The sequence below is a fragment of the Somniosus microcephalus genome, chromosome 1 (genome assembly GCF_052327205.1).
Source record: "Somniosus microcephalus isolate GS21.2 chromosome 1, FLI_Smic_1.0, whole genome shotgun sequence".
In the NCBI taxonomy this organism is placed as follows: Eukaryota; Metazoa; Chordata; class Chondrichthyes; order Squaliformes; family Somniosidae; genus Somniosus; species Somniosus microcephalus.
In genome coordinates this window covers 372190303-372262391 of record NC_140987.1, presented here as the reverse complement: position 1 = coordinate 372262391, position 72089 = coordinate 372190303, and positions in this window count along the sequence as shown.

The window sequence follows — 72089 nt, the reverse complement described above, 5'->3', positions numbered from 1 at the left end:
ACGAAGAGAAAGCCAAAATGTTGCTATTCTCTGTAGCTAGTAAGCTCTATCAGACCTTTTCAGATGAGGCTAAGAGAGGGCAGAAGGGTTTTGAGGACCTAAAGGAGGAAATACTGGAAGCCATGGGTGCGAACGACGGCAGTCCGTTCGATCGCATAGGGAAAACACTGCAGAAGGAAGGGGAGACCCCACAGGCATTTGCAGACAGGCTGTGGCCAGTCTACAACAGCGCATGCACAGGGGGACAAGATAGGGCACACCTGAACCAGTGGCAGCGGACCCAATGGTTTTGTTGCCTGGTGTCCAATTGCCTGCCCCAGATAAAAGCAAAGGCTGATACTTGGTTTGACCACCAAGACCCCCTAGCAACTGAAGAGACTGTAATCCAGCAGCTCACGGTAGCATATAGGAATGATAGGAATAGTGGGACCCCCCAACAAAAGGGTAAGGTCCACGAGGTTAAACCTGGGGCTCAATACAAGAAAGAGTGGTGCCAGGAGGGGAGCCGTCCCTCCCAGAACAAGGTCACTTGTTACAGGTGCGGGGAGGATGGCCACTGGCGCAGGGATTGTGAAAAGCCTGGGAGAGACGATAAAGCCAGGACCCCCACAGCCCCAACTCAGAAGGCAGAGAAAGAAACTCCTCCCGATACAGTCGAGTCCGTCATGGAGTCGATAAAAGCTTTCCTCAGGGCCAATCAGGGAAAGGTGGCAGCCATCAGTGGTGCTGCAGCCCCCTCACCCACCTCTGCCTCCCCACAATGACTGGAGCCTGCACAGCCTGTCCGTCTGTGTAATCTCTGGTGCAATGAATGGAAGAGACCGCTCGTACAGGTGGAGGTAGAGAAGGTTACAGGGACTTATCTATTGGATACGGGGGCATCATGCACTGTGATCCATATGGATAATCCCACCACCTCACCTCTGTCTAACGGGGTTCCATACATATTATCGGGATTCACCGGTCAGGAGCAGGCAGGGGTCAAACGAATTTATGGGCAGGCAGCAGACAGTATGGGGAAGCAGCATCGGAATAACCGGCTGCTGCTCGAGCCTAGCAAGAGCCAGCAGTGGGAGATAGGAGACCTAGTGATGGTAAGAAACTATGCCCAGGTGGGAAGTTTAGTGCCACTCTACATGGGGCCCTATAGTATAGTGGCTAGGGCCAGCCCCATGGTCTATGCAATAAAACTACCCCGGTGCACAAAGTGGTCCCACGCCAACCAATGTAAATTGTATAAACCTGACCATACAAGTTCAAGTTCACAGGCTGTAAAGACAGGCGCTGTGGCTTGTTTCAAGGGAAAAGTTTTCCGGCCCACCAATTGGGACATTTCCCCGCCCCAGTGGGACCTAAGTTTTGGCCAAAGTTTAAATTTGAACCAGTTATTTAGTTCAGAAACAGAGAAACCGCAGCCTGAGAGTAGAAATCTGCAGGCTGCTGCAAGTTCATTCACAGAAAATTGCTTGGGGGGCTCCAGGGAGGAGCTGCCCTGTGAAGAGACTGCCCACGCATGCGTAGTCGCTGTTCTGGAGACAGGAATTCCCCAGTCTTTTGAACGGTCTGTTCACGCAGGCGCAGTTCCCCAGCCCGTGACCACTGCGGCTCATCTTCAGTTTTCCCGTGCAGGTGCAGTCGCCTGTTTGAATACAGAGGCTTCACAGCCTCTGCCGTGGGACTCCGGGGAGGAGGTTCGCCCAGACGCAATTCCACAGCCCGTGACCACAGCGGCTCCTCTTCAGTGTTCCCGTGCAGGCGCAGTCGCCTGTTTGAATACAGAGGTTTCACAGCCTCTGCCGTGGGACTCTGGGGAGGAGGTTCACGCAGGCGCAGTTCCCCAGCCCGTGACCACAGCGGCTCCTCTTCAGTTTCCCTGTGCAGGCGCAGTCGCGCGCCTGAGGGGAGACGTTTCCCAACACTGGGTTTGCGCAGGCACAGTCGCCTGTTTGAATACAGAGGTTTCACAGCCTCTGCCGTGGGACTCCGGGGAGGAGGCCCGTGCAGGTGCAGTCGCCTGTTTGAATACAGTGGTTTCACAGCCTGTGCCGTGGGACTCCGGGGAGGAGGTTCACGCAGGCACAGTCGCCTGTTTAAAGGGACAAGCTTCCCAGCCCGCTTCTAGAGTGGTTCCCCCTATGGTACGGGACTCTGGGGAGGAAGGGATAGCAATTCCTCTTGCAGGGAACAGATTGAAGGAGCTGGTACCAGGTTTTGGACCTGGAGAGGAAGATTATCAGCCACCAGCAGTGGGTGGTGAGGGGATACCTGCCCCCAGTACAGGAGTGGGTAGGGAAAAGGAGACAAACCCAGATTACTGGCAGGCTGCCAGGTATATTAAACAGTGCGGGTTGTTTGCATCAGGAGGAGAAGGGTCCCAGCCAGATAGGGCTGTGACCCAGGCTCAGGGTCACTCAGCCAAAGTTTTCCCCCACAGAGACGCCCCTCAGAAGGTCTCAGCACATCTGTAAGGCCAAGTTAAGATGGTCACCAGAGTACCTGCCACAAAGAGCAATCTCCCGAGCCCGGGAGGAAACAGATCACAGAGGTCCCCAACTAGCAGCCATAAGCTGCCAGGGACTTGAAGCAGGAGGCAGTCCAGCCTCACTGCAGGCAGCAGTAATCTGCGACAGTGACACCAAAGATTAGCCTGACCGTCCGGAGATGGGTGGCATTTGTATTAAAGCTTTGTGTTAAGTTACCAATGTTTATAGCGTGCTTTTAAGGTGTTTAAATTTTAAGTTTAGAATGTAACTAGTAGGTTTGAGTTTAAGTTTAAAGTTTAAGGGGGAGAAATTGGGTGAGTAGCGCCACCTGTTAGCGCCTAAAGAGGCAGTCAGTGGCTGTAGCGCCACTGGCTGCGTCTCTGGCGATATTCAGTAGGGGCGCTAATGGTGGCGTTAGGCATTTGCGCTGCGCCGCCACCGATGACGTCATCGGTGTGCGCAGCACCCCATTCGTGCCCCGTTCACGATATTTGGTAGCGAACGCCGCAGTTGCGCCGCTCGCTACCCGCGCCCGGTTCACGGGGCCTTACTTAGCTGGCAGTGGCGCTAGTTAAGGTGGAGGTGCGGGGCGGCTGCTTTTTTGGCGGCAGCCTGCCAGCACCTCCGTCCCCGGCCTCCTAACCCTCCCCCCCCGCGGCATTGCCGGCTGTTTCCCAAGAGCCCGGCACTTCTCCTTGGTGCCGGGCTCATTTGCCGGCACTCGTGATCGGGGATCGCGCTGTTGCAGGCACCTCCCCCTTAACAGTGGGAGGAAGGCCTGCAGTACCGCAGCGTGCTGCGCCGCAGCATGTGGCGCTGTGGCATGTTGTGCTGCGATAATCAGTTTCAGCGCCCTAGGAGGGACGTGGAGCACCTCGAGCCTCGCCCCATCTCCCTCGAGGGGCACTGAAACTGAATTTCTGGCGATCGGTATCACTCCGATCGCTGCGCTAAATCCTGCGCTCAGGCGACTTTTGCGCCACTTTGGCGCCCCAACCCAATTTCTAGGCCTAAGTTTATAAGTGTGCCAAATGCTTGTATTTTGGTCCGAGGTCGAGGGACCCGAACATGTCTCCACCTAAGGCAGCAGGTCAGTGAGAGACCTGGCTGCATGTCCTTTTAAGTTCTTTTGCAGGAGAGTGGACAAAGGAGCAGTCCTGTTCGCCCAGCCCGAGCTGGGCATCGAATGAAGATATGGTTATACAGAATGTTGGGGATCACCTCGCCATTGGACAAATCCAGGAGGAGACCCTGCAGTGACCTTCGGGAGAAACCGGACAGGGTCCGCAGGAACCTGCCTACTCATCCTACGCAGAAGAGATGTCCCCAGCTGGGTGGGGCACGGCCCCAACCCAACACTATCCTGACCGAATTTCACTTGCGGGAGACCTCACTATTGAGGAGTCAATGGTGGGGAAGCACAGGCACCTTGTCAGATAGGGGCGCGTTCCCCGGGATTGGGTGGTGATGGCCCGGGAAAGATTGTAATGGGGAGGGGGAGACCCAAGACTTGTGTGGGTGCGTTCGGGGAAGGGAGGAACTCACCTGGGGCCCATGGGCAAAGTTAGAGTGTAAGTGTGGCTGGGAAGGATGAGTGGGTGGCCGGATCTGGGATCCAAGTTTGAGTGTGGGGCCAGTGAGAGCCGTCACACAGGCACCCATCATTTTCTGCAGCCAGTTGAGGGAAGACGGGAGGGGGAGGGACTGGGAGTCGCGTTCCCATACTCCCCAGTCTCGGTCTGTGAAACATGAGGGTTACCCCCCTCCACAAAGGGAAAACGGAACAGCTCGGGGCTGGCGGATCAGACTGTTCTGTAAAATCCATTCTGTATGTTTTAAAGGTTTAAGACCATTAAAGGGGGGGTGGAAGGAACATTTATTGCCTGGGTGGGAGGAGCAATACCCACTCGAATTTTGCGACCCATCATTGGCACGTGATGGTCGGGGTTTATTTCAGCATTTTGTTTCAAATGGTTCAGCACCTTGTTTCAAATGTTTAATGAAGATTTTTGTATTTTGTTTTACAGTTCCAAGCGGAGCAGAGGTGTAGGAACCTCTCTGTGCTTGGGATCATTTTGATTACATTGTAGAACCAAGATTGCAACATTTTGTAACATGTTATAATGTAACAAGTGGTGCAGGGGTATGAGACCCTTTTGTAACATTTTTTAATTGATGTATCTGTAGATGCCTACAATACCACGGTTTTTCTTGCATTTGAGGGGAATAGACGGGTTGGGGGATCAGTGGTAGGTTGCTATAGGTAAATACAGGGGATGATTGTTTGTGGGGGGGGTCAGAAAATTTTGCTCACTTCTTCAAGAGGATACTACAAGCAAGTTGGAAGTATCCAAGGGCAGAATGTAGGGGTTGCAAAATCCCCTCAGCCCCCGAATATCGGGAAATATTAATCCACATCGTGGACGAAGACCTGTGTGATTTAAATTGTCTCTGGGTTGGACAATGTTTTAAAACATACCCAGAACCGCAAATGGCTGCGTTAAAAAGCTCGTAAGCTGGACAGCACTTGGACACTGGAATCAAAGAACTTTGTGAAAATCGCACACTTTAAGATTGTACATTTTATTACAAGATGTACTATTGAGTTTTGGAGTGTTAAAAATGGCTGAACAGACCTCATGGAAACAGAATTTAAAAGGACAGACAGGCTGTTAGCATATGAAACAGACAGGCTGTTAGCATATGAAAAAGCTCAGCGCTGCCCTGTAGTGGGTTTGAATGGAGCCCGAGCTGTCAGTCACCCTGTGGTATTGGGCGGGTCCGGTAACCTACGAGCTGTTTGTTTACATTGGGGAGTAGCCCGTTTGAATCAGCCAATCATCGGACAGCAAGCACACTGGGTTGTTTACACACATCCATTCACTGAAATTGACTCTAAGATCAAGTGCTTGAAACTGCCAGCATGAACAAAGGGACTTTGTTTGCTAAGCACTCAAGACTGTCAATCAATTGTGGTTCCAGATGACCACAGGACAATGCTTTGTTTACAAAGCAATTGAATGCTATTAGCATTTGTTTGTATATCAAGTGGACACATCCAAACTGAGGAGGAACCGTTTAAATGAATGGGAGAACACATTCAAACCACTGCAGCTTTATTCGAAAGCCATCACAGACAATGGACACATTTAAACTGCAACTTCATCCAAACCCATTCCAGACAAGTGGACAGTTGGGATCTCTTTTGTTTTAGCCCAGAAACATCAGATCTGGGCGGGCCCCAAAAAAAGGGGTATAAAAGATAGCTTCCCAGAAGCATCTCTCTCTTCTCTTTTATTCTTTGGACTGCAGGTGAGCAAGGCTTCTGACCCACTAGCAAGACAATCTAGTGAGAAGTAAAGGGGTGGTAATTTAAGGGAACTGTTGCTAAGATTGTAAGATTAACATTGTAGCCATTTATCCCTCATTTTTGCCGTCTGCCTTCCCCTGTTAAGCAATTTTACTGTGATTACTTTGATCATGTGGTGTAGTTTCTTTAGTTTTAATAAAATTTGACTTTCTTGCATCCAGACCATTTGTCCGTTTTAATATATCATTAATTATAAGTTCCTCCAATCAGAACTGGAAGGAGGGATTAGCGATTCGAGACCGCTGATTGGAATTGGTCACAGTGCAGTGGCAAGGCTGCCTGACCAGGTAAATTACCGTAAACCAGGTAAAGGATGACCCCTACAAATTGGTGACCACGAAGGGACTGGAGGCAGTTTTTGATATGTTAAGTGGTCTGGATCTGGAGAAAGCATCAGCTCTTGCTTTTCTTGCTTTCAGTCTGTGCGTAGCCCTGCAGAAGTTAGCGGCAGTGTGTAAGCTGACCTATTATGGTATTGGTGGCTGGGTTAAGAAGGGTGAGATGAGGTTGCGGGAGGAGGTTACAGAGGCCAAGAATTGGGAGTCAGAGTTTGAAAAATGCCATGCGGAGGTAGAACGCCTCATAAGAGAGTTAAATGAGGCCAGAGATAGTGGGATGAGGGTGCGGGAAGAAAATGCACGCCTCACACTAGAGGTCACGAAATGCCAGGCAGAGATAGAGCGCCTTGTGCAGGAAGTCACAGAGGCTAGGGACAGTGAGATGAGGCTACAGGAGGAAAACGCACACCTCACCCAAGAAGCTAGCGAGGGCAAAAGCCATGCGAGGCACAAGATAGAGTTCCTAAAGTGCCAAATTACAGAAGCAAAGAGTAACGAGATGAGACTGCGGGAAGAGAATGCCCGCCTCACCTCAGAAGTAACAGAGCAGGAGGAAATGGTTAGGGAGGTAAAGGCAGCTTATAAGCTGGCCTGTGACCAAAGGTTTAGTGGAGCAGATCATACCCCATGTAACAGAAAGATAGAGTTTGGGTGTGGAGTTATTAAGGACTAAAGGGATGGTATGTCTCATAAGTCTGAAGGGAAGTCCGTCGGGCAGTACCAGCAGCCCAAATCAAACCACCCCACAGGCAGCACCCAGAACAGAGCTGGCTAGGGAATTAGAGATCCCAAGACTTCAGCCCACAGCTCCGAGTTTTGAGGAGCTCTGCAGCAAGAAGGGGTGCACAATGGGGTGGGAGGAGAATGCCAGCAGGTCACACTAGGCAGGTGGGGACCAGGACCAGTGTACCCCCTCCGACAACGGAGGTGCGGTCCACCCGTGAAATATAATGACCCAGTGGCTGTTCAGCATACCTATCTGGTACCCTATGATACCCAACAGCTCAGAGGCCTGGTGAAACATATTCCCCTGCTCTCTGAAAAGGGAGACCCCTGAACGCACTTCCAAGAGATAGAACAGGCAGCCTGTGTTAACGGCTGTGATGACGAAGAGAAAGCCAAAATGTTGCTATTCTCTGTAGCTAGTAAGCTCTATCAGACCTTTTCAGATGAGGCTAAGAGAGGGCAGAAGGGTTTTGAGGACCTAAAGGAGGAAATACTGGAAGCCATGGGTGCGAACGACGGCAGTCCGTTCGATCGCATAGGGAAAACACTGCAGAAGGAAGGGGAGACCCCACAGGCATTTGCAGACAGGCTGTGGCCAGTCTACAACAGCGCATGCACAGGGGGACAAGATAGGGCACACCTGAACCAGTGGCAGCGGACCCAATGGTTTTGTTGCCTGGTGTCCAATTGCCTGCCCCAGATAAAAGCAAAGGCTGATACTTGGTTTGACCACCAAGACCCCCTAGCAACTGAAGAGACTGTAATCCAGCAGCTCACGGTAGCATATAGGAACGATAGGAATAGTGGGACCCCCCAACAAAAGGGTAAGGTCCACGAGGTTAAACCTGGGGCTCAATACAAGAAAGAGTGGTGCCAGGAGGGGAGCCGTCCCTCCCAGAACAAGGTCACTTGTTACAGGTGCGGGGAGGATGGCCACTGGCGCAGGGATTGTGAAAAGCCTGGGAGAGACGATAAAGCCAGGACCCCCACAGCCCCAACTCAGAAGGCAGAGAAAGAAACTCCTCCCGATACAGTCGAGTCCGTCATGGAGTCGATAAAAGCTTTCCTCAGGGCCAATCAGGGAAAGGTGGCAGCCATCAGTGGTGCTGCAGCCCCCTCACCCACCTCTGCCTCCCCACAATGACTGGAGCCTGCACAGCCTGTCCGTCTGTGTAATCTCTGGTGCAATGAATGGAAGAGACCGCTCGTACAGGTGGAGGTAGAGAAGGTTACAGGGACTTATCTATTGGATACGGGGGCATCATGCACTGTGATCCATATGGATAATCCCACCACCTCACCTCTGTCTAACGGGGTTCCATACATATTATCGGGATTCACCGGTCAGGAGCAGGCAGGGGTCAAACGAATTTATGGGCAGGCAGCAGACAGTATGGGGAAGCAGCATCGGAATAACCGGCTGCTGCTCGAGCCTAGCAAGAGCCAGCAGTGGGAGATAGGAGACCTAGTGATGGTAAGAAACTATGCCCAGGTGGGAAGTTTAGTGCCACTCTACATGGGGCCCTATAGTATAGTGGCTAGGGCCAGCCCCATGGTCTATGCAATAAAACTACCCCGGTGCACAAAGTGGTCCCACGCCAACCAATGTAAATTGTATAAACCTGACCATACAAGTTCAAGTTCACAGGCTGTAAAGACAGGCGCTGTGGCTTGTTTCAAGGGAAAAGTTTTCCGGCCCACCAATTGGGACATTTCCCCGCCCCAGTGGGACCTAAGTTTTGGCCAAAGTTTAAATTTGAACCAGTTATTTAGTTCAGAAACAGAGAAACCGCAGCCTGAGAGTAGAAATCTGCAGGCTGCTGCAAGTTCATTCACAGAAAATTGCTTGGGGGGCTCCAGGGAGGAGCTGCCCTGTGAAGAGACTGCCCACGCATGCGTAGTCGCTGTTCTGGAGACAGGAATTCCCCAGTCTTTTGAACGGTCTGTTCACGCAGGCGCAGTTCCCCAGCCCGTGACCACTGCGGCTCATCTTCAGTTTTCCCGTGCAGGTGCAGTCGCCTGTTTGAATACAGAGGCTTCACAGCCTCTGCCGTGGGACTCCGGGGAGGAGGTTCGCCCAGACGCAATTCCACAGCCCGTGACCACAGCGGCTCCTCTTCAGTGTTCCCGTGCAGGCGCAGTCGCCTGTTTGAATACAGAGGTTTCACAGCCTCTGCCGTGGGACTCTGGGGAGGAGGTTCACGCAGGCGCAGTTCCCCAGCCCGTGACCACAGCGGCTCCTCTTCAGTTTCCCTGTGCAGGCGCAGTCGCGCGCCTGAGGGGAGACGTTTCCCAACACTGGGTTTGCGCAGGCACAGTCGCCTGTTTGAATACAGAGGTTTCACAGCCTCTGCCGTGGGACTCCGGGGAGGAGGCCCGTGCAGGTGCAGTCGCCTGTTTGAATACAGTGGTTTCACAGCCTCTGCCGTGGGACTCCGGGGAGGAGGTTCACGCAGGCACAGTCGCCTGTTTAAAGGGACAAGCTTCCCAGCCCGCTTCTAGAGTGGTTCCCCCTATGGTACGGGACTCTGGGGAGGAAGGGATAGCAATTCCTCTTGCAGGGAACAGATTGAAGGAGCTGGTACCAGGTTTTGGACCTGGAGAGGAAGATTATCAGCCACCAGCAGTGGGTGGTGAGGGGATACCTGCCCCCAGTACAGGAGTGGGTAGGGAAAAGGAGACAAACCCAGATTACTGGCAGGCTGCCAGGTATATTAAACAGTGCGGGTTGTTTGCATCAGGGGGAGAAGGGTCCCAGCCAGATAGGGCTGTGACCCAGGCTCAGGGTCACTCAGCCAAAGTTTTCCCCCACAGAGACGCCCCTCAGAAGGTCTCAGCACATCTGTAAGGCCAAGTTAAGATGGTCACCAGAGTACCTGCCACAAAGAGCAATCTCCCGAGCCCGGGAGGAAACAGATCACAGAGGTCCCCAACTAGCAGCCATAAGCTGCCAGGGACTTGAAGCAGGAGGCAGTCCAGCCTCACTGCAGGCAGCAGTAATCTGCGACAGTGACACCAAAGATTAGCCTGACCGTCCGGAGATGGGTGGCATTTGTATTAAAGCTTTGTGTTAAGTTACCAATGTTTATAGCGTGCTTTTAAGGTGTTTAAATTTTAAGTTTAGAATGTAACTAGTAGGTTTGAGTTTAAGTTTAAAGTTTAAGGGGGAGAAATTGGGTGAGTAGCGCCACCTGTTAGCGCCTAAAGAGGCAGTCAGTGGCTGTAGCGCCACTGGCTGCGTCTCTGGCGATATTCAGTAGGGGCGCTAATGGTGGCGTTAGGCATTTGCGCTGCGCCGCCACCGATGACGTCATCGGTGTGCGCAGCACCCCATTCGTGCCCCGTTCACGATATTTGGTAGCGAACGCCGCAGTTGCGCCGCTCGCTACCCGCGCCCGGTTCACGGGGCCTTACTTAGCTGGCAGTGGCGCTAGTTAAGGTGGAGGTGCGGGGCGGCTGCTTTTTTGGCGGCAGCCTGCCAGCACCTCCGTCCCCGGCCTCCTAACCCTCCCCCCCCGCGGCATTGCCGGCTGTTTCCCAAGAGCCCGGCACTTCTCCTTGGTGCCGGGCTCATTTGCCGGCACTCGTGATCGGGGATCGCGCTGTTGCAGGCACCTCCCCCTTAACAGTGGGAGGAAGGCCTGCAGTACCGCAGCGTGCTGCGCCGCAGCATGTGGCGCTGTGGCATGTTGTGCTGCGATAATCAGTTTCAGCGCCCTAGGAGGGACGTGGAGCACCTCGAGCCTCGCCCCATCTCCCTCGAGGGGCACTGAAACTGAATTTCTGGCGATCGGTATCACTCCGATCGCTGCGCTAAATCCTGCGCTCAGGCGACTTTTGCGCCACTTTGGCGCCCCAACCCAATTTCTAGGCCTAAGTTTATAAGTGTGCCAAATGCTTGTATTTTGGTCCGAGGTCGAGGGACCCGAACATGTCTCCACCTAAGGCAGCAGGTCAGTGAGAGACCTGGCTGCATGTCCTTTTAAGTTCTTTTGCAGGAGAGTGGACAAAGGAGCAGTCCTGTTCGCCCAGCCCGAGCTGGGCATCGAATGAAGATATGGTTATACAGAATGTTGGGGATCACCTCGCCATTGGACAAATCCAGGAGGAGACCCTGCAGTGACCTTCGGGAGAAACCGGACAGGGTCCGCAGGAACCTGCCTACTCATCCTACGCAGAAGAGATGTCCCCAGCTGGGTGGGGCACGGCCCCAACCCAACACTATCCTGACCGAATTTCACTTGCGGGAGACCTCACTATTGAGGAGTCAATGGTGGGGAAGCACAGGCACCTTGTCAGATAGGGGCGCGTTCCCCGGGATTGGGTGGTGATGGCCCGGGAAAGATTGTAATGGGGAGGGGGAGACCCAAGACTTGTGTGGGTGCGTTCGGGGAAGGGAGGAACTCACCTGGGGCCCATGGGCAAAGTTAGAGTGTAAGTGTGGCTGGGAAGGATGAGTGGGTGGCCGGATCTGGGATCCAAGTTTGAGTGTGGGGCCAGTGAGAGCCGTCACACAGGCACCCATCATTTTCTGCAGCCAGTTGAGGGAAGACGGGAGGGGGAGGGACTGGGAGTCGCGTTCCCATACTCCCCAGTCTCGGTCTGTGAAACATGAGGGTTACCCCCCTCCACAAAGGGAAAACGGAACAGCTCGGGGCTGGCGGATCAGACTGTTCTGTAAAATCCATTCTGTATGTTTTAAAGGTTTAAGACCATTAAAGGGGGGGTGGAAGGAACATTTATTGCCTGGGTGGGAGGAGCAATACCCACTCGAATTTTGCGACCCATCATTGGCACGTGATGGTCGGGGTTTATTTCAGCATTTTGTTTCAAATGGTTCAGCACCTTGTTTCAAATGTTTAATGAAGATTTTTGTATTTTGTTTTACAGTTCCAAGCGGAGCAGAGGTGTAGGAACCTCTCTGTGCTTGGGATCATTTTGATTACATTGTAGAACCAAGATTGCAACATTTTGTAACATGTTATAATGTAACAAGTGGTGCAGGGGTATGAGACCCTTTTGTAACATTTTTTAATTGATGTATCTGTAGATGCCTACAATACCACGGTTTTTCTTGCATTTGAGGGGAATAGACGGGTTGGGGGATCAGTGGTAGGTTGCTATAGGTAAATACAGGGGATGATTGTTTGTGGGGGGGGTCAGAAAATTTTGCTCACTTCTTCAAGAGGATACTACAAGCAAGTTGGAAGTATCCAAGGGCAGAATGTAGGGGTTGCAAAATCCCCTCAGCCCCCGAATATCGGGAAATATTAATCCACATCGTGGACGAAGACCTGTGTGATTTAAATTGTCTCTGGGTTGGACAATGTTTTAAAACATACCCAGAACCGCAAATGGCTGCGTTAAAAAGCTCGTAAGCTGGACAGCACTTGGACACTGGAATCAAAGAACTTTGTGAAAATCGCACACTTTAAGATTGTACATTTTATTACAAGATGTACTATTGAGTTTTGGAGTGTTAAAAATGGCTGAACAGACCTCATGGAAACAGAATTTAAAAGGACAGACAGGCTGTTAGCATATGAAACAGACAGGCTGTTAGCATATGAAAAAGCTCAGCGCTGCCCTGTAGTGGGTTTGAATGGAGCCCGAGCTGTCAGTCACCCTGTGGTATTGGGCGGGTCCGGTAACCTACGAGCTGTTTGTTTACATTGGGGAGTAGCCCGTTTGAATCAGCCAATCATCGGACAGCAAGCACACTGGGTTGTTTACACACATCCATTCACTGAAATTGACTCTAAGATCAAGTGCTTGAAACTGCCAGCATGAACAAAGGGACTTTGTTTGCTAAGCACTCAAGACTGTCAATCAATTGTGGTTCCAGATGACCACAGGACAATGCTTTGTTTACAAAGCAATTGAATGCTATTAGCATTTGTTTGTATATCAAGTGGACACATCCAAACTGAGGAGGAACCGTTTAAATGAATGGGAGAACACATTCAAACCACTGCAGCTTTATTCGAAAGCCATCACAGACAATGGACACATTTAAACTGCAACTTCATCCAAACCCATTCCAGACAAGTGGACAGTTGGGATCTCTTTTGTTTTAGCCCAGAAACATCAGATCTGGGCGGGCCCCAAAAAAAGGGGTATAAAAGATAGCTTCCCAGAAGCATCTCTCTCTTCTCTTTTATTCTTTGGACTGCAGGTGAGCAAGGCTTCTGACCCACTAGCAAGACAATCTAGTGAGAAGTAAAGGGGTGGTAATTTAAGGGAACTGTTGCTAAGATTGTAAGATTAACATTGTAGCCATTTATCCCTCATTTTTGCCGTCTGCCTTCCCCTGTTAAGCAATTTTACTGTGATTACTTTGATCATGTGGTGTAGTTTCTTTAGTTTTAATAAAATTTGACTTTCTTGCATCCAGACCATTTGTCCGTTTTAATATATCATTAATTATAAGTTCCTCCAATCAGAACTGGAAGGAGGGATTAGCGATTCGAGACCGCTGATTGGAATTGGTCACAGTGCAGTGGCAAGGCTGCCTGACCAGGTAAATTACCGTAAACCAGGTAAAGGATGCCCCCCACAGACAGGACACACCCAGGGATGGTGATGGTGGAGTCTGGGACGTTGGTTGAAAGGTATGATTCTCTGAGTATGACTATGTCAGACTGTTGCGTGAAGAGTCTGTGCGCTAGCTCTCCCAATTTTGGCACAAATCCCCAGATGTTAGTGAGGACTTTGCAGGGTCAACTGGGCTGTTTTTTTTTTCATTTACAGGATGTGGGCGTCGCTGGCAAAGCCAGCATTTATTGCCCATCCGTAACTGTCCTTGTGTGTGGCTTCGAGGGGAACTTGAAGATGGTGGTGTTCTCATGCACCTGTTACCCATGTCCTTCTAGGTGGTAGAGGTCACACGTTTGGGAAGTGCAGTCAAAGAAGCCTTGTCGACTTGTTGCAGTGTGTCTTGTAGATGGTACACACTGCAGCCGGAGATGGAGGGAGTGAATGTTTAAGCTGGTGGATGGGGTGCCATTCAAGCGGGCTGCTTTGTCCTGGGTGTTGTCGAGCTTCTTGAGTGTTTGTGGCGTCGCACTATAAGCTGCACAGGACCGGCAGAGAGCCACGCAGCTTAGAGGGAATGTTGTTCATTATTGCTTCCAGGATACCGGGCATTGACCTGCATGATTTGCTGCCTATGGTCGCATACCAGCTGGATGTTGAGGGAGTGGAATCCCTTTTGGTTCCAGTATATGGCAGAGTGGAAATGCGATGCCCGCAAAGTGGTTTGTGTGCAGTCAATGGCACCCTGCACCATGGGGATGCCTGCAGTCCGAGCAAAGCTGCTGCTCCCTGGCAAGAGAGAATGAAATGTAGTTAGCTCTCTGCATAGAGAGCCTCAGTGACCTCTCTTACACAAGAGTGGATGCCAAACTGGGAGATGTTGCAAATAGAGAATGAAATGCAGTTAGCTCTCTGCATAGAGAGCCTCAGTGACCTCTCTTACACAAGAGTGGATGCCAAACTGGGAGATGTTGCAAATATCTCCAGCCCCGGCCTGGAAGGAGCCCGGTAAGCAAAAGTTTATTGTCTCAGTTCAGCTTCTGAGCCACTGGCAATGCGATCCTCTCCCTGCACTGAGGTACATTTGTGGCTGCAGCAGGAAGCATATTTCAGTGAGGATATCCTTACTAAAGCACAGACGTCTCGCAAATTATTCCTCGCTGAGGTTCAGGTAGAAGAATTAATCCTTGAACACCTTGGGCGAATATGGCCTCCTGCTGAGAACCCTTCTCCCCGAGCTCCAAAATGGCACCACTGGCGTCAAACCAGCACCGCACACTGACCGACGACACGATCTGCCCACCCTGCACACCCCCAGCGGACACGCCCCACGCGCACTCCAACATCCTCACCAACATGGCGTCCAGCTTGATTCGCCTCACAAGTGTGCGCGTGGGCGCAGACACCATTCTGGACCCGAAATGACACCCGTAGCACTGAAAAAACGGGCACTACTGATCCCAATTTTGCAACCACTGTGTCCGTGTTTTGGAAATCCCCCATGCTAGAAAGAATGGGCTCTCAGCTCTGCGCAAAGCCCTGTGCCAAGTTACTGCCAATGTCATGCTCCTTGACATTGACCGCAGGCTTCCCAATGCACCAAGCATTTCATTGTGCATACCATTCCATTCACACACTTGTGGGCACAACTATGATGCAGCGTCAGATGGCTGATGTCTCAGCTTCCATTACAGCAGAAGCAGCAGCCATCCAACATCTGGTGGTATCTGGGAACGATTGTCCTGGAGTCTCCAGGAATTAAAGATGGACACCAGCATATAGGAATAAGGTGCATAAAAGAGTGAGTGTGTTGGTTAGTACTAGAGAAGAAAGTAGTACTAGAGGCGGAAGTAGTACCATATTAAATAAGAGCAGATTAAGAAAGACTATGAAAAATTCAAAAATGGGTTTAGAATGCATGTAAGTAAATGTATAAAGTGTTGGTGAGCTACAAGCACAATTAGCCGTGTGGCAATATGATGCTGTGGCAATAATGGAAACATGGCTTAAAAATGGTGAGGACTGGGCAATTAATATTTAAGGGTACAAGTGGTTCAGAAAAGATAGGGGCGGGAAAAAGGGAGGTGGGGTGGCAGTGCTGATTAAGGAAGACATTGTAGTGGAAAGGGAGGATGTTCTTGAGGGGACAAGGACAAAATCTATTTGGTTAGAGTTGAAGGGCAAAAAGGGTATGATCACGCTATTGGGGTATTCTATAGGCCTCCAAATAGTGAGAGGGAGGTAGAGGAGCAAATCTGCAGGGAAATCGCAGAGTTATGAAAGAGCTATAGAGTGGTGATATTGGGGGATGTTAATTACCCAAATATTGATTGGGAAGGAAAAGGGAAAGGAGGGGGAGGAATTTCTGAAATGTGTTCAGGAGAATTTCCTTGACCAGTATGTTCTTGGCCCAATGAGCAAGGAGGCATTGGTGGATCTGGTGCTGGGGAATAAGGTGGGCCAGGTCGACCAAGTGTCTGTGGGAGAACATTTGGGTACGAGTGATCATCATATCATAAGATTTAGATTAACAATGGAGCAGAGCAAGGAACAATCTAGAGTGGAACTTCTAAACTGGAATAGAATTAACTTCAATTGGATGCGAAGGGATCTAGCCAGGGTAAAATGGAACCAAAGACTGACAGGAAAAAACTGTAACAGAACAATGGGTGATCTTTAAGGAGAAGTTCCTAGTACAGGCTAGGTACATTCCAACAACAGGAAAGGCTAAGGGGACCAAAGCAAGGGCTCCTTGCATGATAAGGGAGATAGAGAAGATGATGGAAAAAAAAAGAGGATGAATGATGCATGTCAGGTGAATTCTTCAAGGGAGAACTGGACCAAATACAATAAGTTGAGAGGGGAAGTGAAGATGAAAATAAGATTGCTAAAGAGAGAATATGAGAGTAGAATGGCGGTTAACATAAAAGGGAACCCAAGAATCTTCTACCAGCTTGTAAACAGTAAGTGGGTAGTAAGAGGCGGGGTGGGACCTATTAAGGACAAAGAAGGTGTTATATGCTTAGAGGCGCAGGGCAAGGCTAGAATACTCAATGAGTAGTTTGTATCGGTGTTTACTAAGGAGGTGAATGCTAGCAAAATATCGGTAGCAGTGGAAAAGGTAGAAGCAATGGAAGGGGTGAAAATTGGTAGACAGGATGTATTAGAAAGGCTGGGTATGATTAGAGTGGATAAGTTACCTGCTCCAGATGGCTTGCATCCCAGATTGCTAAGGGAATTGGGGGAGGAGATAGCAGAAGGGCTTGCCATAATTTTCCAATCTTCCCTAGATGCGAGGAAGGTGACTGAGGATTGGAAAGTGGTAAATGCGACACCATTGTTCAAGAAAGCATGTAAGGACAATCCTAGTAACTACAGGCCGGTCAGTTTAACATCAGTGGTGGGTAAAGTTTTAGAAACAATAATCAAGGAAAACGTTAATGGGCACTTGGAGAGGTTTAAGCTAATTAAGGAGAGCCAACACGGATTTGTAAAAGGCAGATCATATTTGACTAATCTAATTGAATTTTTTGATGAAGTAACAGAGAGGTTCAAAGAAGGGAATATATAGAAACATAGAAACATAGAAGATAGGAGCAGGAGTAGGCCATTCGGCCCCTCGAGCCTGCTCCACCATTCAATGAGATCATGGCTGATCATCCAAACTCAGTACCCTGTCCCTGCCTTCTCCCCATATCCCTTGATCCCTTTAGCCTTAAGAAATATATCTAATTCCTTCTTGAATATATTTAATGAATTGCCTCAATTGCCTTCTGTGGTAGAGAATTCCACAGGTTCACCACTCTCTGGGTGAAGAAATTCCTACTCATCTCTGTCCTAAATTGCTTACCCCTTATCCTTAGACTGTGACCCCTGGTTCTGGATTCCCTGCCATCGGGAACATCCTTCCTGCATCTAGTCTGTCTAGTCCTGTTAGAATTTTATAAGTTTCAATGAGATGCCCTCTCATTCGTCTAAACTCCAGTGAGTATAAGCCCAATCGACCCAATCTCTCCTCATACGTCATTCCTGCCATCCCAGGTATCAGTCTGCTGAATCTTCGCTGCACTCCCTCCATGGCAAGAACATCCTTCCTCAGGTAAGGCGACCAAAACTGCACACAATACTCAAGATGTGGTCTCACCAAGGCCCTGTACAACTGCAGCAAGACATCCTTGTTCCTGTACTCGAACCCTCTCGCTACGAAGGGCAACATACCATTTGCCTTCTTAACCGCCTGCTGCACCTGCATGCTTACCTTCAGCGACTGGTGCACAAGGACACCCAGGTCTCGTTCCTCTTCCCCTTTTCCCAATCTATTGCAGTCCAGATAATAATCTGCCTTCCTGTTTTTGCCACCAAACTGGATAACCTTGCAGTTATCCACATTATACTGCATCTGCCATGTATCTGCCCAATCACCCAACCTGTCCAAATCATACTGGAGTTTCTCGGCATCCTCCTCACAGACACAAGCCCACCCAGCTTTGTGTCATCTGCAAACTTGGAGATATTACAGCTAGTTCCCTCATCTAGATCATTAATATATGTTGTGAATAGCTGGGGTCCTAGGACCGATCCCTGCGGTACCCCACTAGTCACTGCCTGCCGCTCGGAAAAAGACCCGTTTATTCCAAATCTTTGCATCCTGTCTGCCAACCGTTTCTCTATCCAAGTCAGTACCTTGCCCCCAATCCCATGTGCCTTAACTTTACACGCTAATCTCTTATGCGGGACCTTATCGAAAGCCTTCTGAAAGTCCAAATACACCACATCCACTGGTTCTCTCTTATCTATTTTACCAGTTACATCCTCAAAAAATTCCAGTAGGTTAGTCATGCATGATTTACCTTTTGTAAATCCATGTTGACTTTGTCTGATCCTGTCACTGTTTTCCATGTGCTCTGCTATTACATATTTTATAATGGACTCTAGCATATTTCCCACTACCAATGTCATGCTTACCAGTCGATAATTCCCTGTTTTCTCTCTACCACCTTTTTTGAATAGTGGGGTAACGTTAGCTACACTCCAATCCATGGGAACTGTTCCAGAATCTATAGAATTTTGGAAGATGACCAGCAATGCATCTACTATTTCTAGGGCCACTTACTTAAGTACCATAGGATGTAGATTATCAGGCCCTGGGGAATTATCGGCCTTCAATCCTGTAAATTTCCCTAACTCCATTTCCCTACAAATACTGATTTCATTCAGTTCCTCCCTCTCATTAGACCCTATGTTCCCTGACATCTCTGGGAGGTTATTTGTGCCCTCCTTTGTGATGACAGAACCAAAGCATATATTTAATTGGTCAGCCATTTCTTTGCTCCCCATTATGCATTCCCCTGATTCTGACTGCAAGGGACCTGCGCTTGAATTCACTAATCTTTGTCTCTTCACATATCTATAGAAGCTTTTACAGTCAGTTTTTATGTTCACTGCAAGCTTACACTCAATCTATTTTCGCCTTCTTAATTAATCCCTTTGTCCTCCTTTGCTGAATCCTAAACTGCTCCCAATCCTCAGGTTTACTGCTTTTTCTGGGCAATTTATATGTCCTCTCCTTGGATCTATGCTATCCCTAATTTCCCTTGTTAGCCATGGTTGAGTCACATTTTTTTGTTTAATTTTTATGCCAAAAAGGGATGAACAAATTCTGTAGTTCATCCATGCGATCTTTAAATGTTTGCCATTGCCTATCCACCGTCAACCCTTTGAGTAACATTCCCCAATCAATCCTACCCAACTCGTGCCTCATACCATCGTAGTTTCCTTTATTTAAATTCAGGACCCTAGTCTCTGAGTCATAGAAACATAGAAGATAGGAGCAGGAGTAGGCCATTCAGCCCATCGAGCCTGCTGCGCCATTCAATTTGATCATGGCTGATCATCCAAATTCAGTACCCTGTCCCTGCCTTCTCCCCATATCCCTTGATCCCTTTAGCCTTAAGTAATATATCCAACTCCTTCTTGAATATATTTAATGAACTGGCCTCCACCGCCTTCTGTGGTAGAGAGTTCCACAGGTTCACCACTCTCTGGGTGAAGAAATTCCTCCTCATTTCTGTCCTAAATGGCCTACCCTTTATCCTTAGTCTGTGTCCCATGGTTCTGGATTCCCCGACCATTGGGAACATCCTTCCTGCATTTAGTCTGTCCAGTCCTGTCAGAATTTTATAAGTTACAATGAGATCACCTCTCATTCTTCTAAATTCCAATGAGTACAAGTCCAATCGACCCAATCACTCCTCATACGTCATTCCTGCCATCCCAGGTATCAGCCTGGTGAATCTTCGCTGAACTCCTTCAATGGCAAGAACATTCTTCCTCAGATAAGGCGACCAAAACTGCACACAATACTCAAGATGTGGTCTCACCAAGGCCCTGTACAACTACAGCAAGACATCCTTGTTCCTGTACTCAAACCCTCTTGCTACGAAGGCCAACATACCATTTGCCTTCTTAACCGCCTGCTGCACCTGCATGCTTACCTTTAGCGACTGGTGCATAAGGACACCCAGGCCTCGTTGCACTTCCCCTTCTCCCAATCTATTGCCATTTAGATAATAATCTGTCTTCCTGTTTTTGCCACCAAAATGGACAACATCACATTCACCCACGTTATATCGCATCTGCCATGTTTCTGACCAATCACCCAACATGTCCAAATCATCCTGGAGTTTCTCGACATGCTCCTCACAGCACACACGACACCCAGCTTTGTGTCATCTGCAAATTTGGAGATATTACATCTAGTTCCCTTGCTAGATCAGTAATATATATTGTGAATAGCTGGGGTCCAAGGACCGAATGCTGCGGCACCCCACTAGTCACTGCCTGCCACTCGGAAAAAGACCCATTTATTCCAACTTTTTGCTTCCTGTCTGCCAACCAGCTCTCTATCCAAGTCAATACCTTGCCCCCAATCCCATGTGCCTTAACTTTACACGCTAATCTCTTATGCGGGACCTTATCAAAGGCCTTCTTAAAGTCCAGATACACCACATCCACTGATTTTCCCTTATCTATTTTACCAGTTACATCCTCAAAAAATTCCAGATTAGTCAAGCACGAATTACCTTGTGTGAATCCATGTTGACTTTGTCCGATCCTGTCACTGTTTTCCAAGTGCTCTGCTATTATATCTTTTATAATGGACTCTAGCATTTTCCCCACTACCGATGTCAGGCTTACCAGTCTGTAATTCCCCATTTTCTCTCTGCAACCTTTTTTGAATAATGGGGTAACATTAGCTACCCTCCAATCCATGGGTACTGTTCCAGATTCCATCGAATGTTGGAAGATGATCAGCAATGCATCTACTATTTCTTGGGCCACTTCCTTAATTACCCTAGTATGTAGATTATCAGGCCCTGAGGATTTATCGGCCTTCAATCCCATCAATTTCCCAAACACCATTTCACTACAAATACTGATTTCTTTCAGTTCCTCCCTTTCATCAGCCCCTATGTTCCCCGGCATCTCTGGGAGGTTATTTGTGTCCTCCTTTGTGAAGACAGAACCAAAATATGCATTTAGTGGGTCTGCCATTTCTTTGTTCCCCGTTATAAATTCCCCTGATGCTGACTGCAAGGGACCTACGCTTGACTTCACCAATGTTTTTCTCTTCACATATCTATAAAAGCTTTTACAGTCAGTTTTTATGTTCCCAGCAAGCTTACTCTCATATTCTATTTTCCCCTTCTTAATTAATCCCTTTGTCCTCCTTTGTTGAATCCTAAATTGCTCCCAATCCTCAGGATTATTGCTTTTCTGGCCAATTTATATGTCCTCTCCTTGGATCTTATGCTATCTCTAATTTCCCTTGTTAGCCACGGTTGAGTCACCTTTTTTGTTTTATTTTTATGCCAAACTGGGATGAAGAAATTCTGTCGTTCATCCATGCGGTCTTTGAATGTTTGCCATTGTCTATCCACCGTCAACCCTTTGAGTGACATTCCCAATCAATCCTACCCAACTCGCACCTCAGACCATCGTAGTTTCCTTTATTTAAATTTAGGACCCTAGTCTCCGAGTCAACGACTTCATTCTCCATCTTAATGGAGAATTCGATCATATTATGATCGCTCCGACCCAAGGGGCCTCATACAACAAGATTGCTAATTAATCCTTTCTCATTACATAATAATAATTCTAAGATGGCCTGATCTCTGGTTGGTTCCTCGACATATTGGTCCAGGAAACCATCCCGTAAACACTCCAGGAATTCCTCCTCCACAGTATTGTTACTAATTTGGTTAGCCCAATCTATATGTAGATTAAAGTCATCCATGATGACTGCTGTGCCCTTATTGCACGCTTCTTTAATTTCCCTTTTAATGCCATCCAAAACCTCTGCCTTACTGTTTGGAGGTCTATATACCACTCCCTCTAACATTTTCTGCCCCTTGGTATTTCTCAATTCTACGCTTACAGATTCCACATCATCAGAGCTAATATCCTTCCTTACAATTGTGTTAATCCCTTCTTTAACCAGTAATGCTACCCCACCTCCCTTTCCTTTTTGCCTATCTTTCCTGAATATCAAATACCCCTGGATGTTGAGTTCCCAGCCTTGGCAATCCTTGAGCCACGTTTCTGTAATCCCAACCGAATCATATTCGTTTACCTCTATTTGCGCAGCCAATTCATCCACCTTATTACGAATGCTCCTCGCATTAAGACACAAAGCCTTCAGACTTATTGTTTAACGCTCTTACACCTATTCAATTATTATTTACTGTGGCCATGTTTGATTTAAGCCGTTGATTACATCTGACTGCCACTTTTATTTTTCTCCTTCCTTTCTTTTGCTTTTATCCTTGTTTCCCTTTCCTCTGTTCCCTTGCTCAGGTTCCCAACCCCCTGCCATCTTAGTTTAAACCCTCCCCCAGAGCACTAGCAAACACTTCCCCTAGGACATCGGTTCCAGCCCTGCCCAGGTGCAAACCATCTGGTTTGAACTGATCCTACCTCCCCCAGAACCGGTTCCAATGTCCCAGGAACTTGAATCCCTCCCCCTGGCACCATTCCTCTAGCCATGTATTTATCTGAAATAGCCTTCTATTTCTACTCTGATTAGCACGTGGCACTGGTAGCAATCCTGAGATTACTACCTTTGGGGACCTATTTTTTAATTTACCTCCTAACTCCCTATATTCAGCTTTTAGGACCTCATCCCGGTTTTTACCTATATCGTTGGTACCTATATGCACCACGACAACTGGCTGTTCACCCTCCCCTTCCAATATGTTTTGCAGCCGCTCTGAGACATCCTTGACCTTTGCACGAGAGAGGCAACACACCATCCTGGAGTCTCGTTTGTGGCCGCAGAAATGCCTATCTATTCCCCTTACAATAGAATCCCCTATTACTATAGCTCTACCTCTCTTTTTCCTCCCGTCCTGTGCAGCAGAGCCACCCCTGGTGCCAGGAAGTTGGCTGCTGCTGCCTTCCTCTGATAAGCCATCCCCCCCAACAGTGCTCAAAGTGGTGTATCTGTTTGAGAGGGGGATGTCCACAGGGGACCCCTGCACTACCTGCCTGCTCCTAGTACTCTGCCTGTTGGTCACCCCTTCCCTTTCTGCCTGTCCAACCTCTGCCTGCGGTGTGTCCAACTCCCTAAACGTGCTATTGACGACGTCCTCAGCATTGTGAACGCTCCAGTATGCATCCAATCGCAGCTCCAGCGCCACAATGTGATCTGTCAGTAGCTGCAGCTGGATACACTTCCTGCACACATAGTTGTCAGGGACACAGGAAGTATCCCTGAGTTCCCACATAGCGCAGGGGGAGCATACCACGTGGCCGGGCTGTCCTGCCATGATTTACCCCTTAATTCATTCAAATTAAATTAAATCAATTCAGCCCACCAATTACACTACAGTTAAATGGCTTACCAACAGTCCCCACTACACCAGAGAGACCTTAGTAAGTTTAAACTACAGAGTTAAAGTTTGAAAAGAGAGAAATACTCACCAACCAATCACCTACCTGCTTTCTGGTGACATCACACTTCAATTACTTTTTACTTCTCTCCCTCCCTCTGAGCTCGGAGACAGCAGATTAGTAAGCCTACCTGGTCTCGGAGCCGCTTTTTAACCGTCGCCGCTCAGCCATCTCGTCCCTCGCAGGTCCGCCCGCCTGCCGCCGCTGCTCTGAGGCCTACCTGGTCTCGGAGCTGCTTTTTAACCGCCGCCGCTCAGCCGCCTCATCCCTCGTACGTCTGCCCGCCTGATGCCGCTGCTCTGAGGCCTATCTGGTCTCGGAGCCGCTTTTTAACCGCCGCCGCTCAGCCGCCTCATCCCTCGCAGGTCCGTCCACCTGCCACCGCTGCTCTGAGGCCTACCTGGTCTCGGAGCCGCTTTTAAACCACCGCCGCTCAGCCAGCTCATCCCTCGCACGTCCATCCGCCTATCGCCGCTGCTCAACTACTTCACTCTCCATCTTAATGAAGAATTCTATCATATTATGATCGCTCCACACCAAGGGGCCTCGCACAACAAGATTGCTAATTATTCCTTTCTCATTACATAATACCCAGTCTAAGATGGCCTGATCTCTAGTTGGTTCCTCGACATATTGGTCCAGGAAACCATCCCGTATACACTCCAGGAATTCCTCCTCCACAGTATTGCTACTAATTTGGTTAGCCCAATCTATATGCAGATTAAAGTCACCCATGATAACTGCTGTGCCCTTATTGCACGCGTCTCTATTTTCCCGTTTAATGCCATCCCCAACCTCTGCATTACTGTTTGGGGGTCTGTATACAACTCCCGCTAGCGTTTTCTGCCCCTTGGTATTTCTCAACTCTACCCATACATGTTCCAAATCATCAGAGCTAATATCCTTCCTTACAATTGTGTTAATCCCCTCTTTAACCAGCAATGCTACCCCACCGCCTTTTCCTTTTTGCCTGTCTTTCCTGAATATTGAATACCCCTGGATGTTGAGTTCCCAGCCTTGGACAACCTGGAGCCATGTTTCCGTAATCCCAATCATATCAGATCCGTTTACATCTATTTGCACAGCTAATTCATCCATCTTATTATGAATGCTCCTCGCATTAAGACACAAAGCCTTCAGGTTTGTTTTTTTAACAATTTTAGACCTTTTAGAATTATTATTTACTGTAGCCATGCTTGATTTAAACAATTGATTTCTCTGACTGCCACTTTTGCTTTTCTCCTTCCTGTCTTTTGCTTCTATCTTTGTTTCTCTTTCCTCTGTCTCCCTGCACAGGTTCCCAAACCCCCGCCATTTTAGTTTACACCCTCCCCCAGAGCACTAGCAAACACTCCCCCTAGGACATCATTCCTGGTCCTGCCCAGGTGCAAACCATCCAGTTTGTACTGGTCTTACCTCCCCCAGAACCGGTTCCAATGGATGCAGTGGATGTTGTCTGCATGGGTTTTTGGAAAGTGTTTGACAAAGTATCACATAGAAGGCTGGTTAACAAAATTGAGACTCATGTAATAGGTGGGTCAGTGGCAGCTTGGATAAGGAATTGGCTTAAGAACAAAAAACAGCGAGTTGTGGTAAATGGCTGTTTTTCAGACTGGAGGATGGTAGTCAGTGGTGTTCCCCAAGGGTCAGTGCTGGGGCCACTGCTTTTTTTGATATATATAAGTGACCTGGATATTGGAATACAAAGTAGAATTTCTAAATTTGACGATGACGCCAAACTTGGGGGTGTGGCAAACAGTGAGGATGATACAAATCGACTGCAACAGGACATAGAAAGGCTCGCAGAATGGGCAGACAAGTGGCAGATGGAATTTAATACAGAGAAGTGTGAGGTGATGCATTTTGGCAGAAGGAACAGGGAGAGGCAATATACACTTAATGGCACAGTTTCAAAGAGTGTGCAGGGACAGAGGGACCTGGGAGTTAATGAGCATAGGTCCCTGAAGGTGGCAGGATATATTGAGAGAGTGGTTAGCAAAGCTTATGGGATCTTGGGTTTCATAAATAGAGGTATTGACTGCAACAGTAGAGAAGTGATGCTGAATCTTTATAAAGCGCCAGTTAGGCCACAACTGGAGTATTGCATCCAGTTCTGGTGGCCACACTTTAGGAAGGATGTGAAGGCCCTTGAGAGGGTGCAGAGGAGATTTACCAGAATGGTTCCGGGGATGGGGGATCTTAGCTACAAGGACAGGCTGGAGAAGCTGGATTTGTTTTCATTAGAGCAAAGGAGGTTGCGGGGTGATTTGATAGAGGTGCACAAAATTATGATGGGTTTGGATAGGCTAGATGGGGAAAGGCTGTTCCCACTAGTTGATGGTACAAGGACTGGGGGACATGGCTTTAAGGTTTTGGGCAAGATATACAGTGGGGATGTGAGGAAAAACCTTTTTATGCAGTGAGTACTGAAGACCTGAAATTCACTACCGATGGAATTGGTGGAAGCGGAGACACTCAAAGCTCGATTTTGTCATTGGGGCGGGCTGGGGGCATGTCAGCCGCTTTTCATGTTATCCACCCGACTCCACTTTGATGTGGGGGAAAATGCGATTTTCACCAAATTGACCAATTGATTCCCAGCTTGTGGGAAGCCTTGGCCCAATGAGTCTTTCCATTCTGAAAGTCGCCTCTGATGATGTCATCAATGCTGCTGGATTTAAGGCCTGCAAGCAGTCTTGCTTCTTCTGTATACTTTAAACTTTATGGCCAGTGGTGTGATTTATTCATTCAGTCAATATGTCCAGCAGTAGGCCAAAGTCTGCACCAAGATTCGATGATGCAGAGCTGCAAGCTCTGGTGGAGGGAGCAAGAGGAAGTAAGGAGGTGCTCTTCCCTTCTTCAGGGAGAAAAAAGCCTCCCCAGCAGACGAAAGCTGTGTGGATGCAAGTGGCCCATTAGGTCAACTCGCTGTCTATGTGCCGCAGAACCTGGCTGCAGTGCAGAAAGAGGTTTCATGACCTTCAGCGCACTGGAAAAGCGAGTATGACTTTCCCATCACCCTCAATCTGATCCCCATTGCCTCTCCTCACCAGCACTCAGCTTTGACAACCTCTTCCTCCACATCCCACTTGACAATGACATCCCTGCACCCATACCCATTCCCTCTCTCTCTATGGTCACATTCACCGAACTATTCGACTATGCAGCCCTCACACTCCCTATCGCTGTGATGCTACGAAAACAACTTACAACACACAGGGAGGGACCTTGGTCCTGCCACCTCACTCCATCGTTGTCTCCTTCTAGCCATCAATGATATTGATTCTCTACACTCACTCCTTCATTCTCACTCAAATTCCAATTGTCTCCCTCATTGCAGGAAAAGAGAGCTCACAAAAAGAGGGAAAGAGCGAGGACAGGAGGAGGGCCACCCTCAGTAGTCCAGTTCACCCCCTGGGAGGAGGCAGCCCTGGAGATCGTGGGAGTGGAGGAGGATGCGCAAGTGGGGGACGGACAGACGGGTGCATCAGAGCAAGCTGGTGACAGAATAGTTTTCATCTCTCTCATTGACATTGCATGAGTCACTGATAATGATTCTGATGCTCTAACAGATTGACTTTTGAGCATCAGCAATATTCAATGTGCATGTAACCTTGTCCTCACATCTCTGACTCTTTCCTTTACTCCCCCACAGCACCATCGAAAGCCCCTGTCCCCACTGTCTAGAAGGAACAGCCAGAGCCTCCAGACTCCTCAGAGGAAGCTGCAACCTCTGAGGGCGCAGCATCAGCAGAATTCAGCGCACCCAGCACCAGCGCAGACACTCACACCTCGGTGGTACCTTCGCGAGATAGAGTAGTGTTCTGGTGTATCACAGCTCACAAGTGAACATCAGCAGATTGTGAAGACAGGGAGAGCATTGGAGAGTCCTAGTCGGAGGGCACAGGACTCTGCCAGCTCGGCTCAGCTGGATGTCAACCCTGTACATCCGGGTCCATCCAGAAGAGGAGCGGTGCTGGAACTCCAGGAAGAGGTGCAGGAGTCTCTGGCAGGTTTTGTCTCCAGGGTGGCTGCGAGTGTGGAGCAAATGGAGGAGTCCATCGCAAACATGAGCAGAGCCTTTGTGGAGGCATTGGCGCATGAACGCACCACCATGGAAAGGATGGCAAACTCCATGGAAAGGATGGCTACCTCCATGGTAAGGCTGGCTACCATAGAAGAGAGGATGGTTACGGTAGAGGAGAGGATGGCTATGTCCATGTAGGAGATTAGTCGCCAGGGTATGCAAAACATGGTCTTTGTTCAGAATAGACTGACATCTCTTGAGGAGCGATGGTCAGCTATTGAGCAAACAAACCAGACCTTCAGGCAAGTCCTCGGGAGTAGGACTTCCAGTGCAGAAACAGGTCCTCATTGCCCCCCTGAATTGCAGCAAGGTGCTGTCAAGCCACTTGCTAGCTCTGAAGTGGGGCTGACCCATGAGAGGGATTTTGGTGGCAGACTACAAGGAAGTGGGGGCTCCTCTCCAAGCGCTCACACGACCATGCCACGGCTAAGCCCTCGGTCAGAGCACCACCAGAGCCCCCACCCTACTGAGATCGGCGTCTCAACCCCTGCACAGCCGCAGGAGCAGCAGACTGTTGCCGAGCCCTCACAGATTCGCAACCCGAGAGGACGCCCGCCAAAGGTGTCGAGACAGGAGCAGCAAGAAAGTGAGCAAGGGGCCTCAACATCTGCTGAAGCCACAGAGGAAGCACTACGTAGGAGCATGCGTAAGAGGAAGATAATGCCCAAGTATCCACAAGGGTAGTCACTTGGGTGTTATGTTGTGTTTATTTTTGAAATGCCATCAGTTGCTTGTTCTGATAAAACATTCTGATGGCAATCTGTTGCAGTTGTGGCCTATGTCATTTCGCAAATGGGGCTTCCACAATGAGGGCTTAGGGCGACTTGCAATTGTCAGTATGATGGTCAGGGTGATAGGAATCTGCAGGTTCTTGGCCATTGTCAATGCTCTGGTAAGAAGGTGCGAGACAAAAGTTTTTGATTGGCCAGGCTAAGCAAATCTGGCCAAGCTGAGTGCGTCCCTTGCATCCCGGCCAGCAATACGCTCGCATGCTGCTGGCGCTAGTTGATGCGCCTCTGCAAGCTGGTCGTTGTCACTCTCCTCCTCCACCTCCTCATCTGAGGAGGCTATGTAATGAGCCGTTTGTTCCTCAGGCATCTGCAAGCCACGATACTGTGCCATGTTGTGAAGTGCACAGCAAACCACTACGAATCTGGAGACCCTAGCTGCTGAGTACTGCAGGGCTCCACCTGATCTATCCAGGCATCTGAAGCGCATCTTCAGCAAGCCGATGGCTTGCTCGATTAAGAATCTGGTGGAAATGTGGCTGGAGTTGTAGTGCTCCTCAGCTTCGTTGGATGGCCTCAATGGCATCATTAGCCACATCTTCAGGGGATAGCCCTTGTCTCCAAGTAGCCATCTGTTAAGTTGGTCTGGCGGACTGAAGAGCGGAAGCACACTAGACTGGCGCAGGATGAAGGAGTCATGGCAACTGCCAGGGTATTTGGCATAAACATGCAAAATTTCCTGTCTTGACACCTTTGGCGGGTGTGCTCTGAGGTTGCGAACCTGTGAGGGCTCGGCAACAGTCTGCTGCTCTTGCGGCTGTGCAGGGGTTGAGACGCTGATCTCAGTTGGGTGGAGACTCTGGTGGGGCTCTGACGGAGGTCTCTGCAGTGGCATGGTTGTGTGAGCGCTTGGAGAGGAGCCCCCACTTCCTTGTTGTCAAACACCAACATCCCTCTCATGGGTCAGCCCCAATTCAGAGCTAGCAAGTGGTTGGACAGCACCTTGCTGCACTGCAGGGGGGCCATGAGGACCCGTTTCTGCACTGGAAGTCCTACACCAGTGGACTTGCATGAAGGTCTGGTTTGTTTGCTCAATAGCTGACCATCGCTCCTCAAGAGATGTCAGTCTATTCTGAACAATTACCATGTTTTCCATACCCTGGTCACTAAGCTCCGTTATGGACGTAGCCATCCTCTCCTCTACTGTAGCCATCCTCTCCTCTACAGTAGCCAGCCTTACCATGGAGGTAGCCAGCCTTTCCAAGGAGGTTGCCATCCGTTCCGTGGTGATGCGTTCATGCCCCAATGCCTCCACAAAGGCTCTGCTCACGTTAGTGATGGACTCCTCCATTCGCTCCACACTTGCAGCGACCCTTGAGACAAAACCTGCCAGAGACTCCTGCATCTGTTCCTGGAGTTCCAGCACCACTCTCCTTCTGGATGGACCCAGAGGCACAGGTTCGACATGCAGCGGAGACGAGCTGGGAACATTCTCTCCACTGTAACGAGGACTCTCCACTGCTGTCCCTGCCTCCACCATCTGCTGATGCTCACTTGTGAGCTGTGATACACCAGGTGACAACTCTACTCTATGTCCCGAAGGTCCCACCGAAGTGTGAGTGTCTGCGCTGGTGCAGGGTGCGCTTAATTCTGCTGATGGAGCACCCTCAGAGGTTGCAGCTTCCTCTGAGGAGTCTGGAAGCTCAGGCTCTTCCTCCTAGACAGTGGGGACGGGGGCTCTCGATGGTCCTGTGGGTGAGTAAAGGAAAGAGTTAGAGATGTGAGGTAAAGGTTGCATGCCATTGAATTGTGCAGATGATCATAAGTCAATCTGTTAGAGCATCAGAATCATTATCAGTCACTCATGCAATGTGAATGAGAGAGATGCCAAACTATTCTGTTACCAGCTTGCTGTGATGCGCCCGCCTGTCCATCCCCCACTTGGGAATCATCCTCGATCCCGGCAATTTCCAGGGCCGCCTCCTCCGAGGTGGTGAACTGGACTACTGAGGGTGGCCCTCCTCCTGTCCTCGCTCTTTCCCTCTTTTTGTGAGTTCTCTTTTCCTGCAATGAGGGACACAAGTGGAGTTTGAGTGAGAATGAAGGAGTGAGTGTAGAGAATCCATAGCATAGATGCTTAGAAGGAGACAAAGGGCCCTCTATGTGTGTTGTAAGTTGATGTCCTTGCGTCACAGTGATAGGGAGTGTGAGGGCTGCATGGTCGAATAGTTAAATGAATGTGACGATAGAGAGAGAGGGAATGGGTAATGGTGCAGGGATGTCAGTGTCAAGTGGGATGTGGAGGAAGAGGTTGGCAAAGCAGAGTACTGGTGAGGAGAGGCGATGGGGAAGAGATTGAGGGTGATGAGAAAGTCATACTCACTTTTCCTGTACGGAGAAGATCATAAAACCTCTTCCTGCACTGCAGCCAGGTTCTGTGGCACATAGAGAGAGCATTGACCTCCTGGGCCACTTGCAGCCACACAGCTTTAGTCTATTGTGGTGGCTTTTTTCTCCCTGAGGAAGGGAAGAGCACCTCCTTATTAGAACTTGCTCCCTGCACCAGAGCTTGGCGGGAGGGCTCATCAAAGCGAGCTGCACACTTTTGCTTGCTGGTGGACATGGTCGGTAAATTAAGTCCCTCATACAATGTCCAAAGCATTTCCAGTCTCCAGAAGAAGTAAGGCTGCTTGCAGGCTTTAAATCCAGCAGCACTGATAGCATCATCGTAGGCGACTTTCAGGATGGAAAGACTAATTGGGCCGGGGTTCCCACACGCAGGAAATCAAGTGCCCAATTAGGGGAAAATCGCACGTTTTTCCCACTTCACATCGGAGTCGGGGTCCTGACACGAAAACCACCTGACATGCCCCAGCCCGACCCCAATGGCAAAATGGAGCCCTATGACTCTATGACCCATCAGCCTTCTTCTGTAGCCTGCCCCATCGAAGAGCTCATCTGAGTCCTTTGTTGCAGAACTCGTGTTCAACCTCGCCTTCCGGCAAACTGGCACCTGCGCTATCCTTGCCCCCTGCCGTGGCTGCAGGCCACTCGTGCCGGTGTTTCACCACATGCAGATTCTGCCTCTATGCTGTCCTCTAATTTATGCACAGTTTCTGAGCTGATGGTTGCGAGTGTGAAATTGAGAGAAGATGTGTCTTCATCATCACTGTCTTCTTGCTGTTCCTTCACTGCCTGGCCAGGCTTGCACTTCTTGGGTATCTGAAAGGAGAAAGGCACAAAGATAGGGTTGTGGTGAGGGGAGGGGGGAAAGTAAGAGGTGCATGCTTACACCATCTGCAGCTTGTAAGTCAGAAGAGATTAAAGGCTGAGGGGGATGTGGGCTGTGAGAAGGAATATTAGGTATGAGGATACCGTCATCTTCAATTGATTCAGTCCCACCGCTGGCCATGGCTCAGCAATTGTCATTCCAATAATGGCCAGCACCCTCTTCTCCATGGGGGCTAGAACATGCAGGCCCCTCTGGTTAGCACCTGCTGCTTCCTGTTGTGCACCGCCTTCTCCTGCAAGAGAGAAGGAAGTGTGTCAGCGAGTTTTGTGCAATGTGTTTGGGTGATGTGGTTATCATGGTTGAATAGGTGGCAGTGTCTGCAAGCTGTGAGGTGTGGGTGTGAGGCTTGCAGCAGTGCTAAGTGTGTGAGGGTGTGGTAGAGCATGTGAATGTTAGGTATGAGTCCTGATTGATAGGGATTGTTGGCAGGTGAGTAATGGGGATGTGATGAATTGAGGAGTGTCTGAGGTTAGTGGTGCAGTTGGTAGGATATGGCATTTGAAGATGCATTCACTGACCTTGACCACTTGTGTAAGGTTATTGAACTTCTTGTGGCACTGCATCCATGTCCTCGGGGCTACACTCACCACCACTTTCTCAAGGGCAATTTGGGATGTCCAATAAATGATGGCCTTGTCAGCAACGCCCACATCCCAGGAACAAATAAAAAGAAAGACTGCTGGCATTGACCTCCACAGTTATCTGCTCCAAATTTTGAGTGTGTGTGGATACAGGACATTTTACCTGCTTTCCACGTCCTCCACCAAGGCCACCAATGCAGCATCCAAACACCTTGGAGCCCGTTCTCTCACATGTTGTCCCAGCCTTCACTGTTTCCCAGGTCAGATTCACTTGCATGACAGCCAGCACCTGCTCCGGTCACAATGCACCTCCTCTTTAAGAGGTGCAGGCTAGCTTTAAGCAGAGCAGGCTAGCTTTAAATAGTGCTAGCAACTAGCGAATTTTCCCTCTGCTGATGCGTGCAGTCAATCAACAGCACAGTTAGCGCTGGTTTCATGCAGAAATCATTATACAGTAATGAGCAGGCAGCACAAAGTTGACGTGCAGCTTGCATTGCAATCAACGGGAGCGGGTTAACCGCGCATCGCAATCTCCGCGCCCGTTTTCAGTGGCTGAGCTAGAGCTAAATAAGATGAAGGTTACTTTTCAACTCATGTTGTTATGGTCAGTTGCCAATGGAAGGTCAAGCATTTCCCTACAGAAAGAAGAAAAGAAAACTTGCTTTCATTTGCTGTATGGAAGCTGGGGATAAAAATGATTCCTGATTGCATTCCCTTAGTTTCTTTCTTTTGAGAGAAAGCAAAGAAGCAGGAAGTTTACTGAATCGCATTTCAGTCAATATCCCTCAGCTAGCTAGCCGATGAATGGTGACCCAGAGACATGTGACGAGGGAGGATATATTAACTTCCGCCCAAAATGGGCATGAAATTGGAGGAGTGGCTGCATCATCTACCTGAAGCAGGTGTCCGAAGGCCCAAACCATTTTCAGCGTCTGTGCTCACCAGTATAATTCGGGCGAGCACTAGTGGGCAGTTTGCTACACTGCTGGGTGGGAAATCTGGTGGCTCAGTGATTGGGCTGAGCTGAAAGGCTTAATAAAAGAAAGAGGTAGCGCACCAGGGATGGGGGGATGCAACGGGCCACAGTATTTTTATGGGGCGTGGAGCAGCAGTGCTACTCTTCCTTGCCCTACAAAAATTCCCTTGCAAAAATTTCTGCTCCTTTTCTGGAGTGGCCTCCAGCAGTCCTTTTAAGGATACAAACAGGCGGGGTGTCCTGCGGTGCAAGCTCTACCATTTCTACCTGAAAACTGCAAACGTGGCCCTACAATTGGTGTGGGTCCCCAATTTACGTATGTAAGCAGCCTCCCGCCTGCTTCAGGTTGGTGTGTTGCGTGCTCATTTAAAGGCCTACCTGAAAATTTTACCAGGCGGCCTTGTGGGTCTCCAAGGGGTGGCCAAGGTGCCTCTCCCAGTTTTTCAGACCAGAAATCGAAGCAGCACTCTTGCTTCTCCGAGGCCCACTAAACAAAGATCATTTTGTTGTGCCAGTGGGACGGAGCATGCCCAGTGCACGCCGCAGCCAGTTGTCTGTCAAAATTGCATGTGAGGGCCTGTGTACACCCCACAGATCCCAATTTGCATATTAAACAGACGCACCGCCTGAAACAGGCGAGCGCCTCGGCTGCTTGCGAAGGTCCCTTTGAGGACCAGCGTAAATGGGACGGGAGTCATTTTCTGACTGCCTTCACGCCATATACGCTGGGAGGCCCAACTTCAAATCTACTCCGTAGGGATTTCTTTTCATTTCCATAACTTTGTTCTCGATCTGGATTGTAATTCACATTGCAAGAGGTTCCTTAATTTGCCAATTTAATTAACTGATTTAAATAATGAATCTTAAGCACTTTCATGTAATTCCGAGTTCATATAAATCTGTGGCCCCTTCCAATCCCAGCATCTCAAGATCTAAGCAATTTTATTTGCAAACTCTTCTAATCTCCCTCTTCAATAATCAATTTAATTTGTCCTGCAGATATATTTTCAGTTGCACTTAAAGGAACGTTTCATCATAATCATCACGCGGACCATTTTTCCAATTTGAAAATAAGTAATTGGTAAAATGTAACAGCACTCCTACTGAGCACCAGCTTTGATTTTAAAGAAAGACTAGCAATGTTTTAGAAAAAGAATCTCTTGATTCCAGAAGGACTGTGCATCATTTTAGTAACAACATCACACACAATGATACTTCAATGGTGCAGTGTTATTTTAGTATGCTAATGCCACTGTTGCTTTGTGTATTTTCTGAACAGGTGGATAAAGCTGGCCTGACAGGATTACACAGTGGGCAATGTCACTTTAATGGTATGTAAATGAAACAGGTATTTGAATATTTCTGTCAAGTTTTTGCTTTGAATGGAACAGAGGGAGGAATTTTCAGATGTCCTTATGCATCAGGGAATCTTTATAAATACCCTTCCTTCCACCCCCATCCCATTTAATTCTGATGGGAACACTTCAGTTTCGGATTGGCCTGTCACTTCTGTTAAATCGTGCCATGGGCACAAAGATTAAACATCAATGTCCCATCAAATATGTTACATGCTTGAAGCGGTATATTGTGACTGAATTCACAGAACAAAGATAAATGGTGTTTTTATTTTAGCGGGTAGTATTTTTTTTTAAAAACCAATTTAAAAAAAAAATTCTTTTGTAGTGCCATCACGCAACATACTGCTCCTCACCATCACTCAGCCTGGCTCATGAGCAGTGTGTCACATTGTGAGGTGTAAAGTATGGTAGATAAAAACAGATCCTAACTCAAAGCTATCAGTGACAATCGTGTGGTGCCATTCTACAATCTGCTCTTGTTCACCAAGTCGTTGTCTACTGTTGCCAATTAGGGAAGAAGGAAAAAAGGACTTGTGAATGAAGTGTGTCTTCACCTTGCTGTTGACTGTGTGTTGCCCCATATGTTTGATAGTTTGCTATATAACTGTCATTTCCAGAACTGTTGTAGACTGTGATCGTTTTTGTCCTCATTGATTAGAGCTAACCATGACCAGAAAATATCCCTCACTATCATTTTAAGATGAGTTGTACAATTCTTCACACTGTCATATATAAATTGATACTGATTGTAGATGTGCAGCTTACAATGAAAGAAAGACTAGCACCTTTCACCACCTCATGACGTCCCAAAGCACTTTACAGCCAATGAAGTACTTTTGAAGTGTAGTCACTGTTGCAATGCAGGAAATGCAGCAGACAAATTGAACACAGCAAGCTCCCACAAACAGCAATGAAATAAATCACCAGGTAATCTGTTTTGGTTATTGTTTCAGGGGTAAATGTTGGCCAGGACACCGGGAGAACTCCTCTGCTCTTCATCGAAATAGTGCCAAGGGGTCTTTTACGTTCACCTGACAGGGCAGATGGTTTGAAGTCTCCACAGAAAGATGGCACCTCCAACAGTGCAGCACTCCCTCAGTACTGCACTGGGTATCAGCCTAGATTTTTGTGCTCAAGTGGAATTTGAAACCACAACCTTCTGACTCAGAGGTAAGAGTGCAACTACTGAGCCAAAGCTAGCACTTAAAGCTGTTGGCGAACTCATACAGTGAAGTAGCATATCGTAAAATGGCTCAAATGGCCCAACTAACTGACCCTTTAACTGGAACATCACATTTTAGCTTTGATGCAAATACTATCACTTCACAGTAAAATTTGAGTGTGAGTCTTTCATTACCTGGTCCCAATCCACCAGAAGCAATGCATCACTGATTGATATAAGCTGGTGTCACCAGTCAGTAAGTGTTTAATCTTTATGTCCACATTGAACAAATCACCTAATTTTCATTTTAATATTATTCATTCCACTTCAGCTGTGAGAAACAATCAGCTTCAGGATTCCAATGTTATTTATTTATGTTTTTCACTCTTTTGTCTGTGTGCAGTCAGTTTTGAGGTTTGATTCATAACCAGAATAACAAAATAGAGCAAATTATTTCGATTAGAGAGTCCAAATTAACATAATTCAATTTGAGCTGAACTTGAACCTTTGTCTTCTTTCTCTCCATTTTATAAAGCTATTAGTTTTTAGCTCTCAAAAAAGCTTCCGATATCATGAAATGGATGAAATTTAGGCTTTATTTTATGGAGATATGGAAGAGGGAAGGAGCCGGACTATAAATGTTCAAAAGCGGAATTTGCGGGTGATCATGGGAAAGGAGAAAATAAGATAAAGCAGAAAAGAAATGCAGGCATAAAAAATAAACTTAAAATGGATAACAAATCTAAGGGAAAGTAAGGAACACAATTCAATGCATTTGCCTGTGTGCTAGAATCATTAGGAATAAAATGCCACGTTTCGATGAATATGCAGCAAAAGGAAAATTTGATGCCATAGGAATTGTTGAACCATATTTCACCTCAGAAAATTAGTGAATTTAATGGACAAGAGTTTCAAATTTTGGCGCAATCAGCAAAACGGGTGCAAAATTGCATTAAAAATTGCGCTAGTTTTCAGAAGTGATTTTTTTAATCTTAAATTTCTGCTCAAATTCATTTTTATATTACCGAACGTAAAACCTTCCATGAACCAGCACAATCGGGCAGGGTTTTAGAATGTAGTTTAAAAATATATCTTTTACCATTAAAAAATTTTCCTTGATACATTTAAGAGTGGTAACCTGGTGCAGTTTTATTAATAAAGCTGAAAATGGGTTTATCACAAAAAATAAGCATTTTTAATCAGTGTGACCTGTGGGTAACCCGATTTTAAATAACTGAAAATGAATTAAAAAAAACTATACAGAACCATTTGCTAGTTACATTAGCCTGTTTCTTAGTAAACTAAAAAAAAATTGAAAGCTTTAAAAGTTGCCTATTAGTATCCTAGCACCTACAAAAAACAGCTTACTTTTTGGAGCCTCCTCGAAGGTCCGTAAACGGGCGCAATTAGCGGAAACTCCCAATGGCGATTAATTTGATCACCAGGCATGGCCAGTTTTGTGGGTTGGGCCAGCTTCTAGTAGGATTTTTTTTAAACTAGCGCTGAAGACCACAGAAACTCGAATATGCACTGGACATAACTTGTGCTTGAAATTTCTCAATCTTTTGTGCTGGTTTGGTCGATTTTGGCCGAATTTTGGTGGGAAATACTAGCACAACCTAATGGAAAGTCTAGGCCAATGTTCTGCAAGAATAGAAATTGTAGGATGGGTGATGGGTTTCTGTATGTGTACAGGGTAATCTACATGATAAAGAAATTGAAACAATATCTTAGGGAAGGGAAAAAATAAAAAAGTGGCCGGGGTTTAGAAAATGGGCAGAGAACTGGATTAAAAAATTGGGTCTGCTATTGCCGCCTAAACTAAGTAGGTCCATTCGGGCTGGGAAGGGGGAAGTGGTCAGTCATGATGCTCCAGCCAGCATGGTATTGGGCAGGCTTGATGGACCAGCTGGTCTTTTCCTGCCCATCAAAATTGTATGTTCGTATTTACTGATGTTTGGGGAGAAGTCCTGCGCGGTGGCACTTCTGCCCATGAATCGTAGGCATACATTTGTTTAAGCCCCAATTTTTAAGTAAGAGGAGGTAACATTTTTTCTGCATTTTTTCAAATCCGTCTTATTCTATTAATGTTTAGTGAATTAATGCATTTTGGCTTTCTTTGCAGCTAATGTTGATTATTTTTTTTATTTTGAAAAAAATATTTAGTGTCTAAATATAATAATTATTTTGCAGCTGTTACCTATTTTAGGCAGATGAAGGCAGAGCCAATTAAGTTGCGTACACTAGCACCCTTGCCTGTCATTAATGATGCCAACCTAATGGTGTAGGTTTGGCTGCAAATGTCCTTGTAGCAAATGGCACACCTGTGCAAGTGGCTGTTTGCTGACCTGTGGAGGCAGCTTCCCATGGTTATTGTCATGTAGGTGTCCCAGAGCCTATAATGGTTACTGTTGTGTATGTGCCTTTAAGAGAAGAATTGATTTTATACTGCAGTACCAGCAGTGACCACACCTGTATATAAAGCCATAGCAGGCTTCTGTACTTCAGTCTTAAGTTACCCTCTGTACCTCATTCACAGCATTGCTGGCTGTGCAGCTGCACGCACAAGCAGAGGGAGCAGCCAGACTAGGAGAGTGGACTAAAGTGGTGGTCCCCTGACCAGGCAGAGGAGGAGAAAGCTGGACCACCACCACCTCCACCTCCACCATCATCACAGCAACTGAGGTGCCTGGAGGGAGAGGACAGAGGAGGAGAAGGAGAAGGGAGGCCAGCAACAACACCAACCAGGGGAGAGGCCTTTCCCATTACTGCCTCCCCAAATTGGCCTCCACTTCAGGAGAAGGAGAGAGGGGAGAGAAACCACTATCAACCAACACCAACTGTTCGGAAGGAGGGAGGAATATCATCTTTCAAGATATCTACAGGTGGGTGTTATTTGGGGCACTCTCCCAAAGACTTTGTATTTTAGGTGGGGGGAGAAAAGGAGAAACAAGGCCGGAACATCAAGGGGTGGCTGTGTGTGTGTGTGTGTGTGGTTCTTGTTAAGAACTAGGCCACACACACCACTAATAAGCATCCCTTCTATTGCCTGACCTGGGCCAGCTGGAGCTGCCTAGGTGAAGTGGTTAATTCCATTAATTACATCGTTAAGACCTGGTGCAGGACTGAGCCTGGGCATCTCCAGCTTTCCCAGGTGAAGACATCTTCTCCCCCACCCAGAAGACCACCACTATCAGAGACTTTAAATTTCCATCAGGAGAGTGCACCCCTGCCAACACCCACCCACCCGCCATCCTGAGAGGCGACCCTGCCTTTGCGGCATCCCTCATTCCCACCCCCTCTCTCTCTCTCTCTCTTTGTCTCTCTCTACCTCCTTCTCTAAGGCACCTCAATTTACTTTATTAATTAATTGCCTATTGAGCAGAGGGGAGAAGGCCCCTCTCCCAATCTCAGTCAATAAGGGGAGAGGTGTGCCTTCATTTTAAACAGCTCCCTCTGCTCAATAGAGGACCAATAAAAACCTGAGGCCATTTCCACCTTCAGGCTTGTGACTTGGGGTGAGTGTAGCCCTCTATAATACCACCCCAGAATGGCGACTGCATCTTCGCCGGTGATGGGGCCAGCCAAGACGTATGCGGGAGTGGCAGCCACAGCCACAGCTGCTCCCGCTGCTTCTGCTGCCCCGTCACCATTCAGGCTGATGACAAAAAAGCTTGGGGTGAAGAGCTACACTCACCCCACTATGACCATTGAGGCCTGCGTTAAAGCCATGGCTGGAGTTGTCGGCCCCTCAGCCATCGTCGCAGCCTCAAAAATGAATGGGAAGGCTGTGTTCTTCCTGGGGTCGGAGCGGGCGGTGTCCCTGGCCGTCGCCAAGGGGCTCACCGTGGGCGGGACCTTCCTGCTGGTGGATCCTCTCGAGGCCACCGCGCAGAGGATCGTCATTCCCAACTTCCTGCCCTATGTTCCTGGTGAGCTCCTCCTTCCCAATCTACGTCAACTTGGGGAGGTGAGGTCGGGGATCACACCCATCCCGCTCAGCTTGCGGGAGGCCAGCATTCGCCACGTCTTCTCCTTCCGGCGCCAGCTGTTTATCCAGCTGGCGCGGGAGGAGGACACTGACGGGGCATTCGTCGTCCACCATGAGGGGACCGCCTATCGCGTCTTCTGGACATCGGATGGTGTGCGGTGCCACGCCTGCAAGGAGGTGGGGCACATCCGGAAAAATTGCCCCGCCTCCAAGGCCGCCGGATCATCTCGTGCGGCCGAGGCTGGCGCCGCCGCCGCTCCTCCCCCCGGATCTGCCCGCGCGTCGGGAACATCTGATGCGCGGTCAACGTCGGGGGCCGATGCCACCAAGGCCTCCGGCGGCGGGGAGGGAGCGTGTCCGACCGGAAAAAAGGCGCAGCGAAAAAATAAACACCTAAGGGTGGGTCCCCCCGTGGATGGCCAGCCCTTGCCCCTTGAGCCCCTTACACCCGCGCTCCTCGCGGAGTTAATTGGGGCACACGCGAGCGGGAGGGGCCTCGTGCCCGAGCCTGTGGCCGCAACTGCCACAGCGGTAACGCCGATACCTGCGGCTGGGCTCGGGCCCGAGGAACCCGACAAACCTGCTCCGCCGGAGGGAGCTGAGGAGGAGGCCTCTGCAGACATGGAGGCCACACTCGCTCCCTCCGTGCTAAAAGGAAGGCGCGACCCCCTGGAAGAGGAGGAGGACTGGGAGGAGGAAGGTCCCTCCGAGCAGGGGGAGTCGTCGCCCGCCGCGGGTACTGCGCCGCCCCCCACCCGCTGTCGTCATCACCAGCGATCGGCAGGGGTCGCCTGTCCCTCGGGAGGCTGAGGCAGATGTGTCTGTCCGGCGCGTGCCTCCCGGGGATGGGGACGGGACCCTGCCCATGGGGGGGGTCGCGGAACAACCCGCGGCGGAAATTGACGTTCTTTCGGTGCCGTTACCCCTCGCCGGGTCGGGCGGCCTGGGGTCTGGGTCGGGCAAGCTCGAGGATAATGAGCTCGCCCAATGCGACCCGGACATCTCCCAGGGGCTGCTCGTCCTGGTAGAGCTTTTAATTCAAAACACCCCATCCGCTGGGTCGGAGGTTGGTGGCGGGGAGGAGGATGGCCCCCTGGGTGCGTCTCTGGTGCCGGACGTGCTGGAGGAGCTGGGAATTGTTCTCTCCCCGGTTTCTCCGGTCGTTCCGGCATCTGGGGCGGAGGGGAGCTCTGAACCGCCGCCGTCTTCTGGCCCAGCACCCCTAGAGGAGCCCAGGGAGGAATCCTCTGCCGCCGAACCTGGGGGTGGGATCCGGGCGGAGGCGGGGCTGGCTGGTGCGGCCGAGCCGTTCGCTGCGCACTGCGCGGCGGATGGTTCGGCCGCTGGTGACAACCCCCTGGAGGAGGATGGGGACTCGGTGATGGGCACGGAGGACGATTCTGGCTCCAGCGCCGACGAGGCGATGGATGACCTCGTGCCCCTTGCCGAGTCTCCCCTCATTCCCGTAAGGGAACTCCGGGATTTTATGGCCACGTGCCTGGGTCGGCGCAATAAGGTCCGGCTGGCCCTCGACAGGTGGTCGGAGCTGGCGCTGCTCATCGTATCCGTCCGCGCCGCCGTTAAGATCATGGGCGCGGACGAGGGTGTGGACCCGCTCGAGCTGCGTCGGCTCAGAACGTTTCTCACTGGGCTGCTGAGGAAGTGGCGGCTGACCAGCGGCTGCGCTTCCTCCCCCCGTTAGGTGTAGGTAGAGGTTGCACTATGCTTCTGACATGAAGATAACCATAGCCAGACTCAACATCAACGGCAGCAGGGAGGCGCGCCGCAGATTCAATACCTTCTTGGTCCTTCGGGACGGGAAGTATGCGGTGTGCTTCCTGCAAGAAACCCACAGCGTTCCGGGAGACGAAGCCACGTGGCTCCTGGAGTGGCAAGGAGGGGTCAGCATGAGTCACCTCTCCAACAATTCCAGCGGGGTGGCTATCTTGCTGGCCCCGCATTGTCAGCCGGAGATCTTGGGGGTCAAGGAGCACATGCTCCATGTCACTGTTCGCCTGGGGGGCGTGCCGCTCCATCTAGTGAACGTGTACGCCCCTCAGACCAGTGCGCAGCAAGTGCGCTTCTTCGAAGAAGTGTCCACTCTTTTGGGCTCAATCGACGTGGGCGAGTGGGTCATCCTCGGGGGGGGTTTTAACTGCACCCTCAAGGCGAGGGACCGTTCGGGTCCCCCGCGAAGCCCGGCAGCGATCGAGAAGTTGAGGGACCTGATCGGGTCCTTCGACTTGGTGGACGTCTGGCGAAATCTCCACCCCGACTCCAGCGCCTTCACTAGCATAAGGTCTGGGGGAGGAAAGTCCAGAATCGACTGCCTCTACATTTCCCAGGCGTACGTCTCCTGCGTTCCGGCGGCTTCCATGCGGCCGGTGCCGTCCACGGACCACCACCTGGTGTGAGCGGAGCTTGCTCCACTGCGCGCGCGGGGGGGGACCGCGTACTGGCATTTTAACAACCTGCTGCTGGAGGACGCGCGGTTCCGGGATTCGTTTTGTCGGTTCTGGGCCGACTGGAGAAGGAAGCGGGGGGGCTTCCCCTCCTTGAGGCTATGGTGGGATGTGGGCAAGTCTCACATCCGTCTCTTCTGTCAGGAGTATGCGAAGGGGTCCACCAAGAAGCGTGAGGCCTGGGTCGGGCGGTTGGAGAAGGAGGTGCTCGACCTGGAGTCCCGTCTCGGTCAGGTCGTCGAGGACCCGGCCCTGCGGAAGGTGTACGAAGAGAAGAAGGGCGCGCTGAAGGACCTGTAGCTCATCGGGTCCCGAGGCACGTATGTGAGGTCGCGGATCCAGCTCCTGCGGGACCTGGACCGTGGCTCCCCCTTCTTCTACTCGCTGGAAAAAAGACGGGGGTCTGTAAGCAGCTCTTGGGGCTGCTGGCCGACAACGGATCTCTGGTCTTGGATGCGGAGGGAATCAGTGCGGAGACCCACGCCTACTACGGGGCTCTTTTCTCTCCGGATCTGTCCAGTGAGGATGCGCGCAGAGTTTTGTGGGAGGACCTGCCGAAGGTCAGCCTGGAGGGTGCCGAAAAATTGGACGCTCCGCTAAGCCTGGCGGAGCTGACCGGCACCCTCCGCCAGCTCTCTAGGGGAAAGTCCCCGGGGCTGGACGGGCTGACCGTGGAGTTCCACAGGACGTTCTGGGACATCTTGGGGGGCGACTACGCGCGGGTCCTGGGGGAAAGTTTGGCGACCGGGGAGATGCCACTCTCTTGGCGCAGGGCGGTCATTGTCCTGCTGCCTAAGAAGGGCGATCTCCGCCTCCTTAAGAACTGGCACCCGGTCTCCCTCCTCAGCACAGACTATAAAATCTTTGCAAGGCCACGTCTGCTCGCCTTGGCACCGTGCTGGCCCACATGATCCACCCCGACCAATCCTACACGGTCCCGGGCCGGATCATCCACGATAACATCAATGTGGTCCGGGACCTGGTCCACCACTCCCAGAGGGCTGGTCTGTCGGTCGCCTTCCTTTCCTTGGATCAGGAGAAGGCGTTTGACAGGGTGGATCACGAGTATCTCTTCGGGACTCTGCGCGCATTCGGTTTGGGACGCATTTCGTTGCCCGGATCCGACTTCTGTATGCCGCCGTGGAGTGTCTGATTAAAGTTAACGGGTCCTTGATGGCGCCCCTTCGCTTTGGGAGGTGGGTGCGTCAGGGATGCCACATGTCCGGTCAGTTATACGCCGTTTGCGTGGAGCCATTCCTGCGCCTCTTGCGGAAGAGGTTGACGGGACTGGCTCTGCAAGGGCCGGGCGTGGAGGTGGTCCTCTCGGCTTACGCTGATGATGTGCTCCTCGCGGTCACGGATCCTGCTGACTTGCGGAGGATGCGGGAATGCCAGCAGATTTACTCGGACGCATCCTCCGCCAAGATCAACTGGGAAAAATGTTCCGGACTCCTGGTGGGTCAGTGGCGGGTGGACTCCCTGCCGGAGGAGTTCAGGCCTTTCGCCTGGAGCACCACGCACCTCCTCTATTTGGGAGTCTACCTTAGCCCTGCCGAGGATGCCTGGCCAGCGAACTGGCAAGAGCTGGAGGCCAAAGTCACCGCTCGTCTAGGACGCTGGACAGGACTGCTCCGAGTGTTGTCCTACAGGGGTCGAGCGCTGGTCATAAACCAGCTGGTGGCCGCCATGTTGTGGTACCGGTTGCTCACTTTGATCCCTCCCCCTGCGTTTGTCGCAAGGATGCAGAAGAAACTCATCGACTTCTTCTGGGACAAAAGGAAGCACTGGGTCTCTGCCACGGTTCTGTGTCTCCCGCTTAGGGAGGGTGGTCAGGCGCTGGTGTGCCTTCGCACCCAGCTGCGACTTTCCATCTTCAGACGCTGCAGAGATACCTGTACGTCGAGAATCCTCCGCGATGGTGTGCGCTGGCGACGTTTTTCTTCCGCCAGCTGCACGGCCTCAATTACGAAATGCAGCTCCTGTTCGCGAAAGTGGGTGGCAGGCGTGCCGGCCTGCGGTAGCTGCCTGTCTTCTACCAGGAACTGCTATGGGTTTGGAACTACGTCGCTTCCAGGCGGAGCTCTCCCCCGTCAGGAGCGGCGGCTCTCCTTCGGGAGCCGCTGCTCAGGAATCCGCACCTCCACGAACGCGGGTTCGGGCGGCTGGCGGGGGGCAGGGCTATGTTTGGCAAGGTGACCAAAGTCGGGGACCTGCTCGATGGTGGAGGAGCGGGCTGGATGGCGCCGGAGGAGCAGGCGCGGCGCCTGTCCTGGGCCAACGTCCGGCTCGCGGTCGAAGCCATCGAATCGGTGAAAGCGGCACTGGGCCCCGACTCCACTAGGTGTATCGAGGCGGCTCAAGCACGTGGGGCGATCCCGTCCGAGCTTACGCCCGTTCGGACGGAATTCCTCATCGGCGCCCGGCCCCGAAACTCCCCTCGGGAACCGGCGCCTCACAACTTGAGCCGTCTCTAGGAAATGCCCTCCGTGCCTTTTCATTCCGCGCGGAGGGGTTTCCTGCACGGGCTTCTCCTGCACACTCTCCACTTTGCCATCTTCGCCTACCGTCCGGACACGCCTTGGCGTGGCGTCTTGCCGACTGGCGGTGGTGGAGGTCCCCAATGGAGGGCTATCTACGCGGGAGTCCTCCCTTGTTCGATCGGGGACTTGGCCTGGAGGGTGTTGCATGGAGCAGTCCCGTGCAATAAGGTTTTAAGTAGGTTCACGGACTCCCAGGCCGCCTGCATTTTTTGCGGCCTGGAGGAGTCCGTGTTTCACGTTTATATGGAATGTGAGATGTTGCAGCCCCTCTTTCACTACTTGAAGGGGCTGCTCCTCGATTTTTGGTTGCACTTCAGTCCCACGCTCTTGATCTACTGTCACCAGGTGCGGAGGGGAGCGGACAGGTTGGAGGACCTCCTTGTGGGCCTGCTCCTGGGCCTGGCTAAAAGAGCCATCAATTGGTCCAGGCAGCGGGCGGTCGAGGGGGTCGTCCAGCCGGATTGCCTGCCTCTCTTCCGCGGCCATGTTCACGCCCGGGTGGCCCTGGAGATGGAGCACGCGGTGTCCGCCGGTGTGCTTGAGTATTTCCGCGACCGGTGGGCGCCGCGGGGGCTGGAGTGCAGCATCAACCCAGAAAACCAAATTTTAATTTGATTTGTTAAGTTTTAGTTGAACTTTTGTTTACAGTCCAATTTGTTTTTTTTTTTGGGGTACAAACAAAAGATTTACCCTCTGTTCAGTAAATACCTGTTATTATTGTTCTCCTGCAGTCCGTGTATTATTGATACTCGGACACTACTCTGGCGACGAACAGGTTCAAACTCACCTGCAGTACTGCATCACCTCACGGGGATCTTTCCCTGAGTAGAAGCTTCTTGGAGGTCGAAGTCAGAGCAACGGGCGTCGACCGCGGGCAACCGCCCAAGGATCCATCGGAGTTCGGAGAATTGCAGGGGAGGCTGTGGAGAGCTGGGCTTGGCTCCCCAGTCAAGGTGTTCCTGCAAATCGTGCTGGTAGCAGGTAGTGCGCTGACCCTTCCGGACTGCGGCGGTCTCGAGCTCGATCGAGCGGCTCTGCAAAGGGGCCATGCAGCGTCGTCGGTAGGAAAGAGAGAGAGAGAGAGGGTGGAGCGCACAGGGCACGGTCGGTGCTCAAGAACTGGGCAGCGTAGAGAAAATAAAACGAGGGGAAGGAAAAGTGAGACGCGCCGAAGCCGCGGGTCGCCGCCATTACCCTGTAGAATGCTAGGAGCAGCATGGCAGCAAGGGGAAGATGGAAAAGCGCGGGAGGTGCCATTTTATTCCATTGGGGAAGAAGGAAAAGCGCTGGAGGCGCCAGTTTAATCCATTGGGGAAGAAGAAAAAGCGCGGGAGGCACCATTTTAAATCACCAAGATGCCGAACAGTGGCAGTATCACTGCTTTCGACAATGAGGTAGAAGACTGGACCACGTATGTGGAAAGAATTGAAGTGTACTGCAAGGCAAATGAGGTGGCCGATGGAAAGAAGGCGTCGGTATTATTAAATTTGATGGGCGCGAGAACGTATGCCCTATTGCGGAATTTAATTACCCCAGCCAAACCAATGGAGAAAAGTTTTGAAGAGATTGTTAATATCTAACAGGAACACCTAAACTCTACACTGCTGCTGATAGCAGAAAGGTTGAAGTTCCATAAAAGAAACCAGCACAAAGATGAGAGCAATGCTGACTATCTTCCGGAACTACGCAAGTTATCGAAGCACTGCCAGTTCGGAGCAGGACTGGCAGACACCTTACGGGATAAGTTTGTCTGCGGGCTCCAGAGTGAAGGAACCCAGAAACGACTACTTTCGGAAAAGGACCTGATGCTAAAACAAGCTTTCAGCGTGGCAGTATCCTACGAAGCAGCAGTACGGAGAGCTGCGGAAATACAACAGAAACCACAAGAATACAGCGCTAACGAAATGGCGTATGGAGCAGAAAAGTGCTATCGCTGCGGCAGAACAACCCATGATCAGAAGGACTGCTGGTTTAAGGACAAAGTATGCAGGCAATGTGGTAAAATGGGACACATAGCAAGAGTCTGCAGGTCGGGAAAGAAAACCAACACTACAAGAACTACTAAGGAAAAGTACAAGAAAGTAAAGAAATTGACAGACAGTAGTTCGGAAGATCAGGAGAGTGATAATGACACCGGGAGCAGGAGACGAAGTTGCTTAAATTTCCCCAACGTGATCACAAAGGAGGATCACCGAACCATTTGGGTCACCCTCATGATAGCAGGGTCCCCAGTAAAGATGGAATTGGACACAGGATCAGCCCTAACTGTCATGAATCAATGAGACTATGAGCGGCTATTCTCACACATACCCTTGAAGGACACGTCCATTGTATTGAAGACATACACAGGGCAAAAAGCCTACCCCAGAGGAAAAATAAGGGTGCCAGTTAAATACAACGGTTAGGAAACACAGAAACTTTAACTATATATACTACAAGATGGAGGACCACCATTATTGGGACGTGAATGGATCCAAAAAATACAATTGGATTGGCATTCCATTCAGGCGCTAACTGTGACTGACAAAAAGGATGATGACGTCACACCTGGACAACTGTCAAAAATTCTAACTGACGCGAAAGAGGTGTTCCAACAAGGACTTGGGACTCTAAAAGGAGTAACGGCAATGATAAAAATCGAAGATAACGCAAACCCAAATTTTTTTAAGGCCAGACCGGTACCGTACGCGATCCGCCCAGCCATTGAAGCAGAGCTGGAGAGTCTGGAGCATTCAGGTGTGCTGTCCAAGGTGGACTGGAGTGAGTGGGCCACACCGATCGTTCCTGTAATGAAGAAATCATTGAGCAGCATGCCTGGGGAACCGAAGAAGCTTCGCATCTGTGGGGACTTCAAGGTAACTGTGAACCCAGTCCTGCACACAGTACAATATCCACTTCCACGGATAGAAGATATTTTTGCCTCACTATCTGGAGGGAAACGCTTTACGAAGATTGATCTGGCCCAAGCGTATCTACAAATGGAGGTGGAAGAAGCATCTAGGAAATACCTCACGATAAACACTCACAAAGGCCTTAACCAGTACAATCGACTGGTATTCGGGGTAGCATCAGCCCTGGCTATTTGGCAGAGGGTGATGGAACAAGTCCTGCATGGGATCCCGGGGACCCAGTGTTATTTGGACGACATCCTGGTTACGGGCGAAAATGACAGTGCCCACCTTGCCAACCTGGAGCAGGTGCTCACTAGATTACAGGAATATGGGCTACGAGCCAACCGCCCCAAATGTGAGTTCTTCAGGAGACAAATCTCATATTGTGGCCACATGATTGATGAGGAAGGGTTGCATAAGTCGCCAGACAAGATTGAGGCTGTAGTCAAGGCTCCAGCACCGGAAAATGTTTCGCAACTGAGGGCGTTTCTCGGGTTGGTGAACTACTACCATAAGTTCTTGCCGAATTTATCTACAATTCTGCACCCACTGAACGCCCTGCTGCAAACTGGAGTAACATGGAAATGGAGTGATGAGTGTAAGCGTGCCTTTCAGAAATGTAAATGCCTAATCACTTCAAAAGAAGTATTGGCCCACTACAATCCAACACTACCGATTCGGTTGGCATGTGATGCGTCTCCCTACGGCATCAGAGCGGTGCTGTCACACAAATTCCTTGACGGTTCAGAGAGGCCAATAGCCTTTGCGTCGCGCTCATTAACCTCAGCCGAGCGTAACTACGCCCAGATTGACAGGGAGGCCCTCAGCTTGGTGTGGGGGGTGAAGAAGTTCAATCACTATCTGCACAGGCAGAAGTTCACCCTACTGACTGATCATCAGCCCTTGGTCTCCATTTTTAACCCAAAGAAGGGCGTTCCGGTGATGACGGCGCAACGGCTGCAAAGATGGTCACTTTTTCTAGGGGCACATCAGTACGACATAGAGTACAATGGTATGAAACAGCATGGAAATGCTGATGGGCTGTCGCGCCTACCGTTGCCTATGGTAGAGGAAGCACCTGCAGTGGACCCTGTTGAGATATTCCATGCGACCATAGTCAAATGTCTACCTGTTACAAACTCAAGTATAGAGAAGGAAACCCGAAATGACCCGACACTCTCTCGGGTCTATGATTTGACGGTGAAGGGATGGCCAGCACCTGGCGACTCACTGTTGCCAGCATTCTCCCCAAGGAGAGAACAGCTGTCAGTGTGCCGGGGGACCTTGATGTGTGGATCCCGAGTGGTAATTCCACCCAAGTTGAGAGATAGAGTGCTCAATGAGCTTCATGAGGGTCATCTGGGAGGGGTAAAAATGAAAAGCCTAGCCAGGGCTTTTGTGTGGTGGCCGGGAATCGATAAAGAAATCGAGGATATGACCAAGAGATGAATAGGATGCCAGAAGGTCCAAAACGCTCCGCCACAGGCCCCGCTACATCCATGGGAGTGGCCCTCATCTCCATGGCAACGGGTACACATTGATTTTGCTGGTCCATTTATGGACTCAATGTTTCTAATCGCCGTGGACGCCCATTCGAAATGGCCAGAGGTCATCAAAATGTCCTCCACCACCACGGAGAAAACTATTGCAGTCCTATGGACCATCTTCTCCAGGAATGGCTTGCCTGAACAAATTTGCTCCGACAATGGGCCACAGTTTGTACCCGAGCATTTCCGGAGGTTTCTGAGGAATAATGGGGTGAAACATTACACATCTGCCCCATATCATCCAGCCACAAATGGATTGGCTGAGAGGTTTGTTCAGACCTTTAAAAAGGCAATAAAGGCGATGTATAACGATGACATACCACTACAACACAAGGTGGATAATTTCTTGTTTGCTTACCGGAATGCAACACATGCAGTCACCAACCAAGCTCCAGCCATAATGTTCTTCAACCGAAGGCTAAGATGTCGCCTGGATTTGCTCAAACCAAACATAAGACGAAATGTTGAGGATAAGCAATTCCAGCACATAAATGAGAAGCCAACCAGGAGCTTCAAGATAGGGCAACCAGTCTTGGCCCGTGACTACCGAACAGAAAAATGGCAGCCAGGAACGATATGCACACAGCAGGGACCACTAATGTACACAGTGGATGTTGGAGAGAGCATCGTGAGACACCATGCTGACCAGATTCTAGAGTCACAGGAACTAGCCAAAACCATACCACGAGTATGTGCACCTGGTAATGAGCCCGAAGTACAGATTGCGTCTACCTCAGAAGCAGTGGTATGGGAAGCTGATGAACCAACCAATGACAATGAGCCAGAATCGACTCCACCGCAAGAACAGGATACTCAAGAAAGGTGCTATCCAGTCAGGATCAGGAAGCCTCCTCAAAGACTGAACTTATAAATGATTATTTCAGTTGATGTATAGAGTACAGCGAAAATTTTAATTGTAATTAGTTATTATTTAGTTGTTAAATGAATGTTATGTACTGTTTATCTAAAAGTGGAGGAATTGTTGTGTATGTACCTTTAAGAGAAGAACTGATTTTATACTGCAGTACCGGCAGTGACCACACCTGTATATAAAGCTATAGCAGGCTTCTGTACTTCAGTCTTAAGTTACCCTCTGTTCAGCTGCAAGCACGAGCAGAGGGAGCAGCCAGACTTTGGAGAGTGGATTAAAGTGGTGGTCCCCTGACCAGGAAGAGGAGGAGAACGTTGGACCACCACCACCAACTCCACCATCATTACATCAACTGAGGTGCCTGGAGAGAGAGGACAGAGGAGGAAAAGGAGAAAGGAGGCCTACATCAACATCAACCAGGGGAGAGGCCTTTCCATCACTGCCTCCCCAATTTGGCCTCCACTTCAGGAGAGGGAGAGAGGGGAGAGAAACCAACTGCTTGAAAGGAGGGAAGAAAACTTCATCCGGAACATCTACAGGTGGGTGTTATTTGGGGCACTCTCCCAAGACTTTGTATTTTAGGTGGGGGGAGAAAAGAAGAAGCAAGGCCGGATCATCAAGGGGTGTAGTGTGTGTGTGTGCTCTTGTTAAAAGCTAGGCCACACACACCACTAATTAGCATCCCTTCTATTGCCTGCCCTGGGAGAGCTTGGAGCTGCCCAAGGTGAAGTCCTTAATTTAATTTAATTACATCGTTAAGACCTGTTGCAGGACTAAGCCTGGGCTTCTCCAGCTTTTCCAGGTGAAGACGTCTTCTCCCCCTGCCAGAAGACCACCATCACCAAAGACTTTTTCCATCGGAGAGTGCAACCCTGCCAACACCCACCCACCATCCTGAGTGGCAACACTGCCCTTTGCGGCCTCCCTCCTTCCCACCCCCCCACCTCTCTCTCTCTCTCTCTCTCTCTCTCTTTGTCTCTCTCTGCCTGTCTTTCTAAGGCACCTTAGTTTCATCTATTTTATTAATTGCCAATTGAGCAGAGGGGCGAGGGCTCCTCTCCCAATTTAAATCAATAAGGAGAGAGGTGTGTCCTCATTTTAATCAGCTCCCTCTGCTCAATAGAGGACAAAAAAATATATATATATATACACCGAGGCCATTAACACCTTCAGGCCTGTGACTTGGGGTGAGTGTAGCCCTTAAAAAAAGCACCCCAGAATGGCGACTGCATCTTCGCCGGTGGCGGGGCCAGCCGGGACCTATGCGAGAGTGGTAGCCACAGCCACAGCTGCTCCCGCTGTTCCTGCTGCCCCGTCACCTTTTCGATTAATAACGAAAAAGCTTGGGGTGAAGAGCTACACTCACCCCACTATGACCATCGAGGCCTGCGTCAAGGCCATGGCTGGGGTTGTCGGCCCCTCAGCCATCGTCGCGGCCTCGAAAATGTATGGGAAGGCTGTGTTCTTCCTGGGGTCGGAGCGGGCGGTGTCCCTGGCTGTCGCCAAGGGGCTCACCGTGGGCGGGACCTTCCTGCCGGTGGATCCTCTCGAGGCCACCGCGCAGAGGATCATTATTTCCAACGTCCCGCCCTATGTTCCTGGTGAGCTCCTCCTTCCCCATTTGCGACAACTTGGGGAGGTGAGGTCGGGGATCACGCCCATCCCGCTCGGCTTCCGGGAGGCCAGCCTTCGCCACGTCTTCTCCTTCCGGCGCCAGCTGTTTATCCAGCTGGCGCGGGAGGAGGACACTGATGGGGCGTTCGTCGTCCTCCACGAGGGGACCGCCTACCGCGCCTTTTGGACGTCGGACGGTGTGAGGTGCCATGCCTGCAGGGAGGTGGGGCACATCAGGAGGAACTGCCCTGCCTCCAAGGCCGCCGGATCATCTCGTGCGGCCGAGGCTGGCGCCGCCGCCGCCGCCCTTCCCCCCGGATCTGCCCGCGCGTCAAGTACGTCTGATGCGCGGTTGACGTCGGGGGCCGATGCCACCAAGGCCTCCGGCGGGGGGGAGGGAGCGTGTCTGGCCGGAAAGAAGGCGCGGGGAAAAAAGAAGCACCTTGGGGCAGGCCCCCCCGTGGATGGTGAGCCCTTGCCCCTTGAGCCCCTTACACCCGCGCTCCTCGCGGAGTTGATCAGGGCAGATGTGAGCGGGAGGGGCCCCGTGCCCGAGCCTGTGGCCGCAACCGCCGCAGCGGTAATGCCAATACCTGCGGCCGGGCTCGGGCCCGAGGAACCCGACAAACCTGCTCCGCCGGAGGGAGTCGAGGAGGAGGCCTTTGCAGACATGGAGGTCTCCCTCGCTCCCTCCGTGCTAAAAAGAAGGCGCGACCCCCTGGATGAGGAGGAGGACCGGGAGGAGGAAGGTCCCTCCGAGCAGGGGGAGTCGTCGCCCGCCGCGGGTACTGCGCCCCCCCGCCCCCCCAGCGCTGTCGTCATCACCAGCGATCGGCAGGGGTCGCCTGTCCCTCGGGAGGCTGAGGCAGATGTGTCTGTCCAGCACGTGCCTCCCGGGGATGGGGATGAGACCCTGCCCGTGGGGGGGGTTGCGGAACAACCCGCGGCAGTAATTGAAGTTGACCTTTTATCGGTGTCGTTACCCCTCGCCGGGTCGGGCAGCCTGGGGGCTGGGTCGGGCGAGCTCGAGGATAATGAGCTCGCCCAATGCGACCCGGACGTCTCCCAGGGGATGCTCGTCCTGGTAGAGCTTTTAATTCAAAACCCCCCGTCCGCTGGGTCGGAGGTTGGTGGCGGGGAGGAGGATGGCCCCCTGGCTGCGTCTCTGGTGCCGGACGTACTGGAGGAGCTGGAAATTGTTCTCTCCCCGGTTTCTCCGGTCGTTCCGGCATCTGAGGCGGAGGGGAGCTCTGAACTGCCGCCGTCTTCTGGCCCGGCACCCCTAGAGGAGCCCAGGGAGAAATCCTCTGCCGCCGATCCTGGGGGTGGGATCCGGGCGGAGGCGGGGCTGGCTGGCGCGGCTGAGTCGTTCGCTTCGCACTGCGCGGCGGACGGGTCGGCCGCTGGTGACGACCCCCTGGAGGAGGATGGGGACTCGGTGATGGGCACGGAGGACGATTCGGACTCCAGCGCCGACGTGGCGATGGATGACCTCGTGCCCCTTGCCGAGTCTCGCCTCATTTCCGTAAGGGAACTCCGGGATTTTATGGCCACGTGCCTGGGTCAGTGCAATAAGGTCCGGCTGGCCCTCGACAGGTGGTCGGAGCTGGCGCTGCTCATCGATTCTGTCCGCGCCGCCGTTAAGATCTTGGGCGCGGACGAGGGTGTGAACCCGCTCGAGCTGCGTCGGCTCACAACGTTTCTCACTGGGCTGCTGAGGAAGTGGCGGCGGACCAGCGGCTGCGCTTCCTCGCCCCGTTAGGTGTAGGTAGAGGTTGCACTATGCTTCTGACATGAAGATAACCATAGCCAGCCTCAACATCAATGGCAGCAGGGAGGCGCGCCGCAGATTCAATAACTTCTCGGTCCTTCGGGACGGGAAGTATGCGGTGTGCTTCCTGCAAGAAACCCACACCGTTCCGGGAGATGAAGCCACGTGGCTCCTGGAGTGGCAAGGAGGGGTCAGCATGAGTCACCTCTCCAACAATTCCAGCGGGGTGGCTATCTTGCTGGCCCCGCATTTTCAGCCGGAGATCTTGGGGGTCAAGGAGCACGTGCCGGGCCGCTTGCTCCATGTCACTGTTCGCCTGGGGGGCGTGCCGCTCCATCTAGTGAACGTGTACGCCCCTCAGACCAGTGCGCAGCAAGTGCGCTTCTTCGAAGAAGTGTCCGCTCTCTTGGGCTCCATCGACGTGGGCGAGTGCGTCATCCTCGGGGGGGATTTTAACTGCACCCTCGAGGCGAGGGACCGTTCGGGTCCCCCGCGAAGCCCGGCGGCGATGGAGAAGTTGAGGGACCTGGTTGGGTCCTTCGACTTGGTGGACGTGTGGCGAAATCTCCACCCCGACTCCAGCGCCTTCACTAGCGTGAGGTCTGGGGGAGGAAGGTCCAGAATCGACCGCCTCTACATTTCCCGGGCGTTCGTCTCCTGCGTTCCGGCAGCTTCCATGCGGCCGGTGCCGTGCACGGACCACCACCTGGTGTGGGCGGAGCTCGCTCCGCTGCGCGCGCGGGGGGGGTCCGTGTACTGGCATTTTAACAACCTGCTGCTGGAGGACGCACGGTTCCGGGATTCGTTTCGTCGATTCTGGGCCGACTGGAGAAGGAAGCAGGGGGGCTTCCCCTCCTTGAGGCTATGGTGGGATGTGGGCAAGGCTCACATCCGTCTCTTCTGTCAGGAGTACGCGAAGGGGTCGACCAAGAGGCGGGAGGCCCGGGTCGGGCGGTTGGAGAAGGAGGTGCTCGACCTGGAGTCCCGTCTCGGTCAGGTCGTCGAGGACCCGGCCCTGCGGAAGGTGTACGAAGAGAAGAAGGGCGCGCTGAAGGACCTGCAGCTCGTCGGGTCCCGAGGCGCGTACGTGAGGTCGCGGATCCAGCTCCTGCGGGACCTGGACCGCGGCTCCCCCTTCTTCTACTCGCTGGAAAAAAGACGGGGGGTCCGTAAGCAGCTCTTGGGGCTGCTGGCCGACGACGGATCTCTGGTCTCGGATCCGGAGGGAATCAGCGCGGAGACCCGCGCCTATTACGGGGCTCTGTTCTCTCCGGATCCGTCCAGCGAGGATGCGCGCAGAGTTTTGTGGGAGGACCTGACGAAGGTTGGCCCGGAGGGCGCCGAAAAATTGGACGCTCCGCTAAGTCTGGCGGAGCTGACCGGCGCCCTCCGCCAGCTCTCTAGGGGAAAGTCCCCGGGGCTGGACGGGCTGACCGTGGAGTTCCACAGGGCATTCTGGGACGTCTTGGGGGGCGACTACGCGCGGGTCCTGGGGGAAAGTTTGGCGACCGGGGAGATGCCCCTCTCTTGGCGCAGGGCGGTCATTGTCCTGCTGCCTAAGAAGGGCGATCTCCGCCTCCTTAAGAACTGGCGCCCGGTCTCCCTCCTCAGCACGGACTATAAAATCTTTGCCAGGGCCATGTCTGCTCGCCTTGGCACCGTGCTGGCCCACATGATCCACCCCGACCAGTCCTACACGGTCCCAGGCCGGACCATCCACGATAACATCCATCTGGTCCGGGACCTGGTCCACCACTCCCAGAGGGCTGGTCTGTCGGTCGCCTTCCTTTCCCTGGATCAGGAGAAGGCGTTCGACAGGGTGGATCACGAGTATCTCTTCGGGACTCTGCGCGCATTCGGGTTCAGGACGCATTTCGTCGCCCGGATCCGACTTCTGTACGCCGCCGCGGAGTGTCTGATTAAAGTTAACGGGTCCTTGACGGCGCCCCTTCGCTTCGGGAGTGGGGTGCGTCAGGGATGCCCCATGTCCGGTCAGTTATATGCCATTTGCGTGGAGCCTTTCCTGCGCCTCTTGCGGAAGAGGTTGACGGGACTGGCTCTGCAAGGGCTGGGAGTGGAGGTGGTCCTCTCGGCTTACGCCGATGACGTGCTCCTCACGGTCACGGATCCCACTGACTTGCGGAGGATGCGGGATGCCGCAGATTTACTCGGACGCATACTCCGCCAAGATCAACTGGGAGAAATGTTCCGGACTCCTGGTGGGTCAGTGGCGGGTGGACTCCCTGCCGGAGGAGTTCAGGCCTTTCGCCTGGAGCACCACGCACCTCCTCTATTTGGGAGTCTACCTTAGCCCTGCCGAGGACGCTTGGCTGGCGAACTGGCAAGAGCTGGAGGCCAAAGTCACCGCTCGCCTAGGACGCTGGACAGGACTGCTCCGAGTGTTGTCCTACAGGGGTCGAGCGCTGGTCATAAACCAGCTGGTGGCCGCCATGTTGTGGTACCGGTTGGTCACTTTGATCCCTCCCCCTGCGTTTGTCGCCAAGATTCAGAAGAAGCTCATCGACTTCTTCTGGGACAAAAGGAAGCACTGGGTCTCTGCCACGGTTCTGTGTCTCCCGCTTAGGGAGGGCGGTCAGGCGCTGGTGTGCCTTCGCACCCAGGCTGCGACTTTCCGTCTTCAGACGCTGCAGAGATACCTGTACGTCGAGAATCCTCCGAGATGGTGTGCGCTGGCGACGTTTTTCTTCCGCCAGCTGCATGGCCTCAATTACGACACGCAGCTCCTGTTTGCGAAAGTGGGCAGCAGGCGTGCCGGCCTGCGGGAGCTGCCTGTCTTCTACCAGGAACTACTATGGGTTTGGAACTACGTCGCTTCCAGGCGGAGCTCTCCCCCGTCAGGAGCGGCGGCTCTCCTTCGGGAGCCGCTGCTCAGGAATCCGCACCTCCACGAACACGGGTTCGGGCGGCTGGCGGAGGGTAGGGCTGTGGCTGGCAAGGTGACCAGAGTCGGGGACCTGCTCGATGGCGGAGGAGCGGGCTGGATGGCGCCGGAGGAGCTGGCGCGGCGCCTGTCCTGGGCCAACGTCCAGCTCGCGGTCGAAACCATCGAATCGGTAAAAGCGGCACTGGGCCCCGACTCCACTATGTGTATCGAGGCGGCTCAAGCACGTGGGGCGATCCCGTCCGAGCTTACCCCCGTTCGGACGGAATTCCTCATCGGCGCCCGGCCCCGAAACTCCCCTCGGGAACCGGCGCCTCACAACTTGAGCCGTCTCGAGGAAATACCCTCCGTGCCTTTTCATTCCACGCGGAGGGGTTTCCTGTACGGGCTGCTCCTGCACACTCTCCACTTTGCCATCTTCGTCTACCGTCCGGACACGCCTTGGCGTGGCGTTTTGCCGACCGGCGGTAGCGGAGGTCCCCAATGGAGGGCTCTCTATGCGGGAGTCCTCCCTTGTTCCATCGGGGACTTGGCCTGGAGGGTGTTGCATGGAGCAGTCCCGTGCAATAAGGTTTTAAGTAGGTTCACGGACTCCCAGGCCGCCTGCATTTTTTGCGGCCTGGAGGAGTCCGTGTTTCACGTTTATATGGATTGTGAGAGGTTGCAGCCCCTCTTTCACTACTTGAAGGGGCTGCTCCTCGATTTTTGGTTGCACTTCAGTCCCACGCTCTTGATCTACGGTCACCCGGTGCGGAGGGGAGCGGACAGGTTGGAGGACCTCCTTGTGGGCCTGCTCCTGGGCCTGGCTAAAAGAGCCATCAATTGATCCAGGCAGCGGGCGGTCGAGGGGGTCGTCCAGCCGGATTGCCTGCATCTCTTCCGCGGCCATGTTCGCGCCCGGGTGGCCCTGGAGATGGAGCACGCGGTGTCCGCCGGTGCGCTTGAGTATTTCCGCGACCGGTGGGCGCCGCGGGGACTGGAGTGCATCATCAACACGGAAAACCAAATTTTAATTTGATTTGTTAAGCTTTAGTTGAACTTTTGTTTATTTACAGTCGAATTGGGTTTTTTTGGTTCCAAATAAAAGAGTACCCTCTGTTCAGAAACAAAGGAGTTACCCTTTCAGTAAATACCTGTTATTATTGTTCTCCTGCAGTCCGTGTATTATTGATACTCGGACACTACAGTTACAGTGGATGTAGGAACTTTTAGCAGTGTCTCTGCAGTGATAGCATTACAGAAAATATCACCCAGGTCCATGGAATCAATACCTCTCCACATATAGGCTTATTTGATAAAAGAAAGCACAGGGGTGTTAAGGGGTTTTGATTGAGTGAATAAGGGGAAAATGTTTCCACTGGCAGGAGGGTGGGTGACCAGATGACACAGGTTTAAGGTAATTAGCAAAAGAACCAGAGGGGAGATTTAAAAGATTTTTTTTTCAATGCAGTGAGATGTTAAGATTTGGAATGTACTGCCTGAAAGGGTTGTGGAAGCAGATTCAATAGTAACTTTCAAAAGGGAATTGGATAAATATTTGAAATGGAAATATTTGCAGGGCTATGGGGAAAGAGCAGGGGAGTGGAACTAATTGGATAACTGCTTCAAAGAGCTGGCACAGACATGATGGGCTGAATGACCTCCTTCTGCACTGCATCATTCTATGAGTGGCATGTCAACGTCTTTTATGAGATATGGCTGGTGACTTCATGACAGGTACGGTCAATGTGACCATGGTGGCTGATGTTCTCCCTGTCATGCCTTCTTTCTTCTTGTACCATTAAAGCATCAAAGCACCACCAGCAATAAGACCATAATGAATTACCAACAGGCACTGCATTTGATGTAGCCACCAGTTAGATACAAAGACACATCCTGCGGTAGTATAAATGTTGCTACCCACAAACGTCTACAACAACTGACTGATGCACTCATTGTAACACCAGTGCCTTTTCTATTATTAGAGGTTAGAACAGTAGCCAAATATTTAATTTATTTTACTACTGGCAAACAACAGAAGTAGAACAGGTTCCTCCTCACCCCTGCAGTCTGCCTCACTTAGTGCTACCTCTTCAAGTTTACTGACTACATCCTCTGGGATATGCGTAGCTGTGATGGGTACTTGCAAAGGTTGGCGCGAGGAATGTAGTATCTTGTGAGGTACTGTTTCATTCTGTTCTAACCTCGAATGATAGAAAAGTCACAGATGTTACAATGCTGTTTCCAGGAGTCAACTTCCATCAGAGTTTACATTAAAATACTGTTTGTGCTGTTTGTATGCTTGTGTGGGAGCGGGTGAGAGAGGCATGATATAAGAACTGAATGCTACTGGTCTATAGCTTGGGGAGGCTAGAAGATACATCTCTTACCCATTTGAAGCTCTTCAAGATGGTTGTCCAGGGTTGCCTCCTCTAAGGGAGTTGAGGCCTGGAAAATGGTGAGCTCTTCTCCAGCTAAGGTATGCTCCCTTGTATTAAATACCATATTATGGTGATATACCATGCCACATTATAACGTTGAAGGAGTACATGTACAGTAACAGATAGTGCCAAGGCTATGGAGTACCCTAGGTATCATTAATTTTTTTTCATTTATTCATTCACAGGCAAGGCCAGCATTTATTGTCCATCCCTAGTTGCTCTTGAGAAGTTGGTAGTGAGCCACCTTCTTGAATCGCTGCAGTCCATGTGGTGAAGGTACTCACACAATGTTGTTAGGTAGGGAGTTCCTGGACTTTGACCCAACAACGATGAAGGAACAGTAACATATTACCAAGTCAGAATGGTGTGTGACTTGGAGGGTAACTTGGAGGTGGTGGTGTTCCCATGTACCCTTGCCCTTCTAGATGGTAGAGGTTGTGGGTTTGGGAAGTGCTGCCGAAGAAGCCTTGGCGATGTCAGGCTGTTGCTTGACTAGTCTGTGGGACAACTCTCCCAATTTTGCCGCAAGTCCCCAGGTGTTAGTGAGATGGACTTTGCAGTGTTGACTGGGCTGGATGTGCCTTTGCCGTGTCTGAATCTGGTGCCTTGGTCAATGTCAAGTGGTCCGTCCGGTTTTATTTTTAATGTCATTTTTGTAGCGGTTTGATACAACAGAATGCAGTTAAGAGGGCAGTTAAGAGTCAACCACATTGCTGTGGGTCTGGAGTCACATATGGGCCAGGCCAGGTAAGGACGGCAGGTTTCCCTCCCTAAAGTATGTTAGTAAACCAATTGAGTTTTTACGACAATTCGACAGCTTCGTGATTACCATTACTGATATTAGCTTTTTCTATATTTAAAAGCTTTGAAAACATGCCTATTAGTGTCTCTGTGCAGCTTACTTTTAAGAGCCTCCTTGAAGGCCCATAAATGGGCACAATTGATGGAAACTCGCAATGGTGATTAATTCAATCAGGAGGCCTGGCTAGTTTTGTGGGCGGTGCCGGCTTCTAGTGCGATGAAGATCACGGAAACTCGATTCACGCTGGACATAACTTGCACTGAAATTCCTTGTTCTTTTGCGCTGGTTTGGCCGATTTGGGGCGAATCGCGCTGAAAAAACAAGTGCAACCTCGCGGAAACGCCAGGCCCATGACTTTAAAATGGGGACTGAATTATGTCTGTATGCTCTGGTCCAAATATCCTCAACTCTGCTTCACCTCTAGTTACAGTTCACCTCCAAATCTACTTCACCTGAAGTTTACATTGGTTCCAAATTTCCACAAGCAATGCCATGGGAGATGAACTAGTAAAATATTAAATCCCATATTTAACCTTCTGACTCAGAGGCAAGAGAGCTACCAGCAAATCCAAGCAGATATGGTAGTGCAATAATATGTATGGGGAATTCACAATGCGTTAAGATGCTAGGCTGGGCGAGATGAAACATTAGAGAGATGAGTTCAATGGGTTGAAAGGCCTTTCTCTTCCTTAACTTTTTCTCCTCAACTTTTTCGCACATTTTATGTTATTATTGAATTCTATCATAGCAAAATTCATTTCAGAAATCCTACAAATGTTCCCTCACTTAATCCCTTTGAATTATCATTCTAATCTCTGTTCTTTTTCTTGAATCCTTACGATTACTCAACCACTCCAGCTAAGAACCTAACTGAAGTGCCAAGGCCAATATTGCAGACAACTATGACAAGAATAGGAGACAAAATATGATAAGTCGAGAAGTAGCAGTTAGCTGATGTCAAGCTTGGCTTTTAGAAGCCTTCATATTGTAGAAACAAGGAAAAACTGCGAGAGTTAAGAAATTAAAGTTCTGGGAAACAATGGGCTGGATTTTGTCAATGGGGAGCTTTTGGAGGCGGGATTCCCACTTGTCAGGTTTCAGTCCCGCCTCCATTGACTTCTGGCCAACCCACACTATTTCCCCTTAATTGACCTTGTTAAGCTCGCCCAAATTTTTGACAGATGTGAAGCTGTCAAACACTGACATTCTCTGTAGTTTGATGAGGTCTTGAATTCAAGACCTCATCAAACATCTTTCTTTTGTAGAAATTAGATGGTTGCTGCATTGGAGAATGCAACAGTCATCTGTCATCTCTACCGCGGAGGTGCGAGACTCTCCGCATACTCACCGATTGAAGCCTCCAGGAAGAAACAAAGGTAAGTACACTTTTTCTAACACTTTGCACTTACCTCAGATACTCACCTCTCCACACTTGCACCCATCACTTTCCGCCACAGTGCACTTTTGCACCCGTCCGACCCCCGCAGACCCTCTACTCGCCTCGGTGACCCTGGCGGGTTTCGGAGCCTTCGGGAAGCCTGCACTTGTGTGGGCAAAAAGTGGATAATCCTCTTATCTACTTGTTAACTACCTGTTAACAGGCAGTTAAGTGGCTTTAATCCGTTCCTGCCTCCGAGGAGATGGGACTCGGCGCGGGACGGTTACCCGCCTCCTGGCAAGATGGCACCCGCCCCCAAATTCTGCCATTTTCCCGGCAGTCCCGCCTCCAACTCGCCTCTCCAGGGCTAGTGAGATCACTCCTCTTGTGTTAGAACAGGAGATGGTGTAATGAATCTCGATTACAACATAATGAGGAAGTGGGTGCTGGGGGCGGGGTGGGGGGAGGGAAGAGGTTGTAAACTTATATATTTTGAGTTGAGGAGAAACAAGAGAGGAAAAGCAATGAATGCCTTGACCCACCCAATAACTGGGTAAGGGATAATGAGACCAGAAATTGAGTGGAGAGCTCATGCCACTTTATACCAGCTTACTGGAATGCACCATGTACTGCCCTGTGATGCTCCTCTCTTAGAAGGCAGATACACTACCAGATTGACACCAATAAAAGCAATTATTTGATAATAAAAACAGGCAAATGAACAGTAAGCAATGCAAATCAGTATGACCCCAATCTTCGTGAGAGGCCTGCAGCCACGGAAATAGCCAATGGTTTTGGGGTCTTCTGGCTATTGCACAATGGTTTACCCGACTGCTTTCTTTTCTCAGCAATGATATTTGTTTCATTCTGCTTCTGGATTCAAGGAGTTAAAATCAGTTTCTAAACTGAAGCCAGCTTCCTCATTCCTGCCATCAACACATTAATGGAATCTCATTAATACGGATGCTTAGTTTTCTGAGTAGTGAGCTTGAATTTGAAAATAATGTACAATTGATCAGTCATAAAAATAATATAATCACAGTGTTACTTTCATTCATATCAATACGAAGCACACTGTCACATTATTGATAATGTCTTGAGCTCAGAAAGCTGATGCTTGTGTCCAACCCAAGAGATTGAGCTATTTTAGGAAGTCTGATTTCATTCCATTTTAAAAAGAAAACTGTTTTTGTTTCTGTAGCGGTTTAGTAGTTTTCAACATTATCGTCAGTTATTTAGTATTCTTTTCATATGGTGGGGGAACTCTCTTTATGACTTGCATCAAACAGTTCATCCCATTTATTGTTCAGTTCTTATAGCCTTTAACTAATATGCAGCACAAAGGATTCATTTCGATTTGGCTTATTTGATAAAGCTATGTCAATTAAAGTTATCTCTTGGATTTATCGAGGTCAATTGGATCATCTCCAACTGAACTCCATTGATTTTCCATCACAACATAAGGAACACAGTACAGCAGTTGGATTTTAAAAGAATTACATTTTGTCATATAGGTTAACTGCATCAGAATTATCATCAAATATGATACAGTAATATGATGAGGAAGGAATGTCTCGGGAATCACTTTGGCTCTAAGTAAAGTTTGTAAAAGTTGCTAACTCCGACATTGGTTTAAAAATTGGGCAGCTACCTTCGCCGGGCCCGAAAAAGTTAGCGCCCTGCAGCCAATTTTCCCAGGTAGCGCCTCGAGAGGGAGGAGGGGCGCTACTGGAAGCGTCCCGCGTCCCTGTTGGGGCGCTGCGAGCCAATATCGCGGCACATAGTGCCGCGGTACTGCAGGCCTTCCTCCCCTTATTAAAGGGGAGGGGCCTGGCGCAGCACGTCCCGGTGCCCAGCTGGGCCACCAGGGATCGGGAGTGCCGGCAAACGAGCCCGGCACTCAAGAGGAGTGCCGGACTCACAGAGAGCAGCCGGCACCCCGCGGTGGGGGGGGGTTCAGGGGGGCCGGGGACAACAATGGGGGCAGGTGCTGGCAGGCAACAGAAATAGCCGCCCGCCACCTCCGCTTTAATTAGCGCTGCCCCGGCCGCAGGTAGGTTCCCCTGACCCTGGCGGGCATAGCGTCCGGCGGTAAGTCGGGGGGGCGCCACCCAATATTACAGCCGGGGTGCAAACGGGACGCTGCTAACCTCCTGCACCGCTAACCTCCTGCTGAATTTCACGGGAGGCGTTAACAGCGCCGCACCCAGATGCTAGTTGATTTGTGCCCCGTTAGCGCCCTCTTAGGACGCAAATCAACCAAATTTAGCCCGCTTAAAGTTCTGGATGTTGGATAATCAAGCCCGCAGTAACAAATTATCTTTAATGAATTTTATTAATGGTACTAGAATAAAGAGTAAGCACTAAAAAATACAAAGTCAAACAAAAAGTTAAAAAGTCAAACAAAAATGTTTCTAGTTAGCATTCTGGGAATAGAAATATGGGCCTCATTGAGTAGTTGCCTCTTGGGTCTGTTCTAACAAACTGGCAACGATGTACACCTCATACAGGTGACTTGTTTACAAGAATGCAACAACTGTCCTCACACTATATTGGTTACGGAACAATTTAGTCATTTACCCCTTTTAACTTTTTTGTTAAATATTACCCCTTTGCTAGCAAGCTTCCAAGTTCTTAACCATTCATCCTCTTTTCAATAAGATAAGGTTCAAGTGGTGTGAAGACAATTGCTATCAGGCTGTAAAAGCAGACATTTGCTCAAGAGATATGGGGGGTTATTTTGACCAAAGGGTGAAAACTGGCAGAAAGACTGGATTTAGCACACAATTTTGGTCCTAATTGCTGATTACCATAATATGCAGATTTCGCACTCAAATGCTGATTAAATGCAATTTTCGTGAAGCAGTATATGTGGACTCCTCACACCCACTTCCACTGAAGGTTTGAAGTGCGCTGGCTGGCACACAGTGACACATTGCAGGATGGCTCAGGGACCAAGGGAAAGGATGCACTGGTTGTCGGACAGGGCAATGGAGGTCCTGGTGGAGGCGGTCTATAGGAGGAGGGATGTCCTGTACTCGCAGAGGTGAAGGATGCCAGTTCGCCTTCCTGTCCCCCTCTCCTGCAGGAGCTGCTGCTGCTCTGCCTGGCCTCATGTCCTCCTTTCATTCCTTGTCCAGGCTAAGGAGGACCATTAGCAAGATGCCAATGACCAAGCACTCCTGTTCTCTGGTGGCTCCTATAAGGTGTAGTAGCCCAACACTTACTCTTTGTAGGTGAAGTCCTCAGAGAATTTGCAGAATGAATGCTGCTTGAGTGTTGGTGAAGTCTTGACAAAGTGTCCCAGAAAGTCTCCCGACGTGTTTCAGAGGTCCACTTCACAGCTCCAGCAGCGAGTGAACATGAAATGGTGAATATCCCTTTAAGTAGCGCTTGAAGTCCACAACAGCACAGTGTTTACTCCCAAACATTGGTCGCTGTTAGAAGAGAGTGTTAGGACAAGCATTGGCCACCAAAATGCCATGCAAACTCTTTAATGAATGCTAGTAGGCATTTTAAATGGCAATCAGCCCCATAACGAGCCTCCAGGTGGCTGTTCCTAGTGCAGGCTTCAAGTCCTTCACCAAGATGGCGACTTGCACTAAACGCAGGCGAAACCCCTCAATTTCAATCATCTCATCCTTGTTTTCAAATCCCTCCATGACCTCACTCCTCCCTATCTCTGTGCTCTCCTCCAGCCCCACAACCCCCCAAGATATCTGCGCTCCTCAATTTCTGCCCCCTTGAGCATCCCTGATTATAATCGCTCAACCATTGGTGGCTGTGCCTTCTGTTGCCTCGGCCCTAAGCTCTGGAATTCCCTGCCTAAACCTCTCCGCCTCACTACCTCTCTTTCCACCTTTAAGACACTCCTTAAAACTTACATCTTTCATCAAGCTTTTGATCACCTGCCCTAATTTCCTATGTGGCTTGGTGTAAATGTTTGGTCTTATAACATGCCTGTGAAGCGCCTTGGGTCATTTTATTACATTAAAGGTACTGTATAAATACACGTTGTTGTTGTTGTTGTTGAAACCGACATTTCAGCTCAAGACCCCATCTTGGCCACCTGGGAGAATCTTTAAAGTCTGAACACACTGCCGAAAATTGCCCCCTAGCTATTTAAAACTACACATTGAAACAGTGCATCATGACTTTGCCAAGATCTCCTGGCTTCATGGCCATTTTCAAACCAATTCAAAGTCATGGCCCCAACTGTTTCCAATAGGACAGGACCCTATGGTGATTTCAATGGAGTGTGAAGTCAGATGTGGTGCAAAATGAGCATCCAACCCAAACCCAACCTGCTCCTGCCCGGTGGGTTAGGTTAAAATCTGGGCTTTCAGTGCTTATGAATTGTGTGGTCAGCATGTAAGATTCGCAAAATTTGAACATTGTCCTATAAGGGTCTATTGGCAGAAAAGGCCTTAATTTTAAAAGAAGCCCAGAAAAAGGGGCACACACAATGGCCGCCAGACCCCGTGACCAGCTTTTGGGACACTTTAAAATGGTTCCTGCAGTCCCCAGACAGCCTTTGTGGATTCAGCCCACAGTAAGTTCTGGAAGGCCATTTCGGAGAAAACGAAACCAGACAGAACCACATACATATGGATTGGATGCAGATCCAGTCAGATCGGCCTGTAGATAAAGGCCATCTAAATGTTTACCCAGACAAAGGGAAACAGTTTCATATTCATAGGGGGAACACCAAGAACCGTTAAAGACATCAAGAGGACATTAAAAACAATACAGGGTCATTCCAGACCAGAGATGGCCGTTACCGGCCATCCCAAAGTAGTTTAAAACATAATAACTACCCCACTGTGCTACAAGCCGGCAAAAGTTAAACAAAGACTAACCTTGATCTGGTGGGAGATAAGGGCCTCTTTTGAGAAGTATATCTGGGGACCCGGAGTAGCTATCGAGCAGCCTTTTTTTTCTTATCTCTTTACATCGCCAGCCATCGAAAAACGCACCCCTTTTCAGTATCGGTGCAGAGTTCAAGTGGAGAGGACGGAGGACCGAGGTTCAAGATGGGAGATGAAGTCAGCATCTAGTCCCGGGGTAACTGTCGGGAGATCATCGACCAACCCCGGGACGCTGACAAAGATAGGTAGAAACCTATATGAAAACGGTAAACCAACTGGGCTGTGCGACGAAACCCATGCGAAAATGGTAAAACAGTGGGTTTCTCCCCGCACCGACGTCCAGGCCTGCTGACATCCAGCCTGTCCGTGATCTTCACCTCAAGGGAGAAGAAGGTGTGTCGCAGCCCGCTGCGTTCCGCTGACCACGTGGAGACAGGACGCCTGAAAGGATCAAAATGCAGACCTTTCAAAAGCTTATACTTTCCAACTGGATTGGTGAGCATGTTTCTGGCCCCTCACAATCTGATCTAGATAGGCTTAGGGGGTGGGCATTTAAAGGGGTAATTAATTATGAGTTGTTGTCCCTCGATGTTCCGTGTGTTTCCCCATTTCTAAATGACTTTTGTAAAGTATAACATGCCTATATATATGTTGGTTAGTACTGTATTATGATTTACTTTTCCCTCCCATGTACCTTATTGGCTGATATTCAATTTTTCCTTTGTGCAATAAAATTTCATTTTGTTTCATTAAACTTTGGTCTATAGAGTATTCTCTGCATTGTAGTTCCTGCCTCAAAGTCCAGTGTATAGAACCTAAGGGGTGAGTGGGTCGAACCACTCGGTGTATTACTGTGCAAGAGAGCGAGGCCACTAGAGCGAGAGAGAGAGACCTTGGCGATCGAAAACCCTTTACAAGCACCAATTGAGTGCTCTACTTTCTGTAAACCACTGCTGTCCGACATGTATCACTGCATGTACACCCATATCTTTCCTCAGCAGAAATCCACCATAAAGGTTGACTTCTATCCCCAGCATTAAATGAAAAAAAATTCCCCTACCTTGGTGGGTCCATGGCGGGCGGTGTCAGTGGCGGGCCCCGATCCTACTGCTGGCTCCAGCCCGCTGTGTAGAATGACTTTTCCCTGATTGGGTTTGTTAAGCCCGCCCAGCGCGTTTGCCGGCCAAGTGAAGGAAGCGGGTCTGATGACATCATCAGCCAGTTTCCTTAAAGGGACCATGCACAAATTCAGTTTGACAGTTATGCTGTCAGTGTTTTACAACATTGAGGTGCAGCAGACACTGACAAGCACTGCACAGAGGCACAGGGCAGCACACCGGCTCTCCCATGACTCCTTGCATATGCTTATGGAGGAGCTACAGCACGTAGGGAGGTCCTCTTCCCTTCCAATGGGCGGAATAAACCTCCCCAGGAGACCAACACAGCCTGATTGCACATTGCACAGGAGGACACAAGCAGGGATGTGGTCAGGGGTATCAGGCTGCAGTGGCACAAACCTTTCAATGATCTCAGTAAATCATGAAATGTTACTGCAAAGTCGCACAGAAACACAGAATGTTAAAGAACCATGTGCCTTTGATAAATAAGGCATCAAATGAAAGACAGGAAACATAAGTTTGTAATACAACCAATTGAACTAGCTAAGAAATGCATGTAACACCCTGGTTGAAGTGGTTTTGATTTACATATTATAAATATGATACCTACAGAAGACTTTGTAGATATGACTTCAATAGATGACACCAAGCATTCACATGGTTTTTGTATTGAAAATGAAACAGTTAGGAGAAACAATGTCTGATTATAACCAGTTAAGCCAATATTAAGAATTGAATTGAAGTCCTTCGTAAGAATGGCATCAAAGAGATAACTCTGTAATAACCAGTTTATATGATAAGTTTTGAAACACCTATACAGCAGACATGATTCTGAAAGTTAACAGCTGAATTGACAATAGAATAGAAAGAAGTCAGCAGAGAATGACTAGAGATAATTAGCAGAAAACTTCAAAGGATAAACCACTAAAAAAGAATATAAAATAAGGAGCTTTCAGATAGAAAGTCAGAAGTCACTGGAAGGGACAAGCGATTCTCAACTTCAGAGGCAGGCTCTGAAAGTTTTTAACTCTTTGAGTCTCGGGGATCAAGAGGTACTCTTATTTGATTTTGGTGGATATCCTGGATTATAAATAATAAGAAATGTATAAATGTAACGAAGTTAAGATTTGAGAATAATGATCTCTGAGAATAAGGAATGTAAGCTATTTTTATTTTGAACTGTTAAAGTTGTGATGGACTCAACAGCTGTTAACTGTATGTCAGTTCTTTAATAAATCTATATATTTTTAGAATTGTCTCAAATAGTATTTCTGTATCAAACTCGCAAACTCAATTTCTGTACACTCTTTTGTGAGGAGTTGCAGAATTCTGGGGGGGTTTTCTGGACCCTCATAATATCCGGAAGGTTACAGTCTAGTTAAACTTATTAAAACTGCTATCTGGAAGACGGTAACATCTTCAATTCGTTCTTTTCCTTTAGAGTGAGATAGCCTGGACCTTTAGACCCAATTAAGTGTCTTATAGAATTTGACTATCTCTGACTTTAGTTGAAGGTGAACGTCTGGGGACTATGCCTGATCTGGAGTAGCCCGAAAAGGACTAGGATGAACCCAAAATACTTTTTAATGGGCTGTTAATAAGGTCATAATGACCTGAATTGCTTCCCCCACTGCTGTGTGTCGGGTCTGTTCAGCCCTGACAGACCCGACATCTGGGAAAGTCGTGTGGGGGCGGGTTGACAGTGGGGTCCCAACCTGCTGTCAAAATTTTTTTTCCCACCTGACCCACCACCAAACACGTCCGCTGACCCCCCAAAAAATATCCCCCATAATTTCTTCTATAAAACTATAAACTCTCGTTATGATTTCTCCTATCAAATCTCTCGGAGTGATTTAAGCAAATTAATCAGCGTATTGACGTAGTGCAGCTTGATCATTATCTGCCATTTGTACCAAGTAAAAAAGTGTCAATGGCAGTTGCTGATAGTTTGTATAGTTGACAGTAGTCTAGCATCTGGGGCATTGGGATGTGGTTGTGACTGGAGACTTGAACTCATACCTAGTACTGATGGGTGTGCCATATTTGAAATGCTTCACTCTAAAGGCTTCATGATTGAATTATCGAAAAGAAAGCTCCTGCACCCTTCATCAGAAAGTACACAGGTAACTTCAGTGGTTTATTGGCCCACAGAACCCTGTTTTAGGTTGTTTTTAATATAACAAATCCACATTAATGCTATTACCTTGAATTCTTTTAAAATATGTCTTCAGAAAAAAGTCATTTTTAATTTAATACTTTAAGTTACTTGAAACTGCTTCAAATCAGATTCACATCTGTTTCTTAAAATGCTGCTTGAAGGTTATTTCGGTAGTCCATAAGTAAAGATTAAAGCTGAATTCTGTGCTACCAAATTAGTTCGAAATGCGGAAGACCTCGAGAAGCTTGAATAAGTTAAATAGAATGCTCGACAATTTTGATAAAATATTATCGATAATGTAATATGGGTGAAAGGAATTAACAATGTAACATGGTATATTTTAAAATTATTGTAAATGTAATTGTGCATTGATTTGAAATACTCTATCTGTACAATATCAAGAGTTATATTTAGGTTTCAAGAATCTAATAAATTTAAAAATGTAACTTCACAGCCAAACATTGTAGCCTAGAGGTTACTGTTGGTGCTAATAACAGACGCACGTTTAACATGTCCTTTATTTTAGCAGAAGGGTTAAGCTATTTATTTTCAAAAGGTTTAAGTCTCTACTACAATAAAGGAACTTCATGAATGCATTAAACATTTGTCTGCTAATATTGACAGCAGTGAATTCTAGGCTTATGTGCTGATCTGTCTTTATGATAAGTGTTTCATAATCACTAGAACCTTCCCATGGAGAAAAAATATATGAGGCTACCATTAACCTCAATAGATCTAAATGCTATCAAAATTAGTGTTATCTGCACACCCTAGACAATTCCAAGTGATAATGAGGTCGTGAAGTGATGTACAGCAATGGGACACAAGTGCAGCACACTACTGAGAAACTAATTAGAGAGGTCATTTATCAGTGCACCTGTGGTCCCAGAACAATGCTTCATTCTTAATGGAGCTGTGTATTGTTTGTTAAAGAAAAATGTTATTTTTATGAAGGTTTTTAATTGGAGGTACTTGCTCTTCTACAAATTAAAAGCTTTTCATCCCAGTCAAGGAAGTTGGTGATCAGCACACAAATATATTTTAGACATATACATTTTCACAGCATTCGTCCTGAGCCTGCTTGCCTGCTACAACATAGAAATGCTAGTGGACTAAAAAGCTAATGGCGCTGCTGCAGGTTGGTATGGCAGCTCCCGACGCAGTTAAAAGTGAAGTGTTCTTGTGGGTTCTTTGCTACCAATTAGCGTAAATTGTGAGAGCAATTTTGTTCTGGGAGCTCACCCACTGGGACTAGTTTGAAGACTACTCAAATTAATTTTATGTGACGCTCTTAACAGAAAGGGCAGCTTTATATGATCTCCCTGGGTTGGATTTGAACCCAGGTGCCAGGGCTAAAAAGGCAGTTGTAATAATTGTCTAGATACTTTCAAACTGGAAATAAAAGACTAAGGGCTGAATTTTGCCAGCGCTCAGAGTGCGGGTTTGGAGGTGGGTCCGCTGTCAAAATCAAAATGATTGACAGCGGGTTGGAACCCGCTCCGAACCGGCCTCCATGTAAGTTTCCAAAATGTCGGGTCTGCGATTTCAGAACAGACCCGACACCAAGCAGTGGGAGAGGCATTTAAGATACTTAACTGCTTGTTAAGTGCTTGTTAACTACTATTTTGCCAGCCTTTTTCTGTTTTATCATATTTTTAACGGGGTTCACGTCGTTCGGAGATCACGTCAGGTAAGTAGGTCGGGTTCCCTATGTCTCTCCATTGCTGTGAATAGGTGACAGCTGCAAAAGTGGTCTGAAAGCTGCCATTCCACAGCTGGTCACTTTCCAATGTCAGAAGCTTGAGCCTTCATGACTTGGAAGACACTTCAGAGCTGTATGCAGTTTGGAAGTGTTTGGAGTAAACTCTCTATCCACTGTCACCTCCTTGGAGCAAGCTCTCTCAACATTGACAGATCGCTTCTGTCATCTCAACTTCAGCTGCCATGTATTCCAGCAACGTCGGTGCCCTTGAAAAAATCTCACCTTGGTCCTCTGAATCCCACCATGATCAGCCCCAACACCAACACCACCAGACACACCAACACCACCAACAACAATACCAATCTTTCCCGCAATCACCTGATGCTGCACTGGACACAGGGCATCAGCACCCAACAACATTGCTGCCCGGAAGGCCAGCGATAGCATCACCATGGCCAGATTTACTTCACTTGATGCTGTATACCCTGGCTTCTACATGATGCGGCAGGATAACAACACCCCACACCAACACCATAAAGCATTCCTACAATGACCAAGCTGTTCTTTTCACACTCACCACCATTGTGGCGGGGGGGGGGGGTACTGTTATATCTCACCATTCACTGCAACTCACTTCCAAAGGTGAGAACAGATCTGTACAATAAGGCAAAGTGTTGTAAATAAAGATTTCAATGTTTGAAAACATATTGACAGAAAATTTACATGAACATTGTATAAAACGCCCAAGTGCCTACCCTTGAGTGTTGTTAGTTGGTATGATTGCACTAGGATGAGGGTGAGTGTGAGGGGTGGCTAGTGACATGGGGAAGTGATAATGTAGATAGAGAGGGATGGGCGGAGGTGCAAGGTAAGTTGGTGTGAGTAAGGATGTGCAGGAGCAAGGTTGGGAAGGCAGAGCTATGGGGATGCGATGAGTGGCACAGCAGGATGAGGTTGAGTGTGGCTTTACATTAACGTTTTGTGATCTACTGAGATCATTGAAAGGTTTGTGCGACTGCAGCCAGATACTTCTGATGACATCCCTGCTTGTGTCCTCCTGTGCAATGTGCAACCAGGCTGCGTTGGTGTCTGGGGGAGGTCTCTTCCGCCCTTAGAATGGAAGAGAACCTCCTTGCATACTGTGACTCCCTCCATAAGCATATGGAGAGAGTAATGGGAGAGCCTGGGTGCAGCTGTGCAACTTTTTGCAGTGCTTGTCAGTTTTTGCAGCACCTCAATGCTGCAGAACACAGAGAGCACAGCTGTCAAAACGAATGCGGCCATAGTCCCTTTAAGGAAACCGGCTGATGACGCGTCATCAAATGACGCCATCAGACCCGCTTCCTTTTAATTGGCCGGGAACCCCGCAGGGTGGGCTTAACAAGCCCTATTAATGGAAAATCCTTTTTACAGAGCGGCTGCAGCCGGGAGCGGGACTGGAACCCGCCAACCACCTCTCCCACTGTGA